The sequence below is a fragment of the Suricata suricatta genome, chromosome 17 (genome assembly GCF_006229205.1).
Source record: "Suricata suricatta isolate VVHF042 chromosome 17, meerkat_22Aug2017_6uvM2_HiC, whole genome shotgun sequence".
Classification (NCBI taxonomy): domain Eukaryota; kingdom Metazoa; phylum Chordata; class Mammalia; order Carnivora; family Herpestidae; genus Suricata; species Suricata suricatta.
Window position 1 is genome coordinate 37,645,039 of NC_043716.1, and position 70,513 is coordinate 37,715,551.

General features: G+C 40.7%; 4 protein-coding genes and 1 non-coding gene across 5 annotated transcripts; all 5 read right to left on the minus strand.

Moving 5' to 3' along the window:
* Positions 1-16,078: 16,078 nt before the first annotated feature.
* On the minus strand, positions 16,079-23,201 carry LOC115281971 (keratin, type I cytoskeletal 25). Its single transcript, XM_029927730.1, has 8 exons — positions 22,550-23,201; positions 22,163-22,245; positions 21,537-21,693; positions 19,271-19,432; positions 19,060-19,185; positions 18,009-18,226; positions 17,574-17,641; positions 16,079-16,558 (listed from the first exon to the last, which is right to left on the minus strand). Exons 1-8 carry the CDS (start codon positions 22,976-22,978, stop codon positions 16,449-16,451), a joined length of 1,353 nt encoding a protein of 450 aa, XP_029783590.1. The 5' UTR covers positions 22,979-23,201; the 3' UTR covers positions 16,079-16,448.
* Positions 23,202-28,778: 5,577 nt separating this feature from the next.
* On the minus strand, positions 28,779-28,903 carry LOC115283112. The gene has a single exon (XR_003904921.1). It is a non-coding gene; the product is annotated as a small nucleolar RNA SNORA65 (small nucleolar RNA).
* A 3,199-nt stretch (positions 28,904-32,102) lies between these two features.
* On the minus strand, positions 32,103-37,854 carry KRT26 (keratin 26). Its single transcript, XM_029927731.1, has 8 exons — positions 37,426-37,854; positions 36,911-36,993; positions 36,352-36,508; positions 36,068-36,229; positions 35,857-35,982; positions 35,054-35,271; positions 33,779-33,846; positions 32,103-32,257 (listed from the first exon to the last, which is right to left on the minus strand). Exons 1-8 carry the CDS (start codon positions 37,852-37,854, stop codon positions 32,103-32,105), a joined length of 1,398 nt encoding a protein of 465 aa, XP_029783591.1.
* Positions 37,855-44,609: 6,755 nt separating this feature from the next.
* Positions 44,610-49,517, minus strand: LOC115281970 (keratin, type I cytoskeletal 27). The gene is made up of 8 exons (XM_029927728.1): positions 49,070-49,517; positions 48,301-48,383; positions 47,777-47,933; positions 47,335-47,496; positions 47,122-47,247; positions 45,529-45,746; positions 45,043-45,092; positions 44,610-44,927 (listed from the first exon to the last, which is right to left on the minus strand). The coding sequence occupies exons 1-8, from the start codon at positions 49,481-49,483 to the stop codon at positions 44,785-44,787; spliced, it is 1,353 nt and encodes a 450-aa protein (XP_029783588.1). The 5' UTR covers positions 49,484-49,517; the 3' UTR covers positions 44,610-44,784.
* Positions 49,518-61,212: 11,695 nt separating this feature from the next.
* KRT28 (keratin 28) lies at positions 61,213-70,049 on the minus strand. The gene is made up of 8 exons (XM_029927755.1): positions 69,600-70,049; positions 68,359-68,441; positions 67,366-67,522; positions 66,453-66,614; positions 66,212-66,337; positions 63,053-63,270; positions 62,111-62,166; positions 61,213-61,586 (listed from the first exon to the last, which is right to left on the minus strand). Exons 1-8 carry the CDS (start codon positions 70,047-70,049, stop codon positions 61,444-61,446), a joined length of 1,395 nt encoding a protein of 464 aa, XP_029783615.1. The 3' UTR covers positions 61,213-61,443.
* Positions 70,050-70,513: the final 464 nt, after the last annotated feature.

The window sequence follows — 70,513 nt, forward strand, 5'->3', positions numbered from 1 at the left end:
TTGGTTTCGGCTCAGGTCATGATCTCACAGTTCTGGGTTCAAGCCCTGATTCGGGCTTTGTGCTTCTGCTTGGAATTCTCTCTTTCTCTCTCTCTACCTCTCCCCTGCTCTCACTCTCTCTTAAAGTAAATAAGTAAACTTTAAAAAAATATTTAAAAGTGTGTGTGTGTGTGTGTTTAAGACAATTACTGTATGATTCCACTTCTATGAGGTGCCTGGTGTAACCAGAATTAGAGACAGGAAATAGAATGGTCATTGCCGGTGCCTGGGTGGAGGGAAAAGGGGAGTTAAATGGATATAGTTTTAGTTTTGCAAGATGACAAGAGTTCTGGGGGTCGGTTGCACAACAACATGAATGTGCTTAACACGACTGAACTTACACTTACAAACATGAGGATGGTAAATTTTATGTTATGTCCATTTTACCACAATTTTTAAAAAGTGTCTTTAAAAAAGTGTAGATGCTTCTAAAATATGTCTTGGCTTCCTTGGCTGTATGTTCAAGTAGCTGACTTTTGCTTATTTATCTTGGCAGTCTCTGTTAAACTATGTGTCTGCTTTAATCTTTATAATTGATCATTTATTTCCCAGCATTATACCTTCTGTTAATTTCTTCTTGGACTGCCTTTGATTGGGGCACACTATTAAATAGGGGATCATTTCTTTTGCTGGGTGGCTCTTCAGGAACTAGCTTTCATATTTACCTGCCGTTTTCACAGTAGTGTTTGTTAACATTCTTACATGTAGGGTTCTATCTTTCCAAGGCGTCCAAGGTGCTTCATAAACTTTAAATTGTTAAGCTGGGAGTAACCCTCATCACACCCTTTTAAGGAAGGTAACAGACGCACCAACTGTTGGTCATCTTGCCTCACCCCTCCCCAGAGCTAGGAAACCCAGGAAGCGGAAGCACTAAGGATTAAACGATATGTAAATGCTGGAGAGGGAGAAACAATCACTGTTCTCTTTTGAACTTATGAAATGTAATCTTTCCACACTCAGAAGGGCTGGCATTTGGCTAAAAGAAGGTTTAAGGAAAGGAACAGTAGCTAAGTGAAAGAAATCTCATAAAACTGAGAAATTTCACAGCCTAGGTAGAAAGAGCTTTATCTGGAAAGAACTGGAAAAGACAACATTTAGCAGGATCTGTGGCCTCTGAATTTTGCTTGGGGTTTGTGTTTTTAGTTGTCCTGTGAGTTGTGCCTTTTTTCACCTTGGCAGCTTTACCTACCTTCTGTTTTGGGATATCTGGATGTTTGGGTCTCCACTGAAGAAGCTTGTGATGACTGAGGTATTCTCTCTTGTGCCCTGTTTTTTTTTTTTTTTTTTTTTAGCTTTCTTCTTGATAGAATTTTTAATGCTGACATCTATTTCTTCTTTGTTTTTAAAACTCGGATTCAAAATTAAGTTCTAAGATGCTTCTCTGATACTCTGTATGCAGAGAAGATGGCTGGAAAGGTCATTTAATAAATAAAATGACTATTACTGCCTTGAATTCTTTGCCTAATGAAGCAATGTATAAATGTAGATGTAAACCCACAGATTACCTTCTGTTCGTTAGTATTCCCTGCAATGTATTTTTAATGCTTTCCTTGTATGTATGTATGTTCCTTTACTTTTAAACATTTTTTTAATGTTTATTTATTTTGAGAGAGAGAGAGAGAGAGAGACAGAGTGCCAGTGTGGGGATGGGGGGGTTGCGGCGCGCCCAGAGAAAGGAAGACACAGAAGGTGAAGCAGGCTCCAGGCTCTGAGCTGTCAGCACAGAGCCCAGTGGTGGGTGGGGCGGGTGGGGCTCAAACCCACAGACCCACAAACCGTGAGATCATGACCTGAGCCGAAGTCGGACCCTTAACTGACTGAGCCACCCAGGCACCCAGTGTTCCTTTACTTTTCAATGATAAGCCTATCAAACAGATTAATCCTAATTCTGTGATTTGCAATCGTGATTCAATAATTGGTGTTCAGTGGATTAAAGGGTTTTAATCACATATATAAATCCAACTCTGTTCTTGCCTGAAGTGTTAGAATTCTTTAGTAAACATTGGTCCCCGTTGTTTTATGATATCCTCCAAATTTGATACTCTCACTCTCTTTATTTGAAATAATGACTTGCAAAGCTCACAGATCAGTGCTTGCCATTTTTTTTCATTTGTAAACTGAAACGAATCAAGAATCTGGTAAGGTTCCAGTGAAACATAATGTTCAGAAATGCCAGCTTCTGTGCCTGCCATCAGAAGTTGTTCAATATAAGGTGGTTTAAGAGAAATGGAGTGAATCCCCAGTGTCCGGACTCCCAGTTCAATGTTGCCCTCAGTTACATATTGCTTTGAATAGTTCCTTGTTAGTGGGTTCTTTTACTTTCAAAGAATAATATAAACTAGGTTCATTATACAATCAAACTTTTGCAGTGGGTGCAGAATGATGTGCCAATAATGACCACCAACGTTTTTGTCAGATAGATTTCTAGCAATTTTTTAAATATTCAGATTAATATCATCTATGTTTTTAGATTGGTAGGAAAGCCAAGTACTGAAAGGTGTAGGATACTGCTCCTGATGAATCTTTTTTTTTTAAAGATTTTATTTTTTGGGGGGCGATTGTGTGGCTCAGTCGGTTAAGTGTCCAACTTTTGGTTTTGGCTCAGGTCATGATCTTGCAACTTCGTGGTTTCCAGCCCTGCATTGGGCTCTGTGCTGGCAGCACGGGCCTGCTTGGGACTCTTTCTCTTTCCCTCTCTCTCTGCCCCTCCCCAACTTGTGCTATCTCTGTTTCTTTCAAGATAAATAACTAAGCTCAAAAAAATTAGAAAGAAAGAAAGATTTTATTTTTTAAAGTAATCTCTCTACCCAAGGCGGGGCTCAAACACCAACCCTGGGATCAAGAGTCACATTCTCCATTGACTGAGCCAGCCAGGGACCTCTCTACCCCTGCTGAATCTTGAGTTGAGAGACTAGGATGAACTTGGGGCTTGTATTTTCTGTTTGTTCTAGAGAACTTTCTGGTACATGGTTTTCTTTTCTTTTCTTATGTTAATTTATTTATTTTTAGAAACAGAGTGATAGGCAGAGAGAGGGGAAGAGAATTGCAAGCAAGGTCCACACTGACAGAGTCCAACACATGGCTGGATGTCACGAACCCTGAGATCATGACACGGAGCTGAAATCAAGAATCAGATGCTTAACTGACTCAGCCACCCAGGCACTCCTGTTACATGGCTTTCGAACAGAAGCATGAGATCAGAATGGCAAAGGAAAGTAACTAGCCATGGAGTATTCCCTGGGCATTGGCAGAAATTTTTGTGACATTAGGGAGAAGGGAAAAGCTCCATTTTGTTGTGTGCATAGGCACTTTGTGAAACTAACATATTGTAGATAAGCCATAGATACTCTTCGAATGAATAAAAAACAGTGCAGCTCAACTTGCTTCATGAACAACTCGGAAACTGATCACCTTTGTCCTTTACTACATGTTCTGTCTGCCAAACCTCTGTTCTCTATCGTCTAGGCTTGTGATCCTCTGTGTGTGTGTGTGTGTGTGTGTGTGTGTGTTGGGGGTGTTGCCAGTGAGAGGAAGTATTGTCTGGGGAGCGGGCAGAGGCAGTCATGTCAGCATCCCCTGGAAACAATCCCTGTTTAGGCCAGTGTCCTGATGGTGACCACTGTGAGCCCCACCAGGCTCACCTACTTGGAAGAGAGAAAAAGGAATTTTTTTGGCAATAATATGTGTCTTGAGATGTCACTTTCAGTTGAGGTAGTGCCGTCCACAAATTGAGTTCAGCCCTGTGCTATGGTCAGACGGCAAATCACCTGTAAACACAGGGGAGAGCTCCACCATTCTTCCTTCTCGGCTTCTTCTCCATTCCCATCTTCTTTTCCCATCGCCCTTTGGCATTTTTTTCTCTTTAGAGTTTCAATTAGGCTTCCTCTTCTCCTCCAGCATCTGTTGGATCACACCACTTGGCCAAATTTTGTTCCAGGAGAAAATGACTCAGCTTTGTCCTTGTTGAGATCGAATGCCCTACAATGTCTTCAAACAGCTCAATTTTCTAATATTCCTGAAGATCATTTAGTCGGTTTACCAAGAGTTAAGAAGAATGGGCAAGTGACTTTGTAGAGGTTGAGGGACTTCTGTCCTCTGGAGTCCAGAGCCAATACAGATTGAAAGAAGGGAGAGTTTATTGATTGTTTTTGCTTAAAAGGGGCTTTGGACCTTTCTTCATGACAGAGAGACAATAGCCTTCTGTTCAGAGAACCCACAAACATGTATAACCCAGACTGTCATACAGGCAGTGAGGCTCAGCCTGCTCTATCTTTTCCCACTGTGAAGTCAATCTGTTGGGTATTCCCCCCTCTGTCTCTCGGAGCTCGAGCCCCTCAGTCTCCTTGGCCTTTTGTCTCAGAAAGGCTGCAGACCTTCATTTAAGGAACCCCAGTAATAAAGTCATGGTTTCGTAGCAAAGGAATGGATGATATTTGATCCCACGGACTCAGGGGAAGTCTTCACCTGTCCACATCCTCTGATCTCTTTCCAGCCAGGACTGTAGCAAAATTTTATAAAAACTGTCCTCAAATTTCAAGTCCTTTGGATGTCTCTAGATGAGACCACAGTTTCTCCATCTGTAAAACTATCCTACTGGACTATATAAGTTCGGAGTTCCCTTCAAGCTCTAATATTTAGCAGTTGGCTTTAGTGAATTGCCTCACAGTCAGATTTAGGAAATGTTTTATATTACAAACAAGGAGGGATTTTCGTTACTAAAGCATAGGCTGCAAAAGTTCAGTGCTTGCACTTATGAACTGGGCAGAGAGTACTGTTTATTGGGTAGAAATTGTGGCAAAGGAGAGGTCAGAATAGATATAATTAATCTGAATTAGAGGTCCTCCCTAACTGGGCCTTGAGAGAAGGCTTGGTAAGGGCAGCTGATTGGAAGAAGAGGATGCTTGTTTGCACAAGAATTCTCCCAAGGCAATGTTCTTTTATTTGAGTTACAGTTGATCAGTTCTAGTTGGCTTCTCTCTTCCCTACACAAAACTAGGAAAGAGAAAAGCCTAACTAGAGTTTGGTCAAGACAAAGCGGAGGATAAGAAATGGGGTATTGGGAGCCCATGGTCAGAATAGACAACCTCTTTGTGAGCCTGATTAAAGCAAAGAGAGATAGAATCAAAATCTACAAGATTAGAAATGAGATAGGAGACACAACCATGGTACAAAAAGATTTAAATAATTGTAAGAGAATACCATATACTAGTCAATGGCAACACACTTAGAGACCTTTCTAGTATTGAGACAAATTAATACTATCCTGTGAGTACTCTCGGTGCCCATCAGACCAGTCCTGTTAAGGCTCATTCCAGGGACAGGGACTGGGGCAGGCTCAGGCTGACGGCCTACCTGCACTGACCCATGGCATGCTGGGGGAGAAGGGCCACAGGGTTCATCCTAGGAATGCAAGGCGGTCTAGAAACCGTGGCAGAGCTGTGGCCTGGAATGAGAAGGGCTCATGGGAAAAGGCAAGTCTCAGTAGAGAGTTCCCAGCTCTGAGCCAGGCTTGGGAGGGTTGGTTGTGGGGTTAGGACCCAGTGGGCCACCCAACAGGGAGGGAGGGAGGGAATCGACACAATGGGTTCATGGGAGCATAGGCTATGACATGAGATTTTTCCAGGGAGGGAAAAAAGGGATGGGGTTTATTTAGTTCTGTCGTGGGAGCTATATTGAGTGAGGAGCACATCCTGGAAAGCAATTCTTTTTCTCTTCTGGTGTCTGTGAGCTGGAGGAAGACAGAGGAACTGGGTGTCCATAGAATTGTGGTTGAAGGGTACTGAATAAGCCTGTGTCTTTCCCACAGTGGTGGTCAACAATGAGCATACAAAAATATTTCTGAAAAGGGCTACTGGATGATGTTTATGCACTAGCCAGTAACCTATTCACTGTAAGTGACTAAGTGTTTCTAGAAGCACTTTGACATGATTAGTCCTGGAGCAAAGGACCCAAACTATGCCCTATTTTCTTCTCTCCATGTATTCAAATTTTCTTACATTTCAAAACCTGCCTCTTCTAGAATGCTTTTCTGGCCCCACCTACCAACTCCTAATTTACCAGCTTCCCCTCCTCCCCCATGCTTCTTCTTTCTTTTGTTCTTACAGTTTCTACCATATTATGTACCACTTAGCTATTCTTTTATTTTTCCTTAAAAATTAAAAAAGGAGCCCATTTGTTGCAAAAATACTTAAACTTACAGATGGTTTTTCTTTAAAGATTTTAAAATAGTACAAGTTGTACATGTTTATTCCAGAAAAATTAGAACTTGCATATAAACACGGAGCAGAAAATAAAGATCACTCATATTCTCACTACCCACAAATATGCACTGTTAACATTTTGATGTACATTCTTACAGAGTTTAAATAAACGTGTATGTAATTCATGAACGACTATTTACTTACAAAATAGATGATACTGTGTATATTGTATTGAAACTCTACTTTTCATTTCTCAAAATATGATTGACATCTTTTCAGACCAATACACCAACTCAAACATTCTTATTGGCTGTGTGACTCTCCTTCGAAGGACTTGATGGGTATTTTGTAATAGTCTGTTGATGCATCGTTGTGGGATATTTTATTATGTCTGGTTTTTCACTATGATTAGACAGTGCTGGGAGGAATGGGCATATAATAAATGAGTATTTAATGATAAATTCCCAGGAATGGCAGGTTCTAAGAACATTTACTCTTTTCTTAAAGGCCTTTGATTCCTGTTGCTGAATTTTTCCCTTGATGGTTTGGCCAATTTACACTCTATCCAGCAATGCATTAGTGCCTTTTCCCTACACCCTTGCTAAAATGGGTATTATTAGGGGCGCCTGGGTGGCTCAGTTGGTTAAGCCTCCGACTTCGGCTCAGGTCAGATCTCATGTTTGTGGGTTCGAGCCCTGCGTCAGGCTCTGTGCTGACAGCCAGCTCAGAGCCTGGAGCCTGCTTCTGGTTCTGTGTCTCCTTCTCTCTCTGCTCCTACCCCTCTCATGCTCTGTCTCTCTCTGTATCAAAAATAAATAAAACATTAAAAAATAAAAAAAATAATAAAATGGTATTATCATTAAACAAAATGGACCTGTTTTGATGTCCTTCTCTGAATACTAGAGATGCTGGGCATGGGGCACTTTTTAATGCTTTAATTCATACTGTATGAATTGCTTATGTGTATCATGTATTCTTATCACGATGTTTATCTTTTACTTATGGATCTGTTCATGAATTTAAATACTGAGGACATCAGTCCTTATACAGTCATATATGATGAGGATGGTGAAAATCGCTGGTACCATGTGGCATTGCCGAAAATTTAGACATAAAGCCATTGTCTGTTGACTCCCCTTCTCCATCCAGCCTCCAAGAAGGTGGGTTGAGTTCCTATCTTCTGGGGTGAGATGGGGAGGTGTGGCAGGTAGAAAGGCAAGGTTAAGGGGCAGTGGTTAGGGGAGAGGAGTTTGTGACATAGAAGGCTGAGGATGAGTCAGGCCAGTGAAACAGGCGGTGGATTCCTGAAACTACTGCTTTCTTGGAAGCTGGCTGTTTCCAGAATCTTCTCTCGATTTTGGACAGAGAAGACAGCTGCCAGTGGGTGGCGCCAAACTGCAGGTAAGACAAGATAGAAATTGAGTAGTCCAAAATTGGAATCCTTTGGCCAGCAAGCTGCACAGAGTCCCCTTGGTGTTGGAATGCATTTTGACCGTGCGTTATTACGGTTTAAAATGTTTTCTTTCAATTTTGTTTTGCTTCTCACTGTATATTGTTTTCTTGATATAGACCTATTTTCATGCTTTCGTAAAAGCAGAATCCTCTTTCAGTTAGCAAAGTCAGGTACAAACATGCGTCTTTCAGAAAAGTGAAGTGGTATAACTCTGACTTTTCAAAAAGTGGTGGGGGCGCCTGGGTGGCTCAGTCTGTTAAGCATCTGACTTCTACTCAGGTCATGATCTCAGGGTCCATGAGTTTGCACCCCACATCATGCTCTGTGCTGACAGCTCAGACCTGGAGCCTGCTTCAGATTCTGTCTCCTTCCCTCTCTGCCCCTCCCCGACTCACACTCTGTCTCTCTCAAAAATATATAAACATTAAAAAAAATTTTTTTAGGGGCGCCTGGGTGGCTCATTCGGTTAAGTGTCCGGCTTTGGCTTAGGTCATGATCTCACGATTTGAGCCCCGCATCGGGCTCTGTGCTGACAGCTAGCTCAGAGCCTGGAACCTGCTTCAGATCCTGTGTCTCCCGCTCTCTCTGATCCTCCCCTGCTCGCACTGTCTCTGCCTCTCAAAAATAGATTTAAAAAAACCATAAAAATTTTTTTAAATAAAAATTTTTTAAAAAGTGGGGGATACTTGTATTCACTTATGATTCTATTATTTATTATTCAATCTATTATTGTATTCATTTATCAATTATTCTATTGACTATTTTTTTATCATTCTATAACTTATCATCCTATAATTTATCATATTGTTATTATCTTGTTAGTTTGTATTTTACATACCAGTAATAAGTCAGCTTTTATCAGCTATTACCTGCACATCTTGCAAAAACACCCTGCTGGGTCTTGGGAATGAAATCGACAAGTCACAGTCCCTGATCTTAGAGAACTCGTGTATAATTTTTGTTGTATTTTATATGATCCCAGCAAGTCTTCTTTTATGTAATTTTCACAACGTTGAGAACGTGTCAGAAAAATAATTTACTTTTTCTTTTCCCACTGAGAAACAATAGAGATTATTATTTGCTGTCCCAGTGGTTGACCTAGATGTAGACTCTTGGTTGTGGTGGCTGATGTGTCATTGTTCATTGTTTACAAATAGCTCCTCTACTTAGAAACCCAGTTTCCATGTGGTTGGGTTCTAGACGCTCACTCGTCCTCTCACTGTGTGCTTCACACCACGTTCTGTCATAGACTTGTAACCGTATCGTGCTACCCATGGCAGTAACTGATCTTCTCACAGTTTTGCTGCCAAAGTTCTTTGCTGTAGCCCCTCCGCCAAAATCAAGACCCCATTTGTCATATGATTCCAAAGATCTGTGCCACCTTCGTAATGCCCAATCTCCCTATTTCGTTTTCACCACCAACTGTTGGGACTGATGTGGGAGATGCTGGAAAGGAGAACATCCATGTTCCGGCTGGGGCCTTCATGTTGTCCTCGAGTGCAGATGTCATAGGTGGAGTATCCATTTTCTACGAAATTCAGCTAACATTTATTGAGCACTTAGTCTTTGACAGATACTATAGAATTTCAGCTCAGCTACATGTGGCTACATGGGCTGTGGTGGAACTTTATAACTATTTATAACATTGTTTCTGTAGGAAAATGTATTCGGGTTTCAAAAGGTCAGCATGGCATGGTGCCTAAAGAATCTTGGAGCCACAGCTTTTTACTTCCGGCTCCCTGTTTACTATGTGGCTATTACCAGCTGCGTGGCATTGAGAAAGTTACCTGACATCTTGGTACACTGGTTTTCCCATTTGTAAAATGAAGACAACAGTTCCGACACCATAAAGGTACCATGAGGATTGAACAAGGTATAGTTGTAAAGAACCAAGAGTAATACTTGGCATACAGGAAGTATGAAATGTGTTAGCTAAATAGAAAGATTTATTAAAAAAAAAACCCTCTTGCTATACAACGTCCCCCCCCTTTTTTTTAAGAGAGGGAGTGTGAACACAAGCAGGGGAGAGGAACAGAGGGAGAGAGAGAGAGAAAGAAAATCCCAAGCATGCTCCATGCTCAGCACAGAGTCCATCCAACTAAAATCAAGAGTTGGATGCTTAACCCAGGTGCTCCTACAACCCCCTTTGAACTGAAGACTGCTTTTGCTTTCAATGACAAATTGATGTAATCAATAACCAATATATTTTTGCTCATTAAAAAAAAAAAAAACTTCTGGGGGCGCCTGGGTGGTTCAGTCAGTTAAGCAGCCCACTTCGACTCAGATCATGATCTCAAGGTCTATGAGTTTGAGCCCCGCATCGGGCTCCGTGCTAACAGCTCAGAGCCTGGAGCCTGCTTTGGATTCTGTGTCTCCCTTTCTCTCTGCCCCTGCCCCACTCGTGCTCTGTCTCTCAAAAAAAACCTGAATAAATATTTAAAAAATTAAAAAAAAAACTTCTGGGATTTTAAACCCTAGGACCAGTTACTGGAAAAAAAATTAGAAAGCAGTATTTATGTATATGTTGCAATGCACTATTTTTTTATTTTAAAAATCCCACAGTACTATTACCTAGAAGAAAGGCTGAGGAGTAGTAGGTTTCTTGCTTGATTCATCCATTCTTTAATTACTGGATAATATTTGCTCTTCTCTGGCTGGACCAAATCTCTATTGATTTCAATTTTCAAATCAGTAGCTTGTTTATGCTGTATCCTGGGAACTGAGGTTCCCAATGGTATGCTTTTCATGTGGGATAAGCCCACCACTGCAACCTCCAGTCTTTACTTCATGACACTGCCTTAACTGTAGGCGTGTTTGTTACCATGGAAACCTATACTTACACCTACAGCACTGTCCTTAATCTGTGTTAAGTATCATTTTCCACAAGTTTGTTCTCATGATTCATCAGATTTAAGGCTTATTGCTCCTTTAAATAAGACATCATTGTCTTGTCTGATCTCTTCTGCTATTCATACTGACATTTTCACATCATTTTTCCCGTTTTCAACCACACTTGTACATATCAACGTAATCAAATAGTCATTAGAGTTGTGACAAGCAGTCAGGACATTTCACAGGGAAGGAAACTGAAGATCGAAAGTTATGTTTTCCCAAAACAAATGAACAAAGGGAAAGAGAGAGAGAGAGAGAGAGAGAGAGAGAGAGAGAGAGAGAGAGAGAGAGAGAGGTAAGCCCAGAAACAGACTCTTAACTGTAGAGAACAAACTGGTGGTGACCAGAGGGGAGGGTGGTGAACTAGGCGAAGAGGATGAAGGATCACATATCTGCTGTCGAGGTATATGAAAGTGTTGAACTGCTATGTTGTACACCTGAACCTGATACAACACTATGCTAACTACACTGGAATTAAAATTAAAAACTTCATAAAATTTTTAAAAAGCTATTTTACTTTATATAATACAGTTTGTTGGTGCAAAAACTAGGATTGGAACCAGGGTCTTCGGAGTCCGTATAACACTCATGTCACTACATCAAATGCTGTCTGACTGCTGACATGCTCTCTTCGCGGTTAACGCCTTCACCGAGAGTCTCTAAGTGGATGTCCCCGACTACCCAGGTACCTTGAAGAGATCCTAGGCTGAAAGGGGTCAATCCTGAAGCAAATGAAGTTTATGAGTAAAAATCACGGATCTCCTTGTTTCTAGGATCCCCTACACATGAAATTCAGTGTTTCCACCTTAAATTCTGTCCTTTTGCAGAAGTTTAAAAATGATCATTGGATATTTTATGTTTTGTACTATTTTCGTCCTTTTGGAAAGAAAAAAACCTGTGTGTGTGTGTGTGTGTTTTTGTGTGTGTGTGTGTGTGAGAGAGAGAGAGAGAGAGACAGAGACAGAGACAGAGATAGAGACAGAGAGAAAGGTGTTAAAGGAGCTTTTTAAAATTTTGATCTTTTCAATGAGTAATATTTTCTTAGTGTGAATTCTGATTCCACCAGCTTTGCTTTGAGATGCTCACTATGAAACAAGCTTGGTGAAAGTTACAATTAAGCAAAACTTCCCATGAAATCTACCAATTTTCCTATGATGCTTGGACAGTTATACTTTACAAGCATTCAGTCTTTGCCTTAGTAAATTCTTCTTAATGAAATGAATATAATTTACTTTCTGTTCATTTCATATTGATTGGAGGCATAAAACATTTTAAGTCCATGTTGAAGAAAAGAAGTTTATATCTATTAGTTTTTTTTCTTATTTATTTTTATTTTTTTTAATGTTTATTTATTTTTGAGAGAGAAGGAAACAGAACACAAGTAGGAAGGGACAGAGAGAGAGGGAGACACAGAATCTGAAGCAGGCTCCAGGTTCTGAGCTGTCAGCACAGAGCCCGATGTGGGTCTTGAACTCAAGAACTGTGAGATCATGATCTGAGCCAAAGTCAGTCACCCAACTGACTGAGTCACCCAGGCACACCATATATCTATTTGTTTCTATGTCTTCCCACATTTTACAAACATTTTATGTAAAATCGCCTTTTGTGGAATAAGTTTCAAGGGATTGAGGTTTTTGAAATCCTTGTCAAATTCCTAAGGTAGTGTGTTGGGTGGAGAAAGCATTGGATTGGCAGTTTGGAGACCTGAATCCAAGTTCCATACTGTCACTTAATTGCTGTGAGACCAAGGACAAGTCAGGTAACACCTCTGAGTCTGACTCTTGACCTGTAAATGGTCATCACACTTATTTTCTAGGGTTCTGTTAAGATCAAATTTTTGTTATGTATCTGTATATCTAAATTCTAAAGAGATCTATAAACATAATGCATAATCACCATTCAATTAATTGTGATGCCAGTGTTTGTTTCCTTGAGTTCTATCTTCAGTCTTTAAGAAAAATGGATATTGAAGGTGAGGAAGAAGGGAAGAATGAGTTTTATGTCTGAAGATGAATGTTATATCAGATTTAAAGAAATATTGTATTTCTCTCTCCTCAAGTTGTTAGGCCTGGAAAGTTAACTGTGGTAATAAGATAGAAAATCCTACTTTCTAATATGTCTGAAACATGTCTATTTGTATTGATTGAATTCCCCATTTTTGGTTTAATTGCCTGGAAAATGGTTCCAAGGGATGTAAATTCTTATTAAGCTTGCTTTGGTTCAAGTATTCTTCACACGTGCATGTGCACGCACCTGTCCCTCTTACATAGTACAAGTTTCCGAACACTATTAAATACCTCTGATCCTGAGTGGAGATTTAGGGACACTCTGCGATATTTGTTTCCATTTTCTGTTTTATGTTGGAGCTGTAGAGCCTTCTGTGAAAGAGTCTCAATCTTCTCTGTGGCTAGGTTTGGGAAACATGCCAGTGCAGAGCAGCAGGGAGCTGGCAGGTGCTGAATATTAAAGAAGGTCTCTAAGATAGAACTCATGTTAAGGAAAGACGGACTCTCCCATGAGCTACACTTGACTGCAGAGCCTGGCTATCCAGGGAGTGTGGAGGTCTTGAGTGTGGACTTTTCATCCATGCTGGAAGTTCCGGAGTAAGAGTTGTAGGGAATGATTGCTTCAAGCTGAATTCTGTACTGTCTTGGGGATCTGCCATGGGATCCCACATGCGGTGAAAGGTTAACTCAGCAGGCTTAGGATGCCCAAACCTTGCACACTCCAAAAAGAAGTCTGGCCCTTACCCAGCTCCTGAGAGATTACTCTAAAGCCTTGAGAGATTACGCCTGCTTGATTAGAGTGCCTTTGTAGATGCCAGATAGTTTATGTAACAGTGGGATTTATGGTGGGGTCCTTGGGCTACCCTCTATCAGTGTGGTCTCTGAAGGGGCTAGAGACTGAGTGACTAAGGTGTGTTACACGGGCCCCCCCTGGCAACATGACCCACCCCCAATAAAAACCCTGGATACCAAGGTTTTGTGAGCTTACCTTGTTGGAAATACTACATATGTGTTGTCACATGGCATTTCTGGGAGAAATAAGTTCCATTTCAATGATTCCACTGTGTCCAATCTCTTCTATACCTGGCCCTTTGTACCTTTGCCTTTATGGATCTAATCTGTTTCTGTTCACTGTAATACACCATAACCATGAATATAACAGCGTTTCTGAGTTCTGTGAGTCCTTCTGGGGAATCACTGAACCTGAGAATGGCCTTGGGGCTCCCAACACACCCAACACCCAGAGCAGAGCTCAGAGAAGGAAGGAAGGAGTGTTTCCTTTCTCATTTTCCAATACAACTTCCAAGTCCTTGTCACATCATGAGACTTGAGATAGACAGCCTAGTGCAGAGTGTTAAATTATAGTGGAAAAGATCTGTATGTAGTTTCATAGTAGGTGTTAAAGAGAAAAATTAGTGTATAAATGTTAAGAAGACTTCACTGATACCTAAATTTTTTTAAACATTTATTTATTTTTGAGAGACTGAGAGAGACAGATCATGAGCAGGGAAGGGGCAGAGAGAGAGGGACCCACAGAATCAGAAGCAGGCTCCAGTCTCTGAGCTGTCAGCACAGAGCCCAATGCATGGCTCGAACCCATGAACTGTGAGATCATGACCTGAGCTGAAGCCGGACACTTAACCGACTGAGCTACCCAGGCGCCCCCCTACATACTTTTTAATGTTTCAAATTAATGAAATCTTCCAGATAATTAAACAAATTGTAGCTATGTTCTCTCAGTACTGTATATAAATATATCCTCCTTTTTTTCCCAATATTTATTTATTTTTAAGAGACAGAAAGACACAGAGCATGAGCAGGGGAGGGGCAAAGAGAGAGGGAGACACAAAGTCCAAAGCAGACTGCAGGCTCTGAGCTGTCAGCACAGAGCCCAACTCGGGGCTTGAACTCACGAGCTGAGAGATCATGACCTGAGCCAAGTTGGACGCTTAACTGATTGAGCCACCCAGGTGCCCCAATATACCCTTTTTTATATCAAGCATGGAGAGGGCCCTAATGAGCCAAGGCAGTCATGTTCTTTTTCCCTTTCTGGAAAGCTTTCAGCTGCTTCCTGCCTTAGACACTAGTTCAAGCATGTTACCCACCTCACCAGGTCGTACCTCCCACCTGAGAAGGAACATCTTGGCGGCGCAGGGCACCGTGTTCCTGCTGGCTTGAACATCACAAAGGATATGATCGAGAGCTGTGCTCTGTGTTTGCTTTGTAGACTTGCCATTTTGGCAACACATTCATTAGAATGAGGTCATTTTTCTTCTGAATGCTTTTGTTTTATTTGGGTGGTTTATTCAATTCGTTGCCTGAGCCTTATCACAAAGAGGGGAGAATTACCATTCACCTTCAAAAGGACTGATAAAACAATTTCTTACTCTGAGTACCAAAGATGCCCCTGAATACACTTGGGGACTCAGTAGCTTTGGGGGAAACTCGGATTTGACTATCGCTACATTTTCCTACCTCTTTAAGGTTCTCTGATATCTTGAATTTAGTTTTTACATTTTTATTTTTTCATCATATAGTTTACATTTATGGAGGGCTTAAAATGAATCATACATGTTTCAAACTACATAAATCGAATGTTTAATCCTCATAACAACCCTCTGGAAAAAGTATTATCATTATTATCCCCATTTTACGGGTAAGGAAATCAAGGAATAGAGCAGTTAGGTAACTTTGTCAGCAAACACATAGCTGAAAAGAGGTAGAAATTATTTCGAATCCAGGCAGTTCAGGGCCTGACCCTTTAAGCATGCTTCAGTGCTGGCTTCTCTAACAAGTAAGTTAGAGAATATATTTTTCTTTAGTTTGATATATGTTTGATTCATTAATGAGATGAATTAGAGGAGAAGGTCTAAGCCATGATGCCCTGACTTGCTAGCTGAGGTCAGGACCAGTCAGTTGAATCCAGTCTGCATGGTCACAGAGCTCTTGGTCTGGTCGCTTTTTTGTGCCCTGGAAACTGACCACCACAACTGTGAAATATGATTTTATATTATATATACCACCATTCCTGAACCCATATAAATGGCTCCTTAAGGCTTTTTGAAGGATGTGTTATAAGAAAAACAAACAAAGGACAAGGGATAAAACCAGATGTGACATTTAAAATGTTCAGCAATCAAAGTGAAATAAGTTAGTCAGAGAAAGACAGATATCATATGTATTCAGTCATATGTGGAACCTGAGAAACCATGAGGAGGACCATGAGGAGAAGTGAAGGGGAAAAAATAGTTTCAAACAGAGAGGGAGGCAAACCATAAGAGACTCTTTAAAACATTTTTTAAATGTTTTGTTTATTTTTGAGAGCAAGAGAGACAGAGCATGAACTGGGAAGGGACAGAGAGAGAGAGAAAGACACAGAATCCAAAGCAGGCTCTAGGGTCTGAGCTGTCAGCATAGAGCCCGATGGGCAGCTTGAACCCATGAGCCTCAAGGTCATGACCTGAGCTGAAGTCAGATGCCCAACCAAATGAGCCACCCAGGCACCCCTAAAACTTTCATATAAATTAAAAGCTGTTAGATGTTCATACATGCATACCACAGACAGGAACATTTTAAATATGACAATACCACTAGGGTTAACTTGCTAAAGGAAGAAGATTTATTGAATTCAAAGAACTGACATTTTCTGTAGGACAATTAAGTGAGCCATCATATTTGTATGTGACATTCTTCCAGATGAGTGGGAAGATACCACCACTGATTGTCCAGACGGTGCTCATATTTCAGTAACAGAAAGGAAACAGGACAGGCATTTTTCTTAGGCTTGCTCGTTTTTCCAGACACAACGCTCTCTCTTCTTGGAGAGTAGTTGGCAAATGCTCTCTCTTGTGTCTCGAATTAATTGCTTTGAGATTTCTCTTCCAGGGAGTGCAACCTGGTGGTAAGTATTTTGCTTCTTTGGTCTACCTCCTCAAGAACTTTCTTAACCACTATGGCTTTGGCCAGATCTAAAAATTAAAATTTAAAAGGAGATTTTAGCCAAAAAAAGATGAATAAGATCACAATAGCTAAAATGTGGAAGCAGCCCAAGTGTCCACCATTGGATGAACAGATAAACAAAGAGTGGTATATCCATATAATGGAATATTAGCCTTCAAAAGGAAGGAAATTCTGACACATGCTACAACATAGATGAATCTTGAAGATACTATGCTCAGTGAAAGAAGTCAATCTCAAAAAGACAAATATTTTATGATTCCACTAACGTGAGGGACCTAGAGTAGTCAAATGTATAGAGAAGGAAAGTAGCATGGTGGTTGACTGGGGCTGGAAGGAGGGGTAATGGGAAGCTATTATTTAATGGTTACAGAGCAGGATGAAAAGAGTTCTACAGATGGATGATGCTGATGGTTGCACCACAATATAAATGTACTTAATGCCACTTAACTGTCTGGTTAAAATCGTTAAGACGGTAAAGTTTGTGTTCTGTGTATTTTACCATAATAAAAAAATTGAAAAAAGATTAGAAATTATATCAATGAAAGGAACAATAGGATTTTGAATAGGATGGACTATGCAGGAAGCACAAGATGAACTTTTGGTGAATTTTGATTTCTTGGTTCACTGAAAACATGGCAACATATTACACTGTTTAAAATTAGCACATATCACCAAAGTTAGACATCCAGCACACACTGATATCTACTATAAATCTTCATCATATCAGTTCTTACTAAACCCTGGGAATATAAAAACAACCGAGCTGGACATTGCAAATGAAATACTACAGCATAAAAACAGTATTCATTTTGGGATGCCTCAGCGGCTCAGTCGGCTGTCTGATTCTTGATTTCGGCTTGGGTCATGGTCTCACAGTTGGTGAGTTTGAGCCCCTCATGGGGCTCTGCAATGTCAATGCAAAGCCTGCTTGGGGTTCTCTGTCTCCCTGTCTCTCTGCCCCTCCCCCCCCCAATAAATAAACAAACTTAAAAAATAAACCCCACAGAATTTCATTTTAATTACCTCTGACTTGATTTCCCACGTTTCCAGATCCATAATCTTTAGACTTGTAACCTCCAGACTTGCAAGCCCTGTGAACACAAATTGTTGGAAACGTCACCAAAGAGAGTGATTCAGAGAGAACCCCTTCAATTCTAGATTCACTCTAGCATTTTCTTTAGCTGTTTGACAAGAACAGTTGCTGTGGGTTACACAGTTGGAACGCCTCTGCCGTAGCATCGAGAGGTGATATTTTTGTCATACCTTTAATACAGGGCTTGTTATATTTTGGCTTTGTTAGACGTTGCTAATTTGTATGTTGGCAGGCCCGTATTCTGTCTCATGTTTAGCCTTTGTGACGATAAATGCGGTCATGTCAGTTTACATTCACTTTCCAGGGATCTAAGTTTCAAGCAGACTTCAGTACACGACATCGTCTCTGTAAATTGTTTTACTCACCCGTCGTCTCCACCAATGAGGAGGCAGTAGGTCTCAATTTCCTTTTCCAGGTGGACCTTGATGTCCAGCAGCTGCTCGTACTCCAGTTTCTGGCCCTCCGTCTCGGTTCGGACCTGGTGCAGCTGTTCCTCCAGGGCCCCGATCTGGGCCTGGATCTGGGCGAGCTGCGTGCAGTAGTTCCCCTCGGTCTCGGTCAGGGAGCACTCCAGGGAGTGTTTCTATCAGGGAACAAGAAAGAACCTGAGGCCAATACAGAGAGGCAGAATTTGCTCTGATAGATGACTTTCTTCTCTTGCGAACTTCATATACAATTGTGTTCAATTTCACATTAACACATAGGTAAGACTATGACATCCTTAAAAAGGAGCATGTCTCTTTTTGGTTGAACAAAGTACAGACACGAATGTGGCTGTTTTGGTTGTTCTATGTAAAATCCTATTCTTTTCTTATATTCTAAGTTAATTACATAAATGTATACGTGGACACGTTCCCACAAGAGTTAGAGGCCTTAAAACCAACTGGTGCACATTTAACAAAATTAAAAAAATTTTTTTTAAATGTTTAGTTATTATTGAAACAGAGAGAAACAGCATGAGTAGGATAGGGGCAGAGAGAGAGAGGGAGACACGGAATCTGAAGCAGGCTCCAGGCTCTGAGCTGTCAGCACAGAGCCCCATGAGGGGCTCGAATCCACCAACCTGTGAGATCATGATCTGAGCTGAAGTCGGACATTTAACCGACTGAGCCACCCAGGCGTCCCTAAACAAAATTTTTTTAACGTTTATTTATTTGTGAGAGAGAGGGAGAGCAAGAGCAAGCACGAGCACGGGAGGAGAGTCAGAGAGAGAAGGAGACACAGAATATGAAAAAGGCTCCAGGCTCTGAGCTGTCAGCACAAGAAACGCAGGCTGGAATCCATCAGCAACAAGCAAGGAGATCATGACCTGAGCCCAAGTCAGACGCTTAACAGACTGAGCCACCCAGGCGCCCCTAGCTGGCGCATATTTAGGAGGATTTCCCAGGAGATGGTAGGAAATCGTTCTTTGCATACCGTGGCTAAGAGAGACTGAAGTTCAATTTCCAGGGTTTGCAGATTTCGCTTCATTTCAGTCAGTTCATTCCGGGCTGAGGTGGTGGCCCCGACGTCCTCGGAGATCTGCTGTTGCAGCGAAGCGCTCTGAAAAGGTATAAACCAGGGAGCAAATCTTAGTTTTGTGACCGTCACAAGAATGCGGAAGGATCGTTTTCTGGATAAGACTCACCTTCTCGTTGAACCAGGCCTCTGCATCCCTGCGGTTCTGCTCAGCCAGGTCTTCGTACTCGGCCCGCATGTTGTTCAGCAGGACTGTGAGGTCCACCCCAGGCGCCGCGTTCATCTCCACGTTCACGTTCCCGCCCGCCGCGCACTGCAGGGCCTGCATTTCCTAGAGGCAGAAAAGTGCGCGGCTCAGGTGTGCAGGGATCTCATAGACGGTCCAGCGGCTCAGCTTTGGAAGGGTTCTCAAAGTACATTTGGCTCCACCCACCTAGCTAAGCAAGCAACGACCCTTCTCTACTTTCTGTATTTCACGGCTCACGAAGCAGCCTCTCCTTATGGGAGAGATTTTAAATTGTTCAGAGCTCTTCCATATGGTGAACCAAAGCCCTGCTGTAACTACATTGGTTTTCGTTCTGTTGCGCAGGAAGTCTTAATTCCTATTCCGAATGAAAAGTCCTTAAGATCTTTAAAATGAATTATCTGCCATCTCTTATCCTATTCATCTACAGCTGTGATGTCTCCACACTGGTGGACTGATCTTCTTTCCAGTTAGCACCTTCGATGTATTCTTGACTCAGCTAGATCTTGAACACAGCATGAGCAGGGTCGAGGGGCTGAGTCTGAATAATTCTGGACAATTGAAATAATTATAAATATGTTTATTTATATTTATAAATGTTTGTTTATAATTTATAAAGGAAGAACATCATCCTCTAGAGCATCCTAGCTGGTTAAGAAGCTATTAAGCTTACACAGGGATATTACAGGGTTATAATGGGCTTTGATGTCAGATGCAATTCTATGTGAATTCTGGTTCTGCCTTATAGTGGCTAGGTGAACTTGAGAAAGTTGCTTACCTTCTTTAAATCTCAATATTCTTATCAGAAAATTGAGGATTACAGTCCTTCTCTGGGTTATTGAAAGGTGTGGAAAAAGCTATTAGAAAAGCAACCATTCATATATATATATGATATATATATGTATATATATATATATCATATAAATGCTAATACATGCTAGTCATTGGGTCCAATGCAGGATTTGAACTCACCACCCCCAAGATCAAGACCTAAACTAAGATCAAGAGCTGGATGCTTAACTGACTGAGCCAACCAGGCACCCTGAAGTTGGAGTCAGTTTTGCAGTCAAAGTCCATGTTCTTGCGTCTGGGGTGTACGCTGTCGGGGTGCATTGAGTTTGTTCTAAGATTGTGGATGGCAGCCATCACTGCTAAGACCGTGTACACTGAAATAACATGGGTCAGCTCATGTCTCTACTGCAGAAACTCCTCTCCACCCACATTCCTGGGCTTGGATTGGTCCTAACGACGATCAATAATGAGGTTTTTCTTTCCTTCCTGCCCCAAGTTCCAGCACTCTCTCCTTCCTGGGGGTCCCAAATCTATCACAAAATGTGATTTTTTTTCTCTATCACAATGTATGGTTTTTACTTCAGAAGATTTAGTGAAAGCTTCTCCAGTTCAAGCAGTAAAGATAAAAGATGCATATAGGTTTGCCTGTGAGTGAGGCATTAAAAAAGTCAATTGCATTTAATTTATCAAAAATGTATTCAGTAACAACCATGGGCTACACCCACAGTTGAACCCATATAGCCATAAAAATGTTGTTCTTCAAGTAGGTTTTTTTTTCCCCCAGAAAATGGTTCTGAAAGCAATCCCAATGTGTCTTAGGAACAGTGTTTGTATGATCTGATTTTGAACTAGTTTCCAACAGTGACCACTTTGAAGTATACTCTTTATTTGGAAGAAAAAAATTTTGATATAACAATTTATTTTCAGTCTCACTATTTTTATAGACATACCTATTAAGAACACACATCAATTTTAAATGTATATATTTAATGTGTGTATAAAGTAAATGTTGACATATTTTAAATCTTCCATTATTACATAGAAATATAGATCTAGTTTTCTTAGGATGTGCTTATATTATATTTACGTAAGAAGATGTAATCTCTTAACTGTGCCATTTTATCTTAGCTATAATTACCTAGATAAACACTACTCTTGTAACCCTGATTGATCTGGAAAACAGGATTCTTTTTTTTTTTTCCCCATGGGAAACTTGATGAGAGAGCAAGGGTGTATCTGGACAAATATCTAGCCATTCCTCAAGACAACTCAGGCCTCATGCCTGCCTGACAATGGGTCTTTAGTACCAATTTCTTACTTAAGAAGTCAAGTGCATTGTCTTCTGTGAGATGGACGGTATCTGCAGAGAGATAGCAAAATGTGCACAAGCAGCTCCTACCTCTTTATGGTTCTTTTTCAGGTAAGTCATCTCCTCACTGAGAGTTTCATACTGAATCTCCAGATCCGTCCTGCACAAGGTGATTTCATCCAGAACTCTGCGTAGCCCGTTGACATCACTCTCCACACTCTGGTGAAGAGCCAGCTCATTCTCATACCTTAGAGAATATTAATGATTGTTCAGGATGCCATACGGTGGGAGAAATAGTCACCAATCAATGATCAAATGCTAGAAGTCTGGACTTTTGAAGTGGGAGGTTTGGCCACAAGAGATATTTTCAAAATATACTGTATGTAGGATAGCAACTATTTTCTTTAATTTGAGGCGTTTCTTTGGCAGAAAAGAAACTAGAGGATTGGACACTGCTTTTAGAGCAGTTTGTGCTTTATATATATATATATATATGATACATATATCATATATATACTTATATATTTATATAAAAACAAGTATAAAGAAGTAATAACATTCTGTTTATTTTATTTTTATATTCTGCTGAAATCCAAGTGTTTTACCAGTGTTGGAATAAAAGTTGGTAACATTTAATGGAGGGAGCAAAAAATACATTAAATTTAATGCTTTGCATTAATCACCATGTATCCTTTTCACTCTCTGAGCCTACTTACTTGAGTCTGAAATCATCCGCTGTCAGCCTGGCATTATCGATCTGCAGAACAGCATTAGCATTGCTGGTGGTGGAAGTGATGATCTGGAAAAGGGGAGTTTAACTCTTAAAAGACAACTGATCACAACCAATAAGATACAAGTTTGTTTTTTCTTTAAAGAGTAGGGAATGGAAATAATAAAAATTAATACAGTTACTAGTCAGTGACATTTGTATCCTGAGTTTCACCGATGGAATCTACTCAGTGCTTATTTCCAATACTCAATTGAAATTCCCTTTAAGAAATTACATGTAGCGACAATAAATTTTTTCAGTATTCAGTGAAGAAAGGAAAAGAATGTTTAGAAATAAGCATACCTAAAAATGATTACAAAGTGTAATTTCTTACCTGATTTTTCAGATCATCAATTATTGGGAAGTATCTACTATAGTCGTGATCCAGACCCCGGCAGGAACCAGGCCCAAATTTCTCATACCAGCCCTTGATCTTCTGCTCCAGGTCGGCGTTGGCCTCCTCCAGGGCGCGCACATTCTCCAGGTAGGAGGCCAGCCGGTCGTTGAGGTTCTGCATGGTCACCTTCTCGTTGCCGGACAGAAGGCCCCCCTCATTCAGCGTAAAGCCAGAGCAGAGATTGCTTCCCGTTGCGTTTCCTCCTGATGAGCTGCCCCCAAAAGCACACGAGAAACTGCTTCCAATTCCGGGCATGCTGCAAGCATTTCCAACTCCAAAGCCGGCACCCCCGCCAGAGAGCCTGAGCGATCCTGCGGTGGGACGGGAGCAGGCCCTCCTGGACCCGCTGGAAAGCCGCAGAGACATGGTATCAGGACAAGCGTGGTGCACAGCTGTCTCGGGAGAAGTCAGAATGGAGTGCCTCGTCTTCTCAACCCGTCTGTTTGCCTTTTTATAGACAATTCCCAAGTATGTTCTGGATGGAATTCTGCCTACATAGAGTAAAACATGGCTTGCCAGCCTCAGCAAGTTCGCATAATTGGATGATTTTTCCTAATTAGTAACTAACTTAGCTGGGCTCCTGTCTGTAGGAGGGCAGTTGCCCTCAGGTTGGTGGTTATCTGAGAAATGGGTCTGGGTGGAGTAATGTCAGTTTCCTTATTACATCTTTAAATGGTGAGTGAGTCACTCTTCACTTCCACCCTTAGAAGATAAAACTCGTCAGTCCTCCACACGGTAAAAATCTGGCGTCATGGTTTTGGGCTATTAGGCTAATAGATATTGATGCTCCTGAGACTTTTTTCTACTTTTAGTTTCACAGTTCTTTTCACGTAAGTAGAAGACAGACCTGTAATTGGTGTTTCCCCCAATGGTCCTTCCATTATTAGTGTTCCCACCCTCTTGGCACTGTTTCCACTGGGAGCCTCCATTTTGGCTGATGCGCATCATCTCCTGTTGACACTTACTTATGTTTGGGGATAGTTGTCTTCTCTTATCCATTTTGGCAATTAGGAACACACCCCTAATTGCTGTTGTGTGTTGCGGGAGTTTGGAAGGACATTAATGTATTTCCTGACCCTGCACAAATCTAAAGCAAACGTGGAAGGAAATATTTCGTCTGTTTTTATTTCACAATGGCTTAGCTTAGGTGAAAGTCATTGGTCGACTAATTATTTACGGGGTGTGGATTCCCATATATTTATTGAAAACCCTGAATAGTTTTGAAAATTTTGAACATCTGGAAATTGACTTGTAGACACAATTTCCACAAATATTTATTATGTGAGGCTGTTACAGATTCATTCATTCGTTTATTTAACAAATATTTATTAAACACTAGTTATATGCCAGTCACTGTTTTGGGCACTTGGAATAAGTAGAATCAGACATTATTTGTCTTTTGGTGACTCGCTTATTTCATTTAGCATAAAGTCCTCAAGGTCCCACCATGTTGTAGCATATATCAGAATTTCTTTTCTTTTTAAGGTTGAATAATGTTCCATTGCATACATATATACTATATTTTGTTTATCCATTCATCAGTTGATGGACATTAAGGCTGCATTTACCTTTTGGCTATTGTGATTAAAGCTATCACAAACATGGGTGTACAAATATCTGTTCAGGTCCTTGCTTTTTTTCAGTGGGAATATGCCCCAAAGTAGAAGGACTAGATCATGCAGTAATTCTATTTTTAATTTTTTGAGGAAATGCCATAGTGCTAATTTTTAGTAGCTGCATTATTTCACATTCCCATCCATAGTGAACAGGGGTTTCAATTTCTGCACATCATCACCAAAATTTGTTGTTTTCTTTTTTTTCTTTTCTTTATCGTGGCCATCCTACTTACATCAGGTGGTATCTCCACGTGGTTTTGATTTGCATTTCCTTAATGATTAGTGATGTTGAACATCTTTTCATGTGCTTGTTGGCCGTTTGAATATCTTCTCTGGAGAAATGTCTATTCAAGTCCTTTGTCCATTTTTAGAATCATGGTTTTTTGTTGTTGTTGAGTTGTAGGAGTTTGGTGTATATTCTGGATAGTAACCCATTATCATTTCATTGCTAAACAGGTTGAATTTATCACTCTTTTTATTTTTGGACTGTGATTCTATTATCATATTTAAGAAATGATTAATTCCCTAAGCTCATACAAATATTTTCTTATTTTGGTTTCTAAACATTTAATCATTTTGCCTTTCACATTTAGGTTGTTGGTAGTTTGGAATCATTTTTTAGTATTCTTTTCTTAAAATATTTGATACAGAATCAAATTTCTTTTTTTAAAATGTGGGTAATGGGGGCGCCTGGGTGGCTCAGTTGGTAAGGCATCAGACTGGTTCAGGTCATGATCTCCCCATTTGTGGGTTTGAGCCCCACATCAGGCTCTCTGCTCTCTGCTTTGGATCCTCTGTCTCTCTCTCTCTCTCTCTGTCTCTCTATCTCTCTCTCTCCCTCTGTTCTCTCTCTCTCTCTCAAAAGTAAATAAACATTAAACAATACGGGTACTGATTCTTTCAGCATATTTACTGAATGGTGCCATCCTTTCCTTGTGGTGCTGTATTGTGAATAAGGAAAGTGTCCAATGCCTCCTCTGCTCTTAAGAGAATCTTCGTGTAAGTGAGGGGTCATTTAGTACCACTTTTCTATCTGTGCCAGAACCGTATCATTTTAGTCACATTAGTTGCTCCATAATATAACATGATATTTGGTAAGACAAGAACTTCACCAACTCTTTGACATCAAGTCTAATTTTATTTCTCCATTCCTCTTTTATATAAATTTTAAAATCAGCTTTTTAAATATAAGATCTCAAGATGTGCCATAAATCTATAAAGATGGGTGATAAAATTTGACATCCCTATGATATTGTGTATATCTATCCAGAAAATTGGTTATTATTTCCACTTATTGGGGTCTTCCTCAATGTCCTTTAGTAAAAAGTGATTTTTCCATATGTACTTTCATATCTTTTTTTTAGAAGAACTCCCAGATATTTATCTAATATTGTTGATAAAGGTATCCTTTATTTTTATTGTTCAAATGTTTATTTATTTATTTTGAGAGAGAGCATGGGAAGGGGAGAGAGAGAGAGAGAGGGAGAGAGAGATAGAGAGAGAATCCCAATCAGGCTCCACACTCTCAGTCCAGAGCCGGATGTGGACTCATGAACCTTGAGATCATGACCTGAGCTGAAATTAAGAGTCAGATGCTTAACTGACTGAGTCATGAGGCATCCCAAAGTTATCTTTTAGAAATCACATTTTCTAGATAAATTTTACTATGTAAAACATGCAATTGATACTTGCCTAGTGATTTTGATCAACCTTGGTACATTCTATTCTTTTCACCCCAGTTTTTATTTATTTTTTCCAGCTCCATTGAGGTATATTTGACATAGAAAATTGTAATATATTTAAACTATAAAACATTATGATTTGGTATATGGATAAACCATGAAATGATTCTCATAATCAAGTTAATTATCATATCCACTGCTTCCCAAGTTACCTTTGTATGTGGGAGAGGGAAAACTCCTAAGATCTATTCTCAGCAAATTTCAAGTATGCAATACAATATAATTAACTTTAGTCACCACGCTACATGTTAAATACTCAAAACTTATTCATCTTCTAACTGGAAGTTTGGACCCTTTCACCAACCTATCCCATATTCCCACCCCTCAGGCCCTGGAAACCACCATTCTGTTCTACATGAGAACATTCTTCTTTTTTTTAAATAATAGTTTATTGTCAAATTGGTTTCCATATAACACCCAGTGCTTCTCCCAAGTGCCCCCCTTCATAACCATCACCCCCTCCCCTTTCCCCCTCTCTCTTCAGTCCCTCTTCAGCCCTCAGTTTGTTTTCATTATTCAATAGTCTCTCATCATTTCATAGGTCTAACAGGAGAAACCTAACAGAGGACCATAGGGAGGGGAAGGGGGAAGCAAGTTGGGGAGAGAGAGGGAAAACATTCTTGATGTAAACAAATATAGCAGTATGTAATGGTATCGAGTAAAATATCAAAGTCCTTCCTCACTTCTGTCCTCCCCACCCTCCCAGGTGACTAGCGTACCCTTCCAGGTGTTTGCACCCTTCCAACTGGTTTTCTATGCATTTGCACACATGCATGGCATGTAAATTCACAAATGTCATACATGAATCATCTGTTTTATATGCACAGTTCTGTAACTTGCTTTGTTACAGAAAGTTAGCAATGATATATATGCCTTAGAGCATGAATAGGTGCCTAGTGTGGCAGAAACTGTTGGTTGTCCCCCAAGTTTTTTAAATTTTTAATATCTTTTATTTATTTTTGAGAGGCAGAGAGAGACAGCATGAGCAGAGGAGGGTCAGAGAGAGAGAGGGAGATACAGAATCTGAAGCAGGCTCCAGGCTCTGAGCTGTCAGCACAGAGCCTGACGTGGGACTCGAACCCACAAACTGTGAGATCATGACCTGAGCCGAAGCCGGACACTTAACCAACTGAGCCACCCAGGCGCCCCAATCCCCCAGTTTTTAACTGGGCAATGACTGCCCATGATAAAGACTACTTTCTCCAGCATTCTGTCCAGCTAACTGTGGCAATGTGATTAAGCTCGCCAATGGGATATAAACAGGAGTATATGTGGCATGTTCTGGAAACTATCGAAGAGGAAGCTGTCACAAGTCTTTGTCTCATCTTGTCATTTTCCTTCATCTTGCTGGCATGGATGTGACGGCTGGATCTGATGGTTGGAGCTTTGCGTTAGACCATGAGCCAGGGCCATATTTTGGCTCCGATAGAGTAGAAAGCTGAAAACAACCTGAGTTTCTGATGGTGTTCTGTCATCCTAGCCCTGAATGCTCTCCATCTGCAGTTTTTTTTTAAATTTTTTAATGTTTTATTTATTTTTGATACAGAGAGAGACAGAGCATGAGAGGGGGAGGGGCAGAGAGAGAAGGAGACACATAACCGGAAGCAGGCTCCAGGCTCTGAGCTAGCTGTCAGCACAGAGCCTGACGCGGGGCTCGAACCCACGAACGTGGGATCTGACCTGAGCTGAAGCCAGAGACTTAACCGACTGAGCCACCCAGGCGCCCCTCCATCTGCAGTTTTATGTGTGAAAGAAACTTCTAACTGTAGAAAGTCCTGTTACTCTGTTTTTGTTACTAGGAGCCAAACCTAATATTGAGTAATTTGTTTAACCACTCTCTTACTCAGGGAGCTTCAGTTTGTCTCCAGCTTATTGCTATTATTGCTGAATATGTTCACATTTTTCTTTAGAATGAATTCCTTAAGATTTTTTTTTGCCACGTCTTCTTAATCAGATTTATTGAGATTTCATATACCCATAATACAGTTCATCCTTTTTAGCATACAGTTCTGTAGATTTTGTCAAACATATGGTCACGTACCTACTACCATAACCGAGATTTAGAACAGTTCCCTTAGGGTGTAGCTCTATGCAATTTTATCACATGTGCAGCCTCATGTATCCACCACTATGCTCAAGATACATAATTGTACCGGGTTTATAAGACTGTCTTGCTAACCTCTTTATAGCCACACCCACCTCTCCCTCCCAGTCCCTAACGCCTGGCAACCATGAATTTGTTCTCCATCTCTATTTTATGTCACAAATGTGCTATAAATGCAATAATGCAATATGCATTCTTGTGGATTTGTCTATTACTTCTTTCTACTCTATTAGAAACTCTGTTAGTTTTTGCTTCATGTGTTTTAGAGTTTTCTTGTTTTATATATTTAGGATTGCTTTTTCTGATATTAATACAACCACTCCTGATTTATTAAAAGTAAATTAAATTTTATTTATTTACTTATTTATTTATTTCCCACTGGTTGTCAAAAATGATCCTTTATTAAAATACTTTCCTTTGTAGTTCTTAACTAGCTGGGCATTCCACTACACCACTATTGATGTCATCTATGATGTCATGAGGGTGGCGGCCATCAACATTGCAGCCCACAGACTAGGCAGTCCCCAGAATCTCTTTAATGGTCCCAGAGAGTTCTCTGGCTAACGATCGGTGCCGCATCTGTGGGCAATGTTGATAATTTCATCAAAAGTGATATTTCCACTGTGCTTAACTGAAGAGAGAAACAGCAAAAGCTTTGTCACAATCCAAGGCCAGAGCAGACCACACGTACTTCCTTATTTCCAGGCTGTTCCCATGCTTTCGGCACAGAGTCATCCACATGAAGAACAACCCTGTTTCCTAAGTTGGGGTTTACTATCAGCTCACCACTGGATCGCACCAGCCAACAGAGAAACGATCGGGTGGCGATAAATTTTATTATTTTTTTTTAAAAATTGAGATATAATTACCATTGTATTAGTTTCAGGTATATAACATAATGATTCCATATATGTATATATTACAAAATGATCGCCAGGGTAAGTCAAGAACATTCATCACCCCACATATCCACAGATTAAAAATAATTTTTTTTGGATTAATGTTTGCACGACATACCTTTTTCCATCATTTCACTTTCAATCTAACTGTATTTGTTACATTTGAAGCAGATCTTTTGTAGACAGTATATACGTGAGTTACACTCCAGAGATACTTGTGCACACGAAGTAGGTGCCATGTGCAGAATGTTTGTAGTAGCATTGTTCATACTAGTCCCCAGCTGGAAGCAATTCAACAGGAGATTGCACAAATTGTGCCAAATATTTTAAAAGCTTTGCCAACCTGGCGGTTGTGTAATGTTGTTTCATGTGGTGTCTACTTCCATTTCTCTGATTGCTGGCGAGGTTGAACACTTTTCGTACATTTACTAGCCATTTAGGATTTCTCCTGGCACGCTGAATATACCATTCTATTCTCTTTTGGATTCCCTTGTTGCTGTTGAGAAGTTGGCATTCATTCTTGCTGCCACTCACTTGAAGGTAATCATTCCCCCCTCCCCATTTGCCTGATTTTAAAGATATCCTATTTGAAAGATGAACAAAGATGATTTCATCGGAGAAGTGACCATAGCTAGTTAGCCAAGAGTGACAGCCCTGAAACTGTAGGCCTGGGTGCAAATCACACCACTGGGCAAATTTGAACACATGGTTTAAACTCTTTAAATCCCAGTTTCCTTATTGGTATGATTGTGGATTCCTTTTTATCTTGTCTTTAGCTTTACTTTGATCTGATCCATGTGCATTTCATTTTATTTTGATGTGTAGGACTTCTTTAATCTGTGAACTGATGTCTTTCATCAGTTCTGGAAAACTTCCAGCTCTTATCTCTTCAAATATTACCTTAACCGGGTTGTCTCTGTTTTACCCTTCTGGAAGCCAAAAAAGATTTACTTTCTGTATTCTGACTTTAAACCAATTGCTAAAGGTACACCTTGGACCTGTTCTGAGGGCCTGAAGCTTATTCAATTTTTGGTCCTCAGATGGTAGTGCTGGCAGAGGTCCTGTAGAAATTGAAAGGCAAACCTATATTTGAATGAAGGAAGTGTTACTTACGTTAAGGAAAAATTTGCTGTTCCCTCCAGGGTAAAGGAATTCAGTAGAGTCATCCTGATAGCATGTGGTTAGTTTTCTTTCTTAAAAAATGGTACCATCTCAAGGGCTCCAGTTCTGTCTGCTGATGACAGGTCAGTGGCTTGACTGGCCTTAGAGAGGGATCTCATGTACAAATACATGAGGCCAAAGTACAGCCTCCATATCTGTCATAGTGGCCACTTTGACAGTGGGTTTATTGTGCAAGCTCATTGTGAAGAGGATATCCTGGCTGACCTCCACAAGATGATTCAGATTGTCTACATAGTTGTGGACTCATTCTCTGGGGTGAATGTTCTGTAGAGAGCATTAAAATGAGTCACGAAGAGCCATATGTCTTGTGCTCACTCCCAGAGGAATGCAATTTTCATAACTTATGGACTTGTCATATGTAAAGATTTCTTATAGGAATTGTGCAAAAATTAAAATGTATAAAAATTCTTCTGTATGAGGAGTATAAAGCAGTACTTAAAATAACAAATATGTTGCATTACCCATTATATTTCTGACAGGAGGAGATTTTTGTCTTTAGTAGGCATCAGTGAAAATGAATTCTCTACAGTTTTATACATCTGATGACTTAAAAGATTCTCCAAAGATTTGCTTCCAGCTCCATCCACTTCATACCTTTTATCTCTTCTGTTATCTACATATTTGTGGTGCCATGTGCTATAAGATACGTTCATATCACAACTTGCAGCCCTGTGCCTTTATAATATGATACTACCTGGGCACGGTGGGCAGTGGGAATATCCCCAGAAGCCTCCCATGGAAATGATGAGAACCTCATTAATATATTCCACTATGCTCAATTCAACTGCCTTTGACTTAGGTTGACTTTATGTCCATATGCTTACAATAAGTCAGTTCATGTCTGCTGATATGCCAGGTTAATTGCATCCTTTACTTTCCCTCAAATGTTACATTTAAATAATAAATTCTATGGTCACACTATCTTAGACATGATAGGTCACCCCCAGACATGAGGGAAAGAGTGATAGAGGAGAAATTGACGTAGAAAGAGATAGCAGACTTAACTGATGGTGCTGAAATTGTCTTAGTTTTGCACAAATTTTACAACGATGGCTATACAAACATAATGCTAGGGCCTTTCCTGTGCTAATGAGGGGCCTTGAGGCTTATGCATCATTACTGTCACGGTAAATTCACCTGTCAGTATCCCTGCCCTCAGCATCATCCCTCAGCCTGGTCCCCCATCCTACTTGGTTCTTCCAAGTCCTGAATCTTTCCTGGATTCTATGGGGTCAGTTAGTTCCTTGAATATGTATTTGTTGTTGTTGTTGTTGTTGTTGTTGAGACTTCTTCTACCATTCTGAACCAATAGGCTTTCTCCATTGTGGGAGGAGCAGACAGATGAAGCTACTGCCAAATGGAAAAACAGCTATGCGGATTCAGATTCAACAAACTAACGTTAACTGATGACCCATGCAGACTAGTTATTATGAAGGTGAACACTCCCAATGATCAATGGATACTCTTCTTCCCCATCCACAGAAACCCAAACCCGAGGACATCTACTCATTCACATAGTTGATCAGGGACAGATTTGGGACCAGAGATTAGGACTAGTGCTCTTTCTAACTTATCTTGTCATGAACTAAAGTAACGTGACTGTGTAAAGCACTTTATTTTACCAGCATTACCTTAGAACTGTCAGATTAGGATTACCCATAGAAATTCAAAAGCACCAGATTCATCAGAAAAAATTTGCAACAGAAAGCATTTTTAATGAATGGCAAAAAAAAAAGTCCCCTGTGATAGAAACAAAACATTGAGATAGAGCAAGATTTCTCCTACTCCTCGGAAGGATTACATGGAAAGAACATGAGAAAAAGAAAAGAAGGAAACCAAATGCTAGCCCTTGCATTTTTAAAGAATAGAAATGAATGATTTCCTTGGGTTATTTAGTCAATGGGATTCTGAAGAGGCAGGCTTTTTTTTTTTTAATAACTCATTTTCTTACTTTGATGCTTTAGAAGGTACTCTTTGCTCCATTGTAATGTTACTTATTTTGGAAGATTTTTCTTCAACTGAGTGGACCCTGAGGGAAAGGACATTGCCAAGTTGATCTAGTTCCTCAACGACTGTTTTGACGACAATTTCTTCTTTTGAGTCTAAAATAAAATAAATGCAAATTTAGTACTCATTCTTAACAGGGTGGAAGATACTTAGTCATGACGGTTGGCTTTTAAAAATAGGGTTTGTGGGGCGCCTGGGTGGCTCAGTTCGTTAAGCATCTGACTTCGGTTCAGGTCATGGTCTCATGGTTCGTGGGTTCGAACATCAGGTTCTGTGCTGACAGCTCAGAGCCTGGAGCCCACTTCAGATTCTGTGTGTCCCTCTCTCTCTGTCCCTTCCCCACTTGCTCTCTCTCTCTCTCTCTCTCAAAAATAAACATTAAAAAATTAAAAATAAAAATAGTGTTTGCAGTTTGCAGTAAGAGATAGGATACTGTGTTTGAAGTCTTTGCAAGGCCCAGACCTGCCTTATATTTGCCACCGTTCCCAAAACAATGTGTGTTTGACAGTGTGAGCAACCTAAGTGTCAGGCAGGTACTGACCTGGAGCAAGTAATGTCTTCTTCTTAATACCAACTTGCCCTATTTTTTGTAGTTTTAAAATAAAGTAGCTCTAGGGGCGCCTGGGTGGTTCAGTCAGTTAAGCGGCCGGTGTCGGCTCAGGTCATGATCTCTCGGTATGTGAGTTCAAGCCCCGCATCAGGCTCTGTGCTGACAGCTGAGATCCAGAAGCCTACTTCAGATTCTGTGTCTCCTTCTCTCTCTGCCTCTCCCCTGCTCACATTCTGTCTCTCCGTCTCTCAATAATAAATAAGCATTAAAAAAATAATAAAATAAAATAAAATAAAATGAAATAAATAAAATAATGTAGCTCTTCCACCAAAGCACTGAAACTGGGAAAATAGTAGATCCTATGTAAGAAAAATGGGTATTGAGTCCTCATTTCAGTAATTTCATAATTTGACCACATCTGTTCTACAGGAATATAAAATACAGGGGCGCCTGGGTGGCTCAGTCAGTTAAGCCTCCAACTTCAGCTCAGGTCAGATCTCATGGTGGGTGGGTTCGAGCCCTGTGTCAGGCTGACAGCTAGCTCAGAGCCTGGAGCCTGCTTCCGGTTCTCTGTCTCCTTTTCTCTCTGACCCTCCCCCTCTCATGCTTTGTCTCTTTCTGTGTCAAAAATAAATAAAACATTAAAAAAAAGTTTTATAAAAAGGAATATATAATACAAACATTAAGAACTGCTGTAATGACCCCTAATTCCTTCATTGGCTAGAAGTAACCTTAGAAACAACTTTTTAAGTATTTTATTTAAAAATTTTTTTTAATGTTTATTTTTGAGAGACAGAGCATGAGTGGGGGAGGAGCAGAGAGAGGGTTAGACACAGCATCAAAGCAGGCTCCAGACTCTGAGTTGTCAGCTCAGAGCCTGACACGGGGCTTGAACTCATGAGCTGCGAGATCATGACCTGTCCTGAAGTCGGAAGCTTAACTGACTGAGCCACCTCAGGGGCCCCAACCTTAGAAACAATTTGATTTAGTTTACAAATAAGTGACTTATTTAATAAAATTGCCACATTCAAAAAGATTTATACCAAGTAAAAAACATTTTCTGTACCTTTGACTTGATTTTCAGAATGTATGGGCCCACGTCCTTTTGATTTGTAACATGTAGACTTGCTTTTTCTGTGAAGAGAAGAGTAAATTGTTGCATTTTTTTCCCATGAGGAAGCCCATAAATAGCTATGACTAGGGAGTAAAAGTTTTGATGTGCTAGTTTCCACATATAAGTAAGCTTCTTCTGACCTCAGTGTAGTGAAGAAGGAAATTAAATAAATATTTATGATAAGAAATTCCCTTGTGATCAGCTATTTTCTCATTTGTCTCCCCATCTGCGGACTCCAATTTTTTACTCTGACTTTTCAGTCAGTCACACCAATGAACATGTTTAGGGTGCCACAATGCAGAAGGCACTGGGTTAGCTGCTGTAGAAAATGTACAGTGATGATACAAGCAGTTTACATCATTGAAAATAAAGTGCATGCGTGTAAGAAGTTATCTGGAACACAGCATCAAAGATGTAGTAAAAGAAGTGAATAATGAATGGTGTAATGAGCACTTAGTTTGAAGGAGGGAGCCTCAACATTGAGTTCCTATGAGAATAGATTGTAAAGAGCTGACACTGGCCTTGGAAGACGCATGAGATAGAACTGACTCCTGATGTGACCATGTGGCATTTAATAATAGCCACGGATTTCCAAGTCCCTGTTCATGTGCAAGCCACTCTCCCGAGCACTTCACCTACACAGCGAAGTGCTATGGTCAAGAGTAAAGAGTGTGGTTTTGGTGTTATCACAATCTTACCAATTAGGAAACTGGGATTTAAAGAGTTTAAGCTTTGTGTTCAAATTCACCCAGTGGTGTGATATGTGCCCAGGGCTACAGGGCTATTGCTCTTGGCTAACAAGCTATGATCACTTCTCCAATGAAATTGTCAGTTGATCTTTCAAATGAAAATGTAATAACCCACCTAAGACAGGGTGCGTGTGTGGTAACTGGTGAAGTAACAATAGAGTGTGTTGTTATAGGACATGTGCATCCTCATTAAATCAAAGAAAACTGATTTCCCCCTAGAGTACAGGAATTATTTAACATTCGGTATTTAGATGACCTGTTATTATAGATATGCACCCTTCCTGTACTTAGATATTTGATTTGGCTTAGACATGGCTGCCTGTTTTCATTTCACTTGGATGCAATAATAAATTCCTGAGACCACAGGTCAGTATGATCCTTAGAGAAGGAAATTCCAAGATACGATACTGACACTCATATAATATGGAGCAAACCCAGTGAATGTGAGGTTAGTTTTTTTTCGCAAGTTAGTATTTACCTTTCTTCTCCATCCAGTAATTTGCAATACGTTTCTATTTCTTTTTCTAAAAATATTTTGATATCTAGAAGCTGTTGGTACTCCAGCTTCTGGCCTTCTGTTTCCGTGCGTATCTGTTGCAATTCTTCCTCCATTGACCCAATCTGGTCCTGGATCTGCTGGAGCTGGAGACAGTAATTGCCTTCGGTTTCAGCCAGGGAGCATTCATACGAATGTTTCTGGAAGAAGAACAAAGCAAGGCTTGCATGGGCAGCAGATAAACAGCACATTCATATTTTAAACATTCTCAAGGTGGAAAGAAGCACTTGTATGAGGTCAAAATCCTTTCCATTGAAAATCTGCCTTAGCTAGGTGCGTGTGTGTGTTTTAAACAAACATTTTCTTTCCATTGAGAAAGTTTAATTTTTACACTTTGGGACTGGTGAGTCAGAAGTCATGTTGGGGGTGGCGCCTGGGTGGCTCAGTCAGTTAAGTGTCTGACTCTGGATTTCTGCTCAAGTCATGATCTCGTGGTTGGTGAGATCAAGCCCCACATTGGGCTCTCTGCTAACAGTTGCAGAGTCTGCTCCAGATTCTCTCTCCGTCTCACTCTGCCCCTCCCCTGCTTGCGCTCCTGCGCTCTCCCTCAAATTAAATAAACTTAAAAAAAAAAAGAGTACTGTTTTATGGATACCATTCTTATTATTTACTACATTTACCGTATTTTATACTTTGGTTGTATATAATTAGTTATATGTAGTTAGATGTGTGTTTACTCATGCATATATACACACACATTCAAATCAATGGTGACTCCTACGAACCATGGCCACGAGGGACTGAAGTTCTATCTCCAAGGTTTGCAGATTGCGTTTCAGCTCCGTCAGCTCATTTCTGGCTGTGGTGGCTGCTCCTGAATCATCAGAAATCTGCTGTTGCAGTGAGGCACTCTGTGGCATAATCATCAGAAGGGTTAGTGACCCGGTCAGTGGTCTACCGACCAAGCCCTTGGTCTGTGATTGGCCACAGAGGTACCTTTTCGTCAAACCACGCCTCCACGTCTTTGCGGTTCTGCTCGGCCAAGTCCTCGTACTCGGCTCTCATGTTGTTCAACAGGACAGTTAGGTCCACGCCGGGGGCTGCGTTCACCTCCACGTTCACATCCCCCCCAGCCGTGTACTGCAGGACATTCATTTCCTGGAAAAGGGATCAGTATTAACACTCAAGGGAGAATTTTGATTGATAGTCCTACTCTGCTGGGAAGTGGGCAGAGGACTGAAATCAGATTGTATCCGAAGCCACCCTGCGGGGTCCCTTACCTCCTCGTGATTTTTTTTAAGGTACGCCAGTTCCTCACTGAGTGTTTCAAGCTGTATCTCGAGGTCGGTTGTACAAAGGGTCAGCTCCTCCATAACCCTGTGAAGACCATTGATGTCGGCCTCTACGCTCTGGTGTAGAGCAAGTTCATTTTCATACCTGAAAGGTTATGAAAGTGCTTGAGAATTATAACGTTAGGCAGGTGCAAGGCGTAGCTGTTTCCGACATGTCCTATACCAAAGGATATTCCGAAGGATAGGATGTTCTATTCATGATCCTGAGGCTTCCTGCATAGGCAAATTGGAATCCCTACTGATTTATAATGAATATTTCAGAGGAGTTCTTTCTTCAGAGGTTTTATCATCCAATGTGCTTAATAGTTGAATTAAAGTGTTGCTTAAAATTTATGATTGCTCTTTTTATTTATAAGGGTGCATTTAATTTTTTCAGGGATTTAGTCTGATGTCATAAAAACATGTTGGTTTTTAAAGCAAAAGGTCTGTTGTTTACTCCAATGGTAATATTTACCTTTATTACAATTAATTATGTTATTTCACCTACTTCAGCCTGAAGTCATCAGCAGTCAGTCTGGCATTGTCATTTTGCAGAACAATGCTGGCATTACAGGTAGTCACAGAAATAACCTAAATAGGGTAGATTGTGCAAAATGTTAAGTGCTGAAAGTCACGGGAGAGTCCAGAATTTAAATGTGATTTTTAATCTTCTCAACCCATTAAGTATCTGTTTTAGTATCATTTTTTTCGACATTAAAGGAATCTGGCTTTATCTTCAGACAATGAATGTCCAGAGCTTAAGAGCCAAAGTGTAAGCTTTTATAATCACAGATACTTTTATTTCTCTTAATCAAAAACTATGAGCTAAATATAAGATCAATAAAGCAATTATATCTATTTTGAAACTATTGGTCTACAATTTTTTTTTTATTCTACAATTTCCCCCCAGATATTACTTTAAGCCCTGGGAATAGAGAGTGAGCAAATTCTACATCAGGCAGAAATTTTAAGCACATTCTATATGTTGTCTGTCATCCAAGAATGCAAATCCATATTTCTTACCTGCCTTTTAAGATCTTCAATGACTGAGAAATATCTTGTGCAGTCATGATCTAGACCCCGGCAAGAACCAGGCCCGTATTTCTCATACCAGGCCTTGATTTTCTGCTCCAGGTCTGCGTTTGCCTCCTCCAGGGCTCGAACATGGTCCAGGTAGCAGGCAAGGCGGTCATTGAGGTTTTGCATGGTCACCTTTTCATTCCCGGAAAGGAGGCCATGCTCATTGCCAAGAAAGCCGGCAGAGAAGTTCCCACCACCATTACAGAAACCTGCACTAGAAGAAAAGCTCCCAAGAGTACAAGAAATGCTGCTGCCCGCTCCAGATCCATGGCTCGCATTCCCAGCCCCGAAACCCACACCTCCACCAGGCAGCCGCCCTGGGCCCGCTCGGGAGCAGACCCGCCTGGATCCACTGGAAAGTTGAAAAGACATGGCGATAGTATAGCGGAGCGGCCCTTTCTCAGCGAGAAGCGAAGCAAAAGTACCCCATTAGTAGCAGTGCTCTCCACTGGCCTTTTATAGGACTCTGCAGGTCATTTCAGTCTTGACTGTTTCAAGCTGTGATAAAATATTACTCGCTCCCTAATTGTTGTTTTTCATAATTGGGTGACTTCTAATAGTGTCCAGTCTGGACGTGGAAAGGTGCCCCCAGGGTATCTTGGTCTATGAAAAAGGCACCAGGTCAAGTAATACTAAATCATAGTTTCAAAGGTCAAAATTAAATACAAGTACCCATCCATCTTTTTGTCTTCAGGAGGAGATTCTAGGTATTTTTTTCCCCCTAGACAACAAAGAATTAATAATTCACATGAGAAATGTCTACTGTTTTTGTCCTGCAAATGTTTATGGAGTATTTCTATTTTTCGTGCTTTACTGGGCATTTCCTTTCTATTTATAGCAGGTACTCTCTCTATATAGTGACCTGTTGGTAGTGGGGTTTTTTAAATTGAATTTTTAAGTTAAAAACTGAAATAATAGAAATCCTGCAGTACTTTGCTTATCAACTTAACCAAAATTAATGAACAGGTGGCAGTGACAGAAAATTATTTGTATTGAGATTTCTTTGGTTGAGTCCAGGAGCAGAATATGCATTCCACAAACTTCTGAGTCTCCAAACGGTTCATTTCTCTACCTGACAAATATTGTTTACTGCCTTTTAATTTAAATTTATGTATTTGACTTACTAAGAATTATTTTGAGAATTGAACTTCCTATTGATGGAGAGTAAAATATATGAAGGAGAGGTGTGTTTTCATCCCTACCTAGAAAACCAATAATTATGGTCCTCAAGATGGAAGATTGGTTGTCAGAGGTAAGTAGTCTCTTCATTCTCTTTCCTTGACGCTCATATGGTGGTGCTCCAGTTCCCTCCGAGGCAAATGAAAATAATAACACTCAATGTTGAGTAGTTCTGATAATTAGTGACTATAAAACAGTCTGAAGGGTGCAAACATTTTGTAAACGTTAATTATTTAAATTATTATAGTAAAAAAACATGTTGGACAGGGTCAGGTCTCTATAACTTATAATGCTACAAATTGGCTACTGATTATGGGTTTAGATCGTTTAGAAACAGTAATTTTTTCTGAATGAGATTTTAAAAAAAGTGTTTATTTTTGGGAGAGAGGGCATATGCCAGCGTGAGTGAGGGAGGGGCAGAGAGAGAGAGAGAGAGAGGGAGAGAAAATTCCAAGCAGGGTCCCTGCCAGCAGTGTAGAGCCCAATGTGGGATTTGGGCTCATGAACCATGAGATCATTACCTGAACCAAAATCAAGAGTCAGATGTTTAACCGACTGAGCCATCCAGGCACATCTTGGCAGGCGAGAATTCTACCACTGAACCACCCATGCACCGGCATCCAGGCACATCTTGAATGAGATTTTTCAATGCTGTGCGTATCAGGTACTTTGAAAAACACCCAAGATTACTGCTCCTAAAAGATATAGAATATCTGGCAGGACGGAACACATGGATTGTTTTGACCAAAATATTTTAAGATAATATAAACCTGTAACTCAGGCCATTGCTACAGGTTTAGAACGATGTGTGATAGGAACTGCTGCTTGTATTCAGAAACTCGTTACTGATTTTGTTGCGACCTGGTAACCATTTTAATCTTTTGCTCAAATGTCCCATGAATAAAACAAGGGAAACAGAGTATGGGGTCAGTGTAATAGTTTATAAGTCTTTAGTGTCTTGGATAAGAGGTACTGTGAGGCTGCAAAGTATTATTAACATAATCGGCTTATCTCTAGATAGTTTATAAATACTAATTAACTTGTTATCTTTTATAGAGCCAGGTAGGCATATATTATTAGAACCATTTTGGGGATGAGTTGGCTGTGAAGCTAAGTGGCAACACAGATCACAAAGCATTTTTATATCCAAGTAGGACTGGAATGTATGATGCTTAACTCCTGAAAACACTGTCATCTGTTTGCTCATCAGAGCAAGTCTCTTGACTTACTTTTGTTTTTTTAATGTTTATTCATTTTTGAGAGAGAGAGAGAGAGAGAGAGAGAGAGAGAGAGAACATGAGACATGAGCAGGGAAGGGGCAGAGAGAGAGAGTGACACAGAATCTGAAGCAGGCTCCAGGCCTGAGCTGTCAGCACAGAGCCCGATGTGGGGCTTGAACACACAACTGTGAGATCATGACCTGAGCTGAAGTCGGACGCCCAACCGACTGAGTACCCAGGTGCCCCGCTTGAACTTTTCTTAGTTATAGATTTCCTCTACACGAATACTTGCTACATAAGTTTTGGTGTTCTTTAGTCCTTTCCAGAAGTGGGGGGTAGACAACAAATTCTCTGGACCATTTCTCTCCATACATTTCTATCATACATTATTTTATTCATGGTAAGAAATACATACCATTATCCTTTCTTGAGACTCTTCTGGTCTTAGAACATTCATTACTTAATGTGCATATTCTAGGTACTTGAAAATAATTGAATTGAATTAAACTTTAAGTTATGCAGTGTAGATGTCTGCTCACCTTAAGATAAAGACGTTCATCACATTATCTTCCTCTAATGATCGTAGGCTAATTTTGCCCCTGAGCCAAAATTAAGAATTAGATGCTCAACCCTATTGAGCCACTCAGGTGCCCCAAGAATCAGATTCTAGTGTGCCAATCCTTCCCACAAAATGGCTTCTCGGTTTTGGTATTCCCACTCTGCTCTGAAGTGAACAGTGGACCTGAGGAATGAAATCAGATGACTATCTGAAGCCACTCCACAGGGTTCTTGTAAGGGACTCTGATGATGGCTTAATCTTAGTCTGTTTGGAGTTAGAATGTGCTCAGTTTTTCCTTCCTTCCCTCACTAGAAGGAAGGATTCCTCATGGAATCATGAGATTCTCAATACTATGGTATTCTGTTGGAGTGAAGCACATGGACTCTGAGCCAGACTGCCTGGATTAGCTGTGTGACCTTCAGAAAGTTAGTCAACCAGTCTCTGCCTCAGTTTCCTTGTGTATAAAAAGAGCGTGATAATAGTACCTATCTCATAGGATTATTTTGAGAATAAAATGAGGCTTAGAATAGAGTTTAAAGTGCTGGGTATCACTTACTGATTCTTTCCTGGAAGTTATGTAAAAAAGTCCTGCATATACTTTGGTTTTGTTACCTTTTATTTTGGTGTCTTCTAAGAAATGATTTCCACACCAATGTCAAGGAGCTTTCTCCTATGTGTATGGCCATATCACCATGAACGCACCCAATCTCATCTCCTATGTGTTGTTTCAGGACTTACTGTTTTAGGTCTTATGTTTAGGTCTTTAATCCATTCTGAATTGATTTTTGTGTATCGTGTGTGATAGGGGCCACTTTCTCAGGAGCCCCTTTTTACATTTGTATATTCTGTTTTCCCAACACCATTTATTTTTGTTTTTGTTTTTAACATGCTTTTAAAGGTTTATTTATTTTATTTTTGAGAGAGACAGAGACAGCACAAGTGGGGAGGGAGAGGGAAAGAGAATCCCAAGCAGGCGCTGCACTGCCAGCACAGAGTCAGATGGAAGGCTGGAACTCACAGACTGTAAGATCATGATCTGAGCCAAAACAAAGAGTTGGATGCTTAACCAACTGAGCCCCCCAGCACTATTTGTTGAAGAGGCTATCCTTTCCCCATCACGTACCCTTGGCCCCTTTGTTGAAGATAAGGTGACCATACATACATGGATTCATTTCTGGGATGTCTATTCTTTTTATTGTGGTCAAATACACAGAACATAAAATTATCACCTTATCCATTTTTAAGCATACAATTCAGTGGTATTGAATGCATTCATAATGTTGTACAACCACCATCCATCTTTATCACTGTTTTAATTTTGTAGACCTTAAATGTACCCATTAAACAATAACTCCCCATTATCTTCTCTCCTAGTCCCTGGCCATCACCACTCTACTTTTTTTCCCTATGAATTTGACTACTCTGGGTACCTTTTATAAGTGGAATCATACAGTATTTGTCTTTTTGTGATGGACTTACTTTACTTAACATAACGACTTCAAAATTTCATCCATTTAGTAGTATGTGTCAAGTTTGCCTTCCTTTTGGGGCTCCTGGGTGGCTCAGTCAGTTGAGTGTCCAGCTTCGGCTCAGGTCATAATCTCACGGTTTGTGGGGTCAAGCTGCAGGTGGGGCTCTGTGCTGACAGCTAGCTCAGAGCTTAGAGCCTGCTTTAGATTCTGTACCTCCCCCTCTCTTTGACCCTCCCCTGCTCATGCTGTCTCTCCCTGTCTCTCAAAAATAAATAAAAAACATTAAAAAAATAAAAAAAAGATTGCCTTCCTTTTAAAGGCTGAATAATATTCCATTGTATGTATACACCACATTTGGCTTATTCATCCATCATAGATGGTCACTTGGGTTGCTTCTATATTTTTAGTTATTATGAATGATGCTGCCCTTAACATGGATGTACATATATCTCTTCAAGATCCTGCTTTCAATTCTTTTGGGTATTTACCTGGGAGTGGATCATACGGTAATTCTGTTTTTAATTTTTTGAGGATATGTCATACTGTTTTTCAGAGTGGCTGTACCAGTTTGCATTCCAATGAATAGTGGTCAAGGGTTCTAATTTCTCCACATTTTTATGCCTGCCATACTATTTTATTTATTGTAGCTTTGTAATATATTTTGAAATGAGGAAGTGTGCTTTGTCCTTTCTCAAAATTGCTTTAGCTATTAAGGGTCTTTTGTGTGTCTATATGAATTTGAGGATTGCTTTTTCTGTTTATGATAAAAAATGCCATTGGGATTTGATAGGGATTGCATTAAATCTTGTAGATTGCTTTGGTAGTATGGCCACTTAAACATTATTAATTCTTCCAGTTCATGAGCATGGGATAGCTTTCAATTTATTTGCATGTGCTTTAATTTCTTTCATCAACATTTTGTAGTTTTCTGTGTGTAAGTCTCTCATCTCCATAGTTAAGTTTATTCCTAAGTAGTTTATTGTTTTTGATGCTATTATACATGGAATTGTCTTCTTAATTTTCTTTTTGAATAATTTATTAAGTGTATAAAATGTAACTGATTTTTATGTTGATTTTTTACCCTGCCACTTTGCTGAATTTGTTTATTAATTACAACAGTTTTTGGTGAGGTCTTTAGAATTTTCTGTATATAAGAGCATGCCATCCACAAACAGAGACAATTTTACTTCTTTTCTTCCATCTTAGGTGCCTTTTATTTCTTTTTCTTGGCTAATTGCTCTGGCTAGGAATTCCAGGATTGAATAACAGTGGCAAGAATGAGCATTCATGTCTTATTCCTGACATGGAGGAGAAGCTTTCAGTTTATTTTTACCATTGTGTATGTTATTAGCTGTGGTATTGTCATATGTGGCCTTATTATGTTGACTTACATCCTTTCTATACCTAATTTGGTGAGCGTTTTTATCATGAAAAGGTGTCAAGTTTTGTCAAATGTTTTTTCTATATCTATTGAGATGACCACATGATTTTTACCCTTCCTTCTGTTAATGTGGCATAGCACATGTACTAATTTGTACTATGTTGAACCATCTTACATCCCAGGGATAAATCTCATTTGGTCATGGTATATGATTCTTTTAATGTGCTGTTGGATTTGTTTCGCTAGAATTTTTAAGATTTTTGCATCTAAGTTCATCAAGAATATTGGCCTGTAATTTTCTTTTCTTGTAGCATCTTTGTCTGGTTTTGGCTAAGAGTAGTGCTGGCCTTTTGTAAAATGGGGTTGGAAGGGTTTTCTCCTCCTCAGTTTTTTTTTTTCTTTCTGTCTCTGGTTGGTCTAGTAAAGATTTGTCAGTTTTATCTTTTCAAAAAACCAACTCTCAGTCTTGATGATCTTATCTATTGCTTTTGTAGTCTCCATTTTATTTATTTCTGTTCTAATGTTTATTATGTCCTTCCTTCTGCTAACTTGAGGCTTAATTTCTCCTTTTTTCAGTTCTTTGATGTGTAAAGTGAGATTGTTTATTTGGGAACTTTCTCCTTTCTTGATATGGGTGGTTATCCCAGAAAGTTCTCTCTAAGTACTGCTTCTGCGACATCCCATACATTTTGGTATGTAATATTTTCATTTCTGTTGGTCTCAAGATTTTTAAAAAATTTTCCTTTTGATTTCTTCTTTGACCCATTGGTTGTTCTGGAGTGTGTTAGTTAATTTCTTAATTTTCCAATTGTCCTCCTGTTATTGATTTCTAGTTTCATACTCTTGTGGCCAGAAAAGGCACTTGATGTGGTTTCAGTTTGTAGGAAGTGTTTTGTGGTCAAACGCTGCGGAATTCCACATTTGCCCTAGTTCCTACATCTCTCTCTTTTCCATTCTATCTTCATATCACCATTTACTGTTTGTTGTTGTTCTTGTTGTTGTTATTTTAAGGATGTTTTTGATTCTTCAATTTCTTATTTCCACTTCTATGAGCAAGTTGCACTCAGGGATTAGATTTTATAAACTTTTATTCTCATTGCCAGCACTTAGCAAGTGTGCGTAACAAGTGTTTATAGAAGGAAGGGGGGAAGATCTAAAATTTTCCAGAGATGTGAAAAAGACTCCAACCAGTTGGCCTGTTAAACTTATTCCTAACTTGTGAAGGCCACTGAATTAAACAGAAGAAATTAAAAATAAGATTCAGCTCCCATCTGGGGTATGTTTAAAATGCAAAGATTGGCCACAACCAGTGAAGATGACTTGCAACAAGAAGTTTTTATTGAAACACCACCACAGAGAAATCCTAAGAAATGCTACAATTCTAAAAGTAGGTTGTCTTAACTCATTGGAAGAAAAGCAGAAAAATAAGAGGGATTATATTTAGGAACCTAGACTCAGGTTGGTGTTTTAACTTAGGGGCTCTTTGGGGGTTCAGGAAGGCACTCTCTGTTCACTCTTTGTGCTGTTGGTTTTGGTGGATTTCTCTTCCACAGTGTGAACTCTGGATGAGAGAACTTTGCCACGAGGATCTATTTCTTCAACAATTGTTTTAACCATGGCGGTTTTAGATGAGTCTAAAATGACATATAGGGATTGTTAGGATGTATCAAATTCACAAAGGGGAAATAACTCATCATTTGAAACGTATGTACGAGTAAATACTGTATGCTCAACACAGCTTTCATTTACCTTTGGTCTGATTTCCTGGTCCTCTGTAGCCTTTTGATTTAACACAAGAGCTGTAAAAATATAGAGAGCTTATATTAATTATTTCACTTTGTTTTGCTGAGGAAACTGGAAAACAAGGATTTAAGATGGGAGATCGCTGGGGACGCCTGGGTGGCTCAGTCTGTTAAGTGTGACTCTTGACTTCGGCTCAGGCATGATCTCACTGTTCATGAGTTTGAGCCCTGTGTGCGGCTCCACGTTGGCAGTGTGGAGTGTGTTTGGATTCTCTCTCTCTCTCTGCCCCTCCCCTGCTCTTTCCCACCCTCCCTCTCTCAAAAATAAATAAACTTAAAAAAAAAAAAGAAAAAAGAAGGTATCTGGATTCTAAATAACACTAGAAGGGGAGTATGTACACATGATATGGGTCATAAAAACTTTATACCTGGTTTCAAAAAATCTTTAATAACCTTAAGATAAAGGCGTTTTCTCAAAGGAAGCTGTGCTTACCCATCCTCTCCATCTATCAGACGGCAGTAGGTGTCAATTTCCTTTTCCAGGTGGACCTTGATGTCCAGCAGCTGCTCGTACTCCAGTTTCTGGCCCTCTGTCTCGGTTCGGACCTGGTGCAGCTGTTCCTCCAGGGCCCCGATCTGGGCCTGGATCTGGGCGAGCTGCGTGCAGTAGTTTCCCTCGGTCTCGGTCAGGGAGCACTCCAGGGAGTGTTTCTGAGGATCCGTAAGACATAGTTTAGTAGAAAATGTCACAATGTTGTTTTAGAATAAGGCAGAGCACTTAAGAGACATTTAAATCCTTACATAATGCAAAAGACCATATTTACCCCCCAAAAGCCCCCCTTGTTCAACATTAATTGTTGCCTTTATTAGATGCCATACTGCTGTTATGTTTGAGAATGACACAGTTGGTGGTGATCGTCATTCATGCCCAGGAGTGTTAGTAAAGATGAACTGTTTCTTTCGAGGGCACAGTGTAAAGATCCTTCTGCCCCACCAATACAGCCGATGCCTGGGAGTCTGGTGCAAGTTGCCACATTCCCCAGGAATGAAAGATTCCCTACAATGAGTTGCCTCATTTCTGATAATGTAACAGCCTTGTCATATAGGGATTGTAGCTCTTCTATTAAAAGATAGTTCCCTAGTGAAATGCATAAAATTTCCAGAAGTAAAATGACCCCAAGGAAAGAATGACCTTTTAAAACTTTAAATGGGTTGATTCATCAGCTTGTGAATCCAAATGGGTTTATATAGGGTCTCTCCTGAGGAGGGATGCTTGCTATAATTTTACATGAGATGAAGATAAGAGTGTCTTACTCTTTCATCTGCAAGAATGTTTTTTGCAAAGTTCCAATTTTATATACAGTCACACCCTCATTTGTGGATAAGCTTTGTTTACTTGCCATAGTGGAAAAAGTATAGAGGTGGGAACTAGGAAATCTGGACAGAAAGTTCTGGTTCCTTCCTATTCAACTGTGGGACTCTGGGGAAAACTGCTTAACTTCTTTGAATCTTAGATTCTTTTGGAAGTAATGACATGAATTATAAAGTCTGCCCTGCCCAAGCCCCAGGGTTATTGTGGACTCCTGTGGGGGAAAGTGCTGGACAAACCCTTAATGAAAAGGTTACTGTTATTATCATGCCTGGTTAGCTTTATAGGCAGCCTTCACGCCTCTGCTTTGCATCTTGCTTAGCCACTTAAAAACAAACTTGTAAGTAGGCTTAATTAAGCAGCCCAGAGGAGTGCTAGGCGAGGAAGCTAGGAGGGTGCAAATGTATTTTTGCACTCCATGGAAAATGGTTTTTGATCTTTTGACTTAGGAGGGAAGACTCAGGGTAAAAACTCTTTTCTTTTTCGGGCACCTCAGAAGAATTATACTTGCTAAATTCGAATGTTTCATAATTATGAACATCTAGGTATACTCTCCAGGCAAAGAGGATCCTGCAGGGCAAAATGCCAAGTTGTCTTATTTCAAAGCACGGCCATTAATTGATAAAAACAAAAATAAGTAATATCATGTGGAAGAAACACTCCTTTGATTTTTTTCTCAACTTCTGAAACAAACCTTTTTTTGTACTTTTTACTGACCATTGCTAAGAGGGACTGAAGTTCGATCTCCAGAGTCTGAAGAGTGCGTTTCATCTCCGTAAGCTCATTCCGAGCGGAGGTGGCGGCGCCAGCCTCGTCGGAAATCTGCTGCTGCAGCGAAGCGCTCTGCAAAGGCGGGCAGTGTGTTAAGGGGTTCAGCTTGCCTTGCATGGGCGTTCAGGGCCCTGCAAGCGCGCCCCCACGGGATTTCACCTTCTCATTGAACCAGGCCTCCGCGTCTCTGCGGTTTTGCTCCGCCAGGTCTTCGTACTCGGCCCGCATGTTGTTCAGCAGGACCGTGAGGTCCACCCCGGGCGCCGCGTTCATCTCCACGTTCACGTTCCCGCCCGCCGCGCACTGCAGAGCCTTCATTTCCTAAAAGAAATTTAACCATGTTAGGAGCTGACTATTTTCAAAGGAACTAGACAGGATGCAGGTTAGGAGCGTTTAAAAAAAAAAAGTGGGGAGGGGGGGTAGTTTGTTTCTTTGGAGGCAGATGAATAGGAACATTTCAAACAGTCTAAGCCATATGGAGAAATTGACGAGTTCCTTTTGGAATATTGATGTCAGACATTCTAACACTCGTCATCTGAAATTATTTTGCAATTTTGGGAGCAAGGCGGATTGTGGAATGGGGGGGAGACAGAGTGCCTACCTCCTCGTGATTCTTCTTGAGGTAAGCCAGCTCCTCGCTCAGAGTTTCTAGCTGTATCTCTAGGTCGGCTCTGCACAGAGTCAGCTCATCCAGGACCCTGCGCAAACCGCTGACATCCGCATCAACGCTCTGGTGGAGGGCCTGTTCATTTTCAAACCTTAGGAAATAGTTGACACCTGCATCACCTTAGTCCCATCACTTGTTAAGTCATCCTAAGACTCCGACCATGCTTTGAAGTTGAACTGTTAAAATCTACTCAAAACTTTTGTTAGACCGCCCACAGTGCAATGAACAAATTTATTTGAAGCAAGAGGATGGGAAAGCTCGAAATTCTCTTGCATATAATCTTAACATTCATCTGTTAGTTCCTAAATTTCCCAAAATATGTCATGCAGCTGGTCATTCTTATATGCATTTGGTTTAAACAAAGAAGCAAAATCAAACAAGTGAGGTGACCTCCAATAGCCTAAATTAAAGGGAGGAAATGTTGAGATAATCTTTGGTTTCTTTTCAGCTCTACTTACTTTAGTTTGAAATCGTCAGCCGTGAGTCTTGCGTTATCATTTTGCAGGATAATATTGGCATTACTGGTAGTTACAGAAATTATCTGATAAATGGAGAGTTAGTTAGGAGTGAGGAAATACTCTAAAAATGTCACATTCCTTTGAAATAAAGTCATCTATGAAATTATAGTAATCTTCTGGCGTTCTATCTCCAATAATAAGATGATTTTTTTGGAAACAGGAAATTAAGTCTGTTTACCCTTTACCCTTTACCCTTCACCCCACCCATTAAAAAAAATCCTTCCTATGGAAAAAATTATAAATAATATAGCAGGAAACATTGGGCAGTTTTTGATATTTTCACATCTTGAAAAGCATATGGGTGAGCCATGTTCAAAGATTAGAATTTTAATATAAATTATTTTTAATATTGGGGCATTTGGGTGGCTCAGTTGGTTGGACATCCAGCCTCGGCTTAGGTCATGATCTCATGACTCGTGAGTTCAAGCCCTCCATTGGGCTCTGGGCAGACAGTTCAGAGTCTGGAGCCTGCTTTGGGTTCTGGGTCTCCTCTTTCTGCCCCTCCCCTGCTTGTGCTCTGTCTCTCTCTCTCAAAAATAAATAAACATTAAAAAAAATTTAATGAATTATTTTTAATATTGATAGTGAACTACTGAAAATTAGAAGCTGCCAGCAAAGCCCTGCTGTGTGTAACATCGCACACATTTGTGGGTGCTTGTGCGGCTAAATATTCTCCAGGGTATTAACCCCCAGACATTGTGTTTCTTACCTGGTTCCTGAGGTCATCAATTATTGGGAAGTATCTGTCGTAATCGTGATCCAGACCCCGGCAGGAACCAGGCCCAAATTTCTCATACCAGCCCTTGATCTTCTGCTCCAGGTCGGCGTTGGCCTCCTCTAGGGCGCGCACATTCTCCAGGTAGGAGGCCAGCCGGTCGTTGAGGTTCTGCATGGTCACCTTCTCGTTGCCGGACAGGAGGCCGTGCTCGCTCCCGGTGAAGGCAGCGCAAGAAGCACTGGCCCCTGCGAGCCCCCCGCCATAGCCGCCTGCAGGTGAGCTGCCCCCAAAGGCGCAAGAGAAGCCACTGCCGATGCCTGGCACCCCACATGCGTTCCCAGCCCCAAAGCCCGCGCCCCCGCTCGAGCCAAGCCGTCTGGAGGCCGAAGAAAAGCGCACAGACATGATGTCAGACTGGAAAGCTTGTTCCTAGAGTGAAGCTTCGATGGCAAATGTTCTCCTCAAACAGCTGAGCTTGTCTTTATATACACGTTATCAGGGTGTTTCCTGATGAGCTTTGCCACCCCTAGCAGAACGGTGTGTGCCAGCTCATCATGAATTATTCATAATTGGGTGATTTTTTTTTTTAATGAATGCCTTTACTCACTGTGTCCATTTCTGGAGGTGGATAGTTACCTTGGGGTTATTTGTTATCTCCAAAATGGGACAGGGAGGAGTATTATAAGATTATTATAGTCATGCACTTCAAATTTAGTATGAGCCATCCATCCTTCCTCCAGGTTTCAGGACCATACAACGCCTATAAGCATAAAAAAGTGTGACAGACAGATGACAGATTTCTCTTTCCCCTGCTCAAACTAACAACATTACAATTTTTTCCAGCCTGTGAGGCATCATAGTCACGGTTTTCAGTGGATAATATGATCTTTCTTTCAAATACATGGAAAATAATTTCAAGATCATGGGGTCACGGTACTAGAGGAAGGAGGCCAGGTCTTAAATGAAAACTGAGGAATTAAATGGACTCTTATTTGGTGACAGAAAGTCTTCCTTGATCCTTATCCCTCCTGAGTTACCATTTCATTTTTACTGGTTTTCTATCTAAGCTCTGTTGCCACCCAGGTTAAATAAAAGTACTAGTTAACATCTCTGGGCCTAGTTTCCTTATCTTTAAAATGAAGGACTGAAACTATGGCCTGTGTGTGGCCTTTCTATTTCTAGATTTCTTGTAGTTTTACATTTCTTCCTTTCACTATTTCTTTTTTTTAATTTTTAAAAAATGTTTTATTTATTTTTGAGAGAGAGAGAGAGAGAGAGAGAGAGAGAGAGAGAGAGACAGCGAGAGACAGCATGAGCAGAGGAGGATCAGAAAGAGAAGGAGACACAGAATCCCAAGACAGGCTCCAGGCTCTGAGCTAACTGTCAGCAAAGAGCCTGACGCGGGACTCGAACCCACAAACTATGAGATCATGACTTGAGCTGAAGCCGGACGCTCAACTGATTGAGCCACCCAGGTGCCCCAAGAAATCTTTAATTTCTGTCATCTTCCAATAGCTCACATCCAACAAATTAATAGGTCCAACTGAATCGACTTCTGCAGTGTCTCTTGAAGCATTTTTCTCTTCTATTTTCTTTTTACTATCTTTTTTTTTTCAGCTCAATTATTGGATTTTTGATTCAAGCCTTTCCTTTTAGCCCTGGTCAGTAGGCAGCTCAGTAAGTCAAGTACCATTTTAAAACCCACCACCTTTCATGTAATTGAAAGAATGTGGGCTCTTGGATTCAGATATATCAGCATCCGTATCCCAGTTCTACAACTTTCTGGCTGAGTGACCAATCTAAAGTTCATTCTTGCTGAGCCGCCTTCTAAGATGGAGCCACAACTTGTGTTTCTGTGAGTTTAAAAACATGGTTTAAAATCCATCTGCTATGAAACTAGAGAAAGCTCCTTTGCCTGACATGTAAGTTTCTTCTTGAGGTAGGTTGTACTCACCTGATGTGTTTATTCTTTTATTTTACTGCTCTTCTCCCTTCCCTCCTTTTGTTCTTTGCTCATATTGTTCTCTCCATTTGAGATTAGTTGAGATCTTGCATTTGCCAAGAACAACGGGTATCACTTTCAATTATAGAGATTGAACATGAAGTTGCTAAAAATATAAAATTTCTTGACCTAGTAAGTGACTTGGCAGCAAAACAAGCCAGAAAAATCTGCTGGTTGAGCAAGAAATCATATTAATAGGGGCACATGGGTGGCTTAGTCAGTTGAGTGTCCAACTCCGAGGTCATGATCTCACAGTTTATGAGTTTGAGCCCCATGTCGGGCTCTGTGCTGACAGCTTGGAGCCTGGCACCTTCTTCGGATTCTGTGTCTCCTCTCTTTGTTCCTCTCCCACTTGTGGTCTGTCTCTCTCTACCTCTCAAAAATAAATATGTGTAAAAAAATTTTCTAAAGATCATATTAATAAAGCAGTATAGACTATTGTATTACATAAAATTATGATCTCAAAAATGTTATTTCTTTGCAATTTGTAAGATTATGTTATATCTGTATTACTAAACTTCTATTATATAAGTAATGAAATGTTTTTAAAGAAAAATATTCATATATTAGTACCTCTAACTGAACTTTTTCCTGACTTTTGAACAAGGGACCTGACATTTTCATTTGTAGTAGGCCCTGCAAATTAAGTACCCATTTCTAGGTGTCAGTTTCTTCTCTGGGGTAGCTAAAGAGTTCTAGAGAAAAGACCTGCAGATACTTGAGTGTGTCCCACCAAAGAATGCTTACCATACAACCATCATAGAGTCACACACACACACACACACACACACACACACAGCCTCCAAATATTTAGGGCCTTACTCTCAAAGATGAGCAGAATTTCAGAAATCACCATACATTGGAAAACACTTCAACATGAAAGATGAAGACTCAAAGAAAGAAGCAAAAAATGGCACTTGGGAAACATAATAAAGGAAGCTGAAAGAAAACTTAAAAGACAAAACTACCTATGATTAATGTCCTTAGAAGTAACACAAATACTGCATTTTTGAAACATGAATGCAGTACCATTAAAATTGAACAACATGAAAAAAGGGCTTTCAGAATTTAAAAAATAACTCCCAAAGTAACTTCAATGGATGGGTTGGAAAATAAGGTTTAAAAAAAAAAATCTCCCTAACAGTTGACAAAAGACAAAAAATGGATAAAAGAAAAGATTAGAAAATTAGAGGCTTAAGAACAACCTTAAGTAACTCAGAAAGAAAGAAAGAAGAAATGATGAAAAATTATATTATAAACATATTTCATAATACTACTCAGATCTAAAGGACCTAGCTGCTAAATTGAAAGAGGCCACCAAGAACTCTTAATAATAAATGAAAAAGAACCACATCAGAGCACATGCTCAGTTTATTTCTGAGAGCCATGGAGAAAAAGAGAATGCTTAAAATATCAGAAGAAATGACAACACATCCAATGATGGGGAAAATCAGAATGGCTCTGGAATTGTCAAGAGCCCTGGAAGTCATGATTCCAAGGAAGAATGGCTTCAAAATACTACCATTTTCAATGATATCCGGGGCACCTTGGTGACTCAGTCTGTTAAGTGGCCAATTCTTCATGTTTGTTCATGTCAGGTTCTCATGGTTTATGATATCCTGCCCCTCATTGGGGTCTGTGCTGACAGTACAGAGCCTCCTTGAGATTCCTTGTCTCTCTCTTTCTGCCCCTCTCCCTGGCTCATGCGCTCTCTCTCTCTCTCTCTCTCTCTCTCAAGATAAACAAATAAACTTAAAAGAAATAGACACCATTGTATCTCCATGTCTAGCAGTAAGATAAGACTAGATGAAATATCCTACTGCTGAATAAATTATGGTAAAATGTCTTTTAAATTCATACCTAACCTCAAAAGAAAATAGAAAAAGTCATTAAAAAAAGAAAACATATATAGCTAAAATATGAGTGGTGAGCAAACACAAAAGCTCAAGTCATCCTAGAAATATACTCAAAGCAGAAACAGATTTTCTGCTTAAGAATTCCATTGAAGAATAAGATTTGGACCTGACCAAGTGTCATAGCTGAACTTGAGACCATCACTCAAAGCTGTATATCCCCAAAGCCTATGTCTTCAGTAGAAAAGATGAGGTTATAGAAGTCTCCATGCTGGCCAAATGGAGAAACCAGTAAATCATTCTGTCACTGATGGTACTGAGTAAAAATTCAATAATATTAATGTCATTGATATTTGATGATGACTTATAATCATGGCCTTACTCTGATACAGTCTTACAATTTGAATTCATGCCCACTTACTCTGGGAACCCCAATCCAAGAAATTCATTTAAGATGTTTTCAGGTTGGTACTTCTCCATAATACCCTGGGGAAATCATCTCTGGTCCTGCAGGATTCCCAAAGTTAAATTCCAACCATATACACACTCATGATGAAATAAAGCAAACATATGAGGAAACAAACACATATGACTAAGAGCCAACACTAACTACAGTCTACAGAATTGGACGTCAAAGACCAATGATAATAAGATTACAAGAAAGTATATGCAAAAAAAGTGTGGTTTTTGTGTTTAGGGAAGTGAAAGAGAGAACCACAAGTGTTACAAATGAATGAGCAACTATCAAAAATGACTAAGTAAATTTTAGAAAGAAATGAGAATGGAAAATAAATGGATAAAAAGCATGAGGAGGACACTGATCATGATGGGCACTGAGCAATGTATAGAATTGTTGGATCACTATACATCTGAAACTAAGAGAGCACTGTCTGTTAATTATACTTAAATAAGAAATGGGAAATATAATAACCAAGGCTAAAAATCTTAACTGAGCATTAAGCAACAGATAAGACATAACTAAGAAGAAAATAAGTAAATTTAGGGAAAATTATAGGGTATTCTAAATGGAAGAGAATGAGACAGGGGAAGAGCAAAAGAGAGAGGGGGTGGTGGTGGTGGAAAGAGATTGGAGAAATTCTGGCACACTTTTCATTGGAGTTCCCCTAAAGACAACACAAACAGAATGGGGTAGAGGGTAAGAATTTTCTAGAATAGACTAGAAATAGTCCTCAAATTTAAAAGGCAAAGTGAATTTAAGAATCTACTTCTAGTCACATCATAAAGATGCTGAGGAACACCAAAGACAAGGAAAAGACCATAAAGCACCCAGAGAAAATAGAGATCATCTACAATGGACCCATAATTAGATTGTTAGCAGCTTCCATTAGCAACAACAGAAATTGAAAGACACTGGAATGATCTCTATGGAATATTAAGAAAAGATACTTCTCACATTAAAACTCAGCACCAAACAGAAATGTCTTTCAAGAAGGTGTGCATTCTGGGAACTCATGACAGCAATGGCAGAATTTATGGGTCCTCATATCGAGGTCACACAGAACAATTATATCACAAAACCAGAGACACATGTACAACTTTTATTATTTTTTAATGTTTATTTATTCTGAGAGAGAGAGAATCCCAAGCAGGCTCTGTGCTGCCAGTGCAGAGCTTGATTCAGGGCTCAATCTCACGAATGGTGAGATCATGACCTGAGCTGAAATCAGCAGATATAAAACTCAGAATCTATTATACACACACACACACACACACACACACACACACATATATATGCATATATATATGAGACAATATATTATAAAATTCTGTATGACAAAAAATTAAAAGATGACAAAAAGATTAAAAATAGCAATAACAACACATTTGCATCGCCCAATAACAAATGGTAATTCACTTCCCTTGTAATGAGCTCCCAGAAATCTTGGGTGTTTGTTAAAAGAAGAGATATCAGGGGTGCCTGGGTGGTTTAGTTGGTTAAGTGCCGTCTCTTATTTTGGCTCAGGTCATGGTCTCATAGTTTGTGAGTTTGAGCCCTGCATCAGACTTTCTGATGACAGCACAGAGCCTGTTTGGGATTTTCTGTCTGCCCCTCCCCCATACATGCTCTTTTTGACAAAAAAGGGGGTGGATGTCAGTTTGTGATTTGTGCTTTAACAACCTCCCAAGCATAGTATCTGACATCCTCCTTCAGATGGTTACTGATTCCTTATAAGTGCCCTCAGTGTAGAATCTCATTACAGCAAAAAGCAACCTGCAAGGATTGGAGAAGAACATGTAGTTGTGGATGAGGGACCATAAGGCAGGCTGAAGGCCAAGCACAAGCTAGCACTACCCCCTTTCTCACTGCTCCCTGTCCCAAGTTGGGATATGTGTGATATTCCTTAGGCACTCCTGGCTGCCCAAGGACAAAGGAAAGGACAGAAAACAAATGGTTAAATTGATAGAATCTCCACCACTTTACAAATATCTCAGTCAATTACAAGAAAAAGGCAACCTTATCAGTAGCCTAATCTCCAGAAACCTATAGACTCCGTTTCCTCGAGCCCCAACATCACCCTCTCCTCCATCGTGATGTGGGGAACAAAGGCACGAAGGAAATGGCAGATGCTGCTTCGGATTCTGTGTCTTCCTCTCTCTCTGTCCTTCCCCCACTTGTACTGTCTCTTTCTGTCTCTCAAAAAATGAATAAATGTTTAAAAAATTAAAAGAAGAAAGGAAATCGCAGACAAAATTGAATTTCCTTGTAACCTGCAGCCCATTGACAAATAGTTGACGCAGGCAGAGTGGTTTCTCCAGGAACTCCCTACTGTCTTAATACTAATGCTTTGCTACAGGGAAAAACAACCTTCGCTTGCCAATAGCTAGGCCTCCTGAAATCTGTGAGTCTTTAGCATATGGAAAATCCCTTAAAGAAACTTCCTCTTGACTTTACCTCCCCGAGCCCCATAGTATATGATGAGTCACTCTTCACAACCCCAGTGCAGAATCTTTTGGCCCATGGGTCCTGCCCCCGTACCTTAATAAAATCACCTTTTTATCATCAACAACGTCTTTAAGAATTCTTTCCCGGCCAACAGCGGGGAACCCCACCATCACCCCAAAACATCATCATTAGCATAAATCCTAAAAAACTCAGGAGCCCCAGAATTCTGCAGAGTGAAGGAAAATCACAGATCTACACACCATGGTGAATTCTCACCCTCCTCAATAGGAAGGACAGATGTAAGTCTACGTTCTGAAGATGAGATATTTGCTTGGATCCTAAGAACTCAACAGAACATAAAGGAAATACCCAGAATTTCATTTTACATCTGTTCCCTTGCTAAACAGATACACAGGGAATTCTGGTTTGTTTTGTTGGCAAGAAATTGTTAAAAAACAAAATTCAACTGAGTAAAATAGAAGATCTAATTGGCTTTATTAAACAATGCATGAATTGGGCAGCATTCCACCTAGCATGTAGAGTGGTGCTCCAAGGAGCTGTACAAAATGGAAAGCTTTTATAGGAAGGAGGGTGAGGCAAGAGGGCATTAGCAACAGAAAAAAACAAAAGGATTTTTACTTCTTTTTGGGGGGGAGAGAAGGGCAGGTTTTTTGTTTTTTGTTTTATCGTGCAGATGACCTCACCATTTCCTATCAGGAAATTTCAGATGGACTGTTAAAAGGTCACATTGCTGGAATAGGTCGAAACTATAATTAAGTGTTGGTTTGCTGTTGTGGGGGCATATGGCTGCATTTTAGGCTTGTAATTTCTTCTTCTTTTTAAAATATGTTTGTTCATTTTGAGACAGAGAGAGAATGCAAGTGAGGGAGGGGCAGAGAGAGAAGCCCAACTCTGGGCTGATATTGTGGAGCCCGATGAGGGGCTCTAGCTCAGAAACTGTGAGACCATGACCTGAGCTGAAATCAAGAGTTGGATGCTTAACCGTCTGAGCCACACAGATGCCTCTGTAATTTCTTTTTCTTTTTTTCTCCCTTTTTCTTTCTTTCTTTCCTTCCTTCCTTCTTTCTTTCTTTCTTTCTTTCTTTCTTTCTTTCTTTCTTTCTTTCTTTCTTTCTTTCTTTCTTTCTTTCTTTTTCTTTCTTCCTACAAAATGATGACTTAGAGTTATTTGCTTTCCTTTTGAATCTTGTCACATCAACAGCACCCTCATCACAAAGTGCAATGCCTGCTTCCTGTACTATGGCGAGAGTGTGACCCTGATTCAGGTCCAGGGGGTAAGGTTTTCCCCACACACCAAGCAGTTCTCTGACACAATTGTCAGCAGCAATTGTCCCACGCTCAGTTCTGACACCATCTGCCTGGAGATAGGTGAAGGGTCCAGTCCTGTTAGACTGCTCACTCTACCTTCTCCTAGTTCAGACCCCAGTCTCAGGTCTGGGCTGTCACTTGTGCCTCTAACCCACAGGCTGTAGATCACAGGTTTCCCCAGGATTCCCTCCTTAGGTCGATTAATATGTTAGGGTGGTTCATAGAACTCAAATATTCTACTCACTAAGTCACTGGTGTATTATAAAAGGATAGAAGCCAGGAACAGGTATATGGGGCACAGAGCTTCTGTGCTTTCTCCAGATGCACCACTCCCCTCAAGTCTCCACATGTTCATCCACCTGGAGGCCCTACAAACCCTGTCCTTGCGGGGTTTTGCGGAGGCTTCATTTCATAGGTGTGGTTGGTTAAATCATTGGCTTTAAGTGATTGAACTCAAGCTCCACCTCATTCCCTCCCAGGAGGTGAGATTGGGGGGTGCGACTGAAGGTTCTAACCCACTCATCACAAGGTTGGCTCATCTGGCTCACCCCCCCATGTTTAGTTCTCCTATAGACTTTCCAAAAGCCATCTTATTAGCATCACAAAAGAATTTCGAAAGCTCTCCACATCTTGGAACTTCCAAGGGTTTTAGGACTTCTGTGCCAGGAAATGGATGAAAATATGTTTCTTATTATAAATCACTATATCACACCAGGAAAAGCTGGTTACCATGGAGACGGTGTCTTTAAAATCAGTGTGTTATGAGCACAACTGATAAGCAGGGTTGGGTTCATTGGTGTGAAACCTGTGCAGCCCATAAGGTCTCGTGTGTGCTCATGCTCGGCTCCATGCTTTTCTGTTACCATCTTGATATTCTTAATAATTTTATCCCTGAACTTGTGTCTTGTAAGTGAAGCCCACTGGGGTGATGGGACCAGCATTTGAGCAGAGATGTATGGAAGTATGTCTGTCTGCAGTTTTTCCTTCCTGCCTCAGTGGCATGTAGCATAGGCAATGCCCAGGCATGCAGCATTCTGGTGGTCCCGTCCTGTGGAATGTGGTGAAACTGAAAGCAAGTGCGAGGGTAAGTATGTCTATGACTGAGTAAGTAGGGTTTCTGACAGCCCAGAGAGGCCAGGCTTTCCATTCAAATGGAATTTGTTTCAAATGCAGAAAGAAGGCAGTGGTATTCTAAGAAACATGAACTTCCAAGGAAACTGCCAACTGCTTATGCTGAAGACAATGATATAGAAAGATAGGGCTACCCCCTACTTCTTTTCCTGTCTCTTTTTACTCATCAGTATGCCAATGGAATGCATTGGTAGAATGTGAGCATATAGTAAGATCTTGATTTGTGAGCATGATGTGTTCTGGAAACACACTTGTAATCCAAGGCACTTGTATATCCGAGTGAATTTCAAGAACCATTGGCTCAGTTGTGATCATGTGACATTTGGCATCACTCCTATGGCAAGACATCGCTCAGCTCATCAAGTTAAAATTTATTAAAAATGTTTCTTCATCTTGTGGAACACTCACAGAACAAGTTACTCACAATCCAAGGTTTTACTGTTTAAAGAAGTGGAAGAAAATTAGTTGAGTTGGTTTGGTGCAGTGTTTCCATGGTTTTGGTAAGAACAAAATACATGTATTTGTAGGGGCTAACAAAAGGCAGGCTTCCCCAAAATATGCTACTTTGGCATACTGACTATTTTAAATAAAAGGTACTTAAGTGAGCCTGTAGAAGAAGGACATTTGAACCCTCCTCTATGTCCCTGTGAAGGCAGGAAATAAGTCTCCCATGAAAGACATACCCTCTCTCTACCAAGAGGTAAAGAGACATCTTTATTACCAGAGATGGGAAATTTATAGCCAAGAAAGTTGTATAAACAACTCTTGTTACTTTCTACTGATTTACTACCGCAGCTCAGGTTCTGTTTACAATTCCTTACTATCAAAGCTCCCAAACGTAAGTTTTCTCTGTCCTGTCTACTGCTAACAGATTTATCTTCTCTTTGTCTAAAAAGTATAAAAACTGCCCACCTTGGTCGTTTCTTTGGGTCTCACTTTCATTATTGGGTCTCCTTGAGCATGTAGTAAGACTTTGTTGTGCTTTTTTCTCCTGTTAATCTGACTCATGTAGATTAATTCTTAGTCTAGTTGAAAGACCTTGGAAAGTCAAGGAAGAATTTTTTCCTTTCTTTTATGTGTACCAGCTACAAAATATAAATCGTGTTATTTTGGCGATTCTGTAGACAAGTTAAATGTTCTTCTATTTGAATTTGAAATGGGTATTTCCCAACATAAAAATGAATGGCAAAATTTATGCCAATTACTTAAAATTTTAACTTTTATTTACTTAGAATGAATGACATTAAATGACAAATAAGAAAAACATGACAAGTAGAGTGTATGACTGCAGAAGAAAGGGAAAAAACTTAGTATTTTAGTTCCTTGAATGACACTTTCCCCCCTGATTTTTGAACAAGAGACTCCACATTTTCCTCCTGCACTTAACCCCGCAAATTATGTGGCTGGCCCTATATACTGTATATTTGGAAGAGATTTCCCCATAAGTTTCTAGTATTTTTTTCATTTGCTACTTTTTGGCTCAAGATTTTGTAAATGTCCCATACTTTGCCACTTCTTTGAACTCTGGGACTGCTACGTTGTGGGGAGAATTCCTGCCTTCACTGGAGTTTCCCATCAGAACCAGACCACAAATTACAGAAATAGGAGACCCTCTCTCCTTTTAGGGAATGTAGCATTTGTTAGGACTGCTTACCATACATTTTGATACTGAAACACAGAAAGACACAGTAGCTGTAATGCATGATGGGGTTTTGGAGTGATGGTGGGATTCTGAGCTGACGGCCAAGAAAGAATTCTTGAAGAAGTCTTAGGTGCAAAAAGGTGATTTTTATTAAAGCACTGAGACAAGACCCATCGACAGAAAGAGCTGCGCTGGGTCATACAGAGTGACTGGTTATATACTATGGAGCTGGGGGACAGGAAGTCAAGTTTCTTAACGGGATTTCATATGCTGAAGAAGACTCACAGATTACTGGAGGCCTAGCTATTGTCAAACTAAGGTTGTTTTTTCTCTGGCAAAGCATTATCATTAAGACAACAGAGAGTTCCTGGAGATTAGGCTATTGATGAGGTTACCTTTTTCTTGTAATTGACTAAGATATTTGTAAACTGATGCAGACTCTATCAGTTTACCCAGTTGTTTTCTGCCCTTCCCTTTGTCCTTCGGAAGCCAGGAGTGCCTGAGGGATGTCACACGTTCCCCCTCCTGAGGGTGGGGATTGCCTTATGCTCCCTGATCAGTGTTCAGTGATCATCAGCCTCATGAGATTTTAAGTTCTAGGCCAGGTCTTGGTGTGTTGAATCTTGTCTGCCACCTGTTTTTGTACAGCTCACGAGCTAAGAGTGGTTTTCATATTTTTAAATGGTTTTAAGAAATTTAAAAGAAGAGTAATATTTCATAATAAGTCAAACTTACTTGCAATTCAGGTTTTAGTGTCCATAAATAAGGTTTTTTGGAACACAGTGAAGCTCATTCATTTATCTATTGTCGATGGCCCTTTTCTGCTACAATGGCTTAGCCCAGTCGTTGACATAGAGACCTTATGGCCTGCAAGGCCTGAACTGTTTGCTGCCTGGGGCTTGACAGAAAAGGTTTGCTCTAGAAAAAAAGCCATTCACAGGATGTTCATTGCTATGGATCTTTCCAGAGATCATCCTGACTGTATGGGAGCAGTATCCTGGGAAGTACCTACCTCCAGAAGAGTTTGATAGACTTGCCAGAAGAAAACCAGGAATGTGCCATCTAGTGATGGGATTTTTCAATCACACGAGAATTTCTAATTTTTTCCCCAGATTATTTGCTCATGCAAAAATGGTGAAATACTTAAAGATTAGGCCTCGTGAATGGTAACATTTAAATGCCATGTGATATTGACTATTATTTAAAACTAGGGTAAAAGTCAGTGAAAACAGATTCCATAAATATATCCCTATGAATGTAGAAAAACATGAATCTTGAACAATTATTTATTAGTCACGAGTGAATGGAAACGAGCGCACATCCGTATTTTTATTTATTTGAAAACAAACACCCAACATCCTGTAAAAGTTAACTAAGAAGACAGGTTATTTCTGCTAAGTAACTTATCATTAAGGGTAGAAAGGGTTGTTATTATTTCTTTGATATTTAGAATAATGCAGTGGTGCAGAATCCTCTCCCAAACTGTTCTTTTCTCAGTGGCAGCTAGAAAGGAACCCTTTGTTCTGTTTTACCAGTGGTCCTTTTAGATGTCTTTTCTTCAATGGAGTGGACTCTCGATGAAAGAACTTTACCACGTTGATCTATCTCTTCAACCACTGTCTTTACCAGGGTGGTTTTGGATAACTCTAGAAATAAAACACCTGTGAATACACATATTCCAGCTAAAAGATTTCATGATGAAGAATTCCAGGGCTCCTTGTAACATAATATGGTATGCACATTTTGGCGAGAGAGCATGTGTAGATTTACAATAATAGTTTGGGGGGGTGCCTGCGTGGCTCAGTCAGTTAAGCATCGGACTTCGGCTCATGATCTCACGGTCTGGGAGTTCAAGCTCCATGTGGGACTCTGAGCTGTCAGCTCAGAGCCTGGAGCCTGCTTCGGATTCTGTGTCTCCCTCTCTCTCTGCCCCTCCCATTTGTTCTCTCTCTTTTTCTCCTCTCTCTCTCTCTCAAAAATAAATCAATAAAACCTAAAAAATTTTCAATAATAGTTTGGGATAATTTCATCCACTTAAAATAATACTTTAAGCTCAGAGAGCACTTTAGTTAAAATTACTTAAATATAGGCTGTTGCCACCATAGATGATTGCTATTAATGCAAAAGTAGATGTAATGCCCACAGTAGAAACAGAACCAGATTTAATTACCGTTGGGTGAATTCCCTGAGCCTCCTGATCCAAAGCCCTTTGATTTGGAGCATGAGCTGCAAAAAACAAAAAAACAATTAAAAAACCCCCAGTTTTTTCTTTAATATTTCTGGTTATCACTTAAGAAATATTCATTGAGTTAAGTGATGAACATGAACTCAGGTGAACTTTGTATGCCAAAAACAGATCTTCATTTTCCATAAAGGAAAATGTTAAAATTATTGTGTAGAGGAAGTGAAAATAATTGTCTTCTAAAGAGAGAATATAAAATAACTTTGTTTCCATTTGATTTTTTTAAATCTAAGAATTCAAAACCTAAGGAGAATATATATATTCATATACATACATAATATATTCTATATATACAAATACAAACATGTACTTTTTCAAAACATGTAGATCCTGGGGGTTGTATAGAGTAGTTTATTTCAGGGCAGCAGTGATCTTAGGAACGAAGTGAAAGATGGGTAAAGCCTGGAGGGGAGTAATCTTGAAACCTATACTCATTAACATGGATACCAAACGGGGTCTTCTGCAGGGCTGACCAGGGTCCTCCCAGGCAAATAAGGAAGGGGCTGTGTTGTAAAGAATTTGAAGAGATGACTGCAGAGGCAGGAGGTGGGGACAATTCTCTGCAGCGGGAATGAAGAAGGAGGCAGGCATAGAACGTGGATGGGCAGTCCATGGCTGTGGTTTAAAGAGGTAAAAACTGGGGGTGGCTGGGTGGCTCACTCAGTTGGTTGAGTCCAACTCTTGATTTCAGCTGAGGTCATGATCTCATGGTTTGTGAGTTTGATCCCCAGATTGGGCTCTGGGCTGATATCGCAGAGCCTGCTTGGGATTCTCTCTTTCTCCCTTTCTCTCTCTCTCCGTCTCAAAATAAATAAGTAAAAAAAAAATTAAAAATAGGTAAAAACCAGATTTTCAACTGGTGTTACTTACTTCCCGTCTCCATCTATCAGGCGGCAGTAGGTGTCAATTTCCTTTTCCAGGTGGACCTTGATGTCCAGCAGCTGCTCGTACTCCAGTTTCTGGCCCTCTGTCTCGGTTCGGACCTGGTGCAGCTGTTCCTCCAGGGCCCCGATCTGGGCCTGGATCTGGGCGAGCTGCGTGCAGTAGTTCCCCTCGGTCTCGGTCAGGGAGCACTCCAGGGAGTGTTTCTGAGGACAGAAGATGTCAGAGCAAGGGTGAAGCCACTTTGAGGACTATGCAGACCAGAGCTTCTCAGCTCACAGCAGCACTGAGTGAGGTTTGGGAATCTGTGGGGCTCGGCACAGAGGCTGGGGAAGTCACAGGCATTTACGGGGTGGGGGCTGGGCATGCTGGACGACCAGGTACTTTCCCACGAGACTTTGCACTGTTCCAGCGGACTTTCGTGCTATTTTGGCAATATTTCCTACTAACTATGTATTAATACTCTTTTTTGGGGGGGATAGCACAATAAGAAATCAAACTGGAAATTTTATATTTTGAAATCACTTATTTATTTTGGGGTAGCTATTTGTGTTTCAGTCTTATTCTGCTACTGTCTCCAGAGACCTACTCCACCGCTGCCCCAAGGCCTTGTGTGCTGCTGTTTCTTTTTCTTCTCTATCTGGGATTTGCTGTTGTTATTCAAAGGCCTTTTATGAAGCACTTGAGATGGAATGAATGCCTTAATGTGGCGGGGGGGTGGGGGTGGGGGTGGGGGGGGCGGGGGCAGCTTTCAACCCAAGGGATATATTTCATAATCCAGTACGGGTCATTATTTTCACACTACTCTTGTGAATATTATACCTCCCCCTTTCCACTCACGTAGCCTGTCATTTGTCTTGTCATGTGAGGTCTACTTCAATTAAAGTAATCTTCCTCTTTTCCTTATCATAGGTAAGGACATCTGGGTGGTCATTACTTCTCCTGATATTAGTTATTATCTGAGTGTCCACCCCCATTTCCACTCTTTCATTTTCTTCTCCTGATCTTACGTTGTTTAAAACAAACCGTATTTATCAGGGGAAGGTGCAAGTCTCTGTCTCTTTCATTACATGTTCTGGGGTAGCTGGGCCTATGTATTTAGGTATTACATAGATATTTAATTAAAAATACTTTTATTTTTCCTTTCTTTTGCTGTCATGGCTTTATAGTGGCTTTAAAATTTTTTTGTATTGCTAAATAGATCATCTATTCATTCTAAGATAAAGAAGAAGTTATGAAATATTCGTCATAACAGGCAGACATGGATAAGGCTTGATGGGGCTAAGAACCACTGACTTAACGAGTAGGCCAACGGGGGCAGTAGCTGGGCGGTGCTGGGCTCTCTGGGGTAAAGGAGTGGAGGGTGAACAGGATGGCCCTGGGAGGAGCAGGCACCGAGAGGCTAGACGGCAGCGAGGAGTGTGCTCTGCTGTTCGGAACTTTAACTTCCCTGAGGATGTGTCCTCGGATGGTCCTCCTTTTTAAGGTTGCGAATTCTCTTCTTAACCAGAGGGGACAGCATCCCTATCTTTACAGCCTTCGTCCTTTGGATCACAACCTCGCAGACGAGGAAGGAGGACCGGATGAACTCGCAAGCGCGCATACCACAAGAAGCTTACGGAAAGTTTCTGTACTTAGACAACTCCGAACTTACATGTGATCTGTGTACTACACTGTAGAAGATCACGCTTTGATCATCTCATGGCAAAAGACTCTCAAGTATGACAGTTAGGTTCTATGCCACGATTACTCTATACTTCAGTTGTGTTGTATGTTAACAGCATGGGTTTGTTTTTTTTTTTTTAATCGTGGATTATCTCCTGAGCCCAAACTGTGCTCCTCCTGGCTGCACAGAATTAACTACTTTTTAACATGATCTCCTACGTGAAAATGCTCCCATTTTGACCTGGGAACTCAGGAGTTTATTTCTCTCAACATAGCTCAGAAAGGAGAGGGAAACCTGCCCAGGGGTACAGTGGCAAGAACAGGTTGCTGAGAACAGGGATACAGGATTCCAGCGGCAGGAGACAGGGGGACAGGGAAGAGAGGAGGGCTCCAGGAGAGGCAGGGAGAATGTTGGGTACCAGCCAGCGGTGGGGACCAGCGTCAGGAGAAGAGGGGCACCCTGGTTAAGTTAGTCTCCAATCTAAACATCATACAGTAAGAGAGCGCTGCACCTCTCTAGGGTGGCTAAGTCAAAATAGTCTTCCTGGGGGCGCCTGGGGGGCTGGAGTCAGTTCAGCATCTGACTCTGGCTCAGGTAATGATCTTATGATTTGGCAGTTTGAGCCCCACAGCGGGCTGTCTGCTGTCAGCACAGAGCCTGCTTTGGATCCTCTGTCCTCCTCTTTCTTTGTCCCTCCCCTGCTTGCATTTTTTTCTCTCTCTCAAAAATAAATGAACTTAAAAAAAATAGTCGTCCTATAGTTTTGAGTCATCTTTACCTTCTCTGCCCACTGCACTCATTCGTCCTTTGGATCACAACCTCGTGTCCTCAGGGAGTGTGAACTCTCTGATGAGGACAGGGGCAGTCAGGCCACATGTAAGCCGTAATTGTCAAAATCAAGCTTTTTGGGTACTGCCAGCTCACAGCCCAGAAGGGAAGCCAGTTTTAGTCCTGGATCGTCTCCATGGTAACCTGTGAAATAACTGGCAGGATGTGCCAGGGTGGCTGAATGCCCAGCTCTGAGAAGTGGGTGGGGAGGAAGAGGCTGAGGGTGCTCACAGGGATTCAGATAGTACCCTCTTTTCCTCTGCCTGATGAAAAGCACCAGGTGGCTTTAACCGGCCTTGCTCAGTACCAGGAGCCAGGTTGGCCTTGTGTGGCCCCCTGACATTGGACTAACACTTACTTTTCAGGTGGAGCAATACTGCTGCCGCTTCCTCTGCGGGGGCTTGAGGAAGGAAGGGGCTGTGTGAAATGTGGGCTATTCGAATGAAACGGGCGGTGAGCACCAGCGGGAAGGAAATCCTCAGTGATCTCAGGGAGGAAGAAACGCTCTGTTTGTCTTTCTTTGAGAGTATCTCAGTGTCTGTCTTCCCTGTTGTCTTACGCTCCAAGTATTTGCAGGTAAAGCAAAGCTCTAACAGGGAAGGAGGGCTTCGGTTCGAGTAGCAAAATGCAGGCTGACCCGCGCCCTCACCTACCATTGCCAGGAGCGACTGCAGTTCGATCTCCAGGGTCTGCAGGGTGCGCTTCATGTCGGTCAGCTCGCTCCTGGCCGAGGTGGCCGCGCCCGCGTGGTCGGAGATCTGCTGCTGCAGGGTGGCGCTCTGGAAGGCGGGGTGCCAGAGGGGTGAGCCGGCCTGAGCCCGCCGTCCCGGGCCAGGCCGGGCAGGGCTGAGGGGTGGGCGTGGGGGTGTGGGTGGACGTGGGGGGCAGCCTCACCTTCTCGTTGAACCAGGCCTCCGCGTCCCTGCGGTTCTGCTCGGCCAGGTCTTCATACTCGGTGCGCATGTTGTTCAGCAGGACCGTGAGGTCCACCCCGGGCGCCGCGTTCATCTCCACGTTCACGTTCCCGCCCGCCGCGCACTGCAGGGTCTGCATTTCCTGCAGGGAGACTTGAACGTGACCCTGGGGCAGTTCATGTGCAGTGTGTGCGACTGCTTCTCCGCGCTCCTGCTGCTAGACTGGTGGCCTGACCGCCCAGCCCTCCGCCCTATGACTCTTCCCTCTCCCCATTTCTCTTTTTGAGTTTCCTTTCCTTTCCCTCCCCTGTAAGTCTCCTCTTTGGGACAGATTTGGTGGTGTTTTGGGCGTTTCTGTCATAGGGTGTTTTCTGAAAATCTTTCACCCATTGTTTTGCAGACAATTTTGGGGAGATAACCAGTTTTTTTAAAGGCGTATGAAGCTGCCTGGTATAAGGTGTCAGATAATGGATTGTGCACGGCTCAACATTAAAGCCAGGCTCACTAGGTGGAGAAAACAGTGACATCTTTTCCTAGTCAGAGAGGTCTCTAGTGAGAAGGTTGACCTCAAGATAGGCTTTTATGGATGAAAGAAATAATGTGGTGCAAACAAAAAGGGGTGTATTGATGCAAAAGCAATGTACCATTTTCAAAAGGGTAGAATATTATATCAGCCTAAAAAATGGGAGGGTACAGATCAAAAGGTTAATATTTATTACTTCCGGGGATGAGATTAGAAGGGCAGAGAGTAGGAGAAAGAAACTTCTTTATAGATGCTTTGACATTGTTTGAATTATAATGAGTACAGAATATTATTATACCCTCCCCTCCCCCGACCGAAGTATTTAAAATGCACAGAGTGGCGCTTTGACTAGAAGTAAAACTTCTCCTACCTCTTCATGGTTTTTCTTGAGGTACCTCATCTCTTCGCTCAGGGATTCGTACTGCAGCTCCTGGTCGGTCCTGCAGAGCGTCAGTTCGTCCAGGACTCGCCGCAGCCCGTTGATGTCAGCCTCGGTGTTTTGGTGAAGGGCGAGCTCATTTTCGTACCTTGGGGGACATGAAACGAATTTCAGCACAAGTTAGACTCCCTCAAGAGGCGGGAAAAAAGGACCTCAACTGCTTTAAGCTGAACACTTAAACTCAACATATTGTAAAAGTATACAGAGAAAGCCTTCCTCCACTCCCCGCATCCTGTTCTTTGTAGAATAATCAGCACTTATTTAGTGACACAAATTCTGATCGTGGATCCCGATAAAATAAAAATATTCCATTTTATCATTTTTATTAAAAATTTTAAATGTTTATTTATTTTTGACAGAGAGAGAGAGAGAGAGAGTGAGTGGGGGAGGCAGAGAGAGAGAGGGAGACACAGAATCCGAAGCAGGCTCCAGGCTCTGAGCTGTCAGCACAGAGCCTGATGTGGGGCTCGAGCCCATGAACCACAAGATCGTGATGTGAGCCGAAGTCTGACACTCAACTGACCACTCATGTGCCCCAAAATATGCCACTTTATTAATTTATTTTTAATTTAATTTAATTTAATTTAAATTTTAATTTTTTTGCCATTTTAGAATTTTATCTTAGTTACTATTTTCCCTTACTTGATGCATATTTATGAGCATCTACTTTGCTCTTGGCTCAAAATGCATACAGACGCAGTGATATTTGGTCCCAAGAATGTAATAAATATGTATAAATTGTGAGTATAGCAGATTGTAATATTATAATGTGCTTTGTGCTATATGGTATTGTAGTATTATAACATGCATTACTTCCTATCATCTTTTAGAGTGTATACTGCTTAGGATAAAATTGAAATTTTATTTAGCATATTAAACAGACAGGAAACATTTTCTAGAGAGTGATTGTTTTCCATCACTTACTTTAGCCGGAAATCATCAGCAGCCAGTCTGGCATTGTCAATATGCAGAATTACGTTAGCGTTAGCAATAGTTGAAGAGATAACCTAGAAGTCAAAAGGGAGGACACAACAAATAAGCCAGCTCTTATAATGTGTCAGGAAATAAAAAAATTGGACACAATTAACTTTTGTATCAAAATCCTGTTTCCTTAAGTAGCAGCCAAAATACTTTACATTTTAATTAAAAAATTACAAATATGATTATTTCTTCTCATATACTCATGTAACTTTTAGAATGTGACACTTATCAATGAATTTTAAATTTTTTTAATTAAAAAATTTTTTAAATGTTTATTTACTTTTGCGAAAAAGAGAGAGAGACAAAGGCATGAGTTGGGGAGGGGCAGAGAGAAGGAAACACAGAAACTGAAGCAGGCTCCATGCTCTGAGCTGTCAGAACAGAGCCGGAGATGGGGCTCAAACGCACAGACTGCGAGATCATGACCAGAGCTGAAGTTGGACACTCAACCAACTGAGCCACCCAGGTGCCCCACTAGTAACATTTTTTTAAAATACATTTTTAAAAAGGTTTATTTATTTATTTTGAGAGAGAGAGGGAGTGTGAGCAGGAGAGGGGCAGAGAGAGAGAAAGAGAGAATCCCAGGCAGGCTCCACACTGTCAGTGGGGAATCTGATGTGGGGCTTGAACTCGTAAATCATGAGATCATGACCTGAGCTTAAATCAAGAGCTGGCCACTTAACTGACTGACCCACCCAAGTGCCCCTCAAACCTAGTAACATTTAAGTTACTTGAAAATTATGATTCAAAGTGCACATTTTTCAAAAAGAATTTTTAATGTTTTATTAATTTTTGAGAGAGAGAGAGAGAGAGAGAGAGAGAGAAAGAGAGAGAGAGGGACAGTGTGAGCAGGGGAGGGGCAGAGAAAGGAGACATAGAATCCGAAGACAGGTTCCAGGCTCTGAGCTGTCAGCATAGAGCCCGGTGCGGAGCTCGAACCCACAAACCGTGAGATCATGATGAGCCTGAGCCGAAGCCAGACGCTCAACCAACTGAGCCCCCCGGGCGCACCAAAAGTGCATATTTTTGACTAACAGGAAGAATGCTTTATCAAAAGAAATAATAAATATGATATTAATGACAGATAACAGTTATGAAGCATTTCCTTTTCCAGTTTTATGCCTTTGGCTAGGTAATCCTTAGTTTTAAATACTTTGAGTATTTCCAAATTTGCCATTTCTCACCTTATTCTTAAGTTCTTCAATTATTTGGTGGTATCTGCTATAGTCATGATCAAGTCCACGGCAAGATCCAGGTCCATATTTATCATACCAGCCCTTGATTTTTCTCTCTAGTTCAGCATTTGCCTCCTCCAGAGCTCGCACATTTTCCAGGTAGGATGCTAAGCGGTCGTTAAGATTCTGCATGGTCACCTTCTCGTTCCCAGACAGAAGTCCCCCTTCACTTCCAGCAAAGCCAGCACAAGCAGCGTTTCCAAGGACACTGCCAGCATGGTTGCCCCCGGGAGCATTGCCCAGGCCCCCTCCCAAGGCACAGGGAAATCCACTTCCAGCAACAGCGCTGCCACATGCATTGCTGCCTGCAAAGCCTGAGCCTCCACTGGATGGTCTGACGGATCCAGCTCCAGACCATACGTAAACGTGCCTGGACCCACTGGGAAATCGGAGAGACATGATAGAATGAGACGTTCACCCTGTCTGGAAGAAGAGAGCTATAACTTCAAAGGAGAACAGAATATCATGTGCGGATGGTGTCTTTGGGCTTTTATACACAATTGTTGGGGTGTTTCTATTTGAGTTATGCATGCCAGAAGAAAAATGGCATCATTCAGATTAGCATGAAATTATGTATAATTAGGTAATCTTTTTTTTTTTGTAAATTGATGTCTAACATGCCTGGCTGTTGCTTCAGGATATTTGTTATCTTAAATATAACAGGGCTCATTCTATATTAAGTTCATTATTTTAACTTCTAATTTTGGGTGAGTAATCCTTTACTTTCATCTAGACCCTAGGAATATACCGTCATTATCTGGCACCAGATATCATAAAGTTTTAAAAGTTAAGTAAGATTGTGATAGGGTACTGTCAGCTACAGCAGGGTCTCAATTACCAGAGAGGCATAGAAAGGTGTATAA

Excerpts from the sequence above, each read along its gene's own strand:
- KRT28 (XM_029927755.1), bottom strand. The coding sequence starts at position 70,049 with ATGTCTCTCCGATTTCCCAGTGGGTCCAGGCACGTTTACGTATGGTCT. Across the intron at positions 68,442-69,599 it reads TTGAAGAACTTAAGAATAAG|GTTATCTCTTCAACTATTGC; the intron begins GTGAGAAATGGC and ends TTTGACTTCTAG. Across the intron at positions 63,271-66,211 it reads TGCAGTCGCTCCTGGCAATG|AAACACTCCCTGGAGTGCTC; the intron begins GTAGGTGAGGGC and ends TTCTGTCCTCAG.
- LOC115281970 (XM_029927728.1), bottom strand. The coding sequence starts at position 49,483 with ATGTCTGTGCGCTTTTCTTCGGCCTCCAGACGGCTTGGCTCGAGCGGG. Across the intron at positions 47,497-47,776 it reads TCAAGAAGAATCACGAGGAG|GAAATGAAGGCTCTGCAGTG; the intron begins GTAGGCACTCTG and ends AATTTCTTTTAG. Across the intron at positions 44,928-45,042 it reads ACCAGGAAATCAGACCAAAG|ACTCATCTAAAACCGCCATG; the intron begins GTAAATGAAAGC and ends ATGTCATTTTAG.
- LOC115281971 (XM_029927730.1), bottom strand. The coding sequence starts at position 22,978 with ATGTCTCTGCGGCTTTCCAGCGGGTCCAGGAGGGCCTGCTCCCGTCCC. Across the intron at positions 21,694-22,162 it reads GCGGATGATTTCAGACTCAA|GTATGAGAATGAGCTGGCTC; the intron begins GTAAGTAGGCTC and ends ATATTCTCTAAG. Across the intron at positions 19,186-19,270 it reads AGGCCTGGTTCAACGAGAAG|AGCGCTTCGCTGCAACAGCA; the intron begins GTGAGTCTTATC and ends ATACCTTTTCAG.
- KRT26 (XM_029927731.1), bottom strand. The coding sequence starts at position 37,854 with ATGTCTTTTCAACTTTCCAGTGGATCCAGGCGGGTCTGCTCCCGAGCG. Across the intron at positions 36,509-36,910 it reads GCTGATGACTTCAGGCTGAA|GTATGAAAATGAACTTGCTC; the intron begins GTAGGTGAAATA and ends ATAACCTTTCAG. Across the intron at positions 36,230-36,351 it reads TTAAAAAAAATCACGAGGAG|GAAATGAATGTCCTGCAGTA; the intron begins GTAAGGGACCCC and ends TCCCTTTTCCAG.